This window comes from Onychostoma macrolepis, chromosome 16 (assembly GCF_012432095.1).
Source record: "Onychostoma macrolepis isolate SWU-2019 chromosome 16, ASM1243209v1, whole genome shotgun sequence".
NCBI classification, from domain to species: Eukaryota; Metazoa; Chordata; class Actinopteri; order Cypriniformes; family Cyprinidae; genus Onychostoma; species Onychostoma macrolepis.
In genome coordinates, this window is record NC_081170.1 from 17,239,651 (window position 1) to 17,301,076 (window position 61,426).

Below are 61,426 nucleotides of genomic sequence, written 5' to 3' on the forward strand. Positions count from 1 at the left end.
TCATGAGCAGCCTGCGCTACTGGATGGCGTTTAACATTGAGAGGTCCTGCCAGTCCTTCTTTGACTGCGTCTCCTGCATCAGCGGCCCCTTAGGTAACACAGAAAATCTTAGACCTGAAGTTTGCACTAAATCGTAACTGAGCCTATGTGCTAAATGCATATTTCTAGTCTTATATTGAATGAGTCATCGGTGCAGCTTAGTTCAAATAAAGAAAGTTTGTCTTCATAATCTTTAATCCAATAATTTGCACTGCCTCTTTCCAATGGATGTCACTAGAGGCTATTGGATGATATTAATCAACAGCCAAACAATATTTAGGCATTGTTGTAGCAAACTAAATCATTTGGTTCCATTCGAGTATGTAAAAACCATTTTTTAGTCACAGTCTAATTAATTCCAGATGGATAAAATATAAAAACTTGTTTTTTTTTCTCTTTCAAGTAGGCCTATTTAAATCTTTGGTTCACTCAGAACACCGCTGTTGAGAAACACTGATTAAAATGTTCTTGAAGGCGTGGGATTGCTCACTTCTCATCTGATCTACTCTAGCTGGCTTATTTTAGTTATTACTCTGATCTGAGTTTTGAAATTTTGTCTGTAGGAATAACTGAGTTTCATGATCTTCGCTTCAGGTCTTTATAGGAATGACCTGCTGCAGCAGTTTCTGGAATCCTGGTACAACCAGAAGTTTCTTGGCACCCACTGTACTTTCGGGGATGACCGGCATCTCACCAATCGAATGCTAAGCATGGGCTATGCTACAAAGTAAGTAGTTGATTCACAATTGATTATTTACAAGCTAAATAGATAATGAGCGGTTGTCCATTTTTTGGCAGCTCAGTGAAATAAGATTGTCTGTAGTGGCGTGATGAGGGTTCACATAATATCAGGATATATCTGGCAAGCAGAACGGATAAGAAAGCAAATTCAAATTCAAATTGAAACTTATCAATAAATGTGCTTTGTAGCTAGGCTGCGAACTTTACTTTTCTGTATGATATGATCAACCTGATCTCTTTGTCAGTATGAGAGATCATATCTTTTTCATGAAGTGGCAGTTTCATTTATTTGTACGATGTGATTCAAACGGAAGAGAGAAAAATAAGCATGAAGGTCCACCCCATGCCTAACCATTAGTAGGGTATAAGCAGATCATACGAAATTGTACGAAATGAGCTAAAACATAAAATGATCTACGCCATATTTAATTTTTGACAGGAAGGAAGATGAGGCTGTGACTGTTCAGCTGACGTCTTTCTGATAAATATATAAATAAATAAATAATAGACAACTCTGCAAAATCGTTTTGAAAGTTGTGAGTTGTGAAAATTACGTGATCTGCAATGGCTAATGGAACCTGGAACCAATCGGTCAAATAGTGGAAAATAATCTAATGACAGCAACAACCCACATAATTGTTATATATGAGGTCCTTTTCTTGTTAACTTCTTATAAATTATAATTAATTTCAAACAGGCATGTTTTAACAGAGTTTGTGTTTCTTTAAGGTACACTGCCCGTTCTAAGTGCTACACAGAGACTCCCGCTCAGTTTCTGCGTTGGCTCAATCAGCAGACGCGTTGGACCAAATCCTACTTCCGTGAGTGGCTGTATAATGCTATGTGGTGGCACAAACATCACCTGTGGATGACCTACGAATCCATTGTTTCAGGCATCTTTCCTTTTTTTGTGACTGCCACCATTATCAAGCTCTTCTGGACAGGCACTCTGTGGGACATTTTGTGGGTCTTATGCTGCATCCAGTTGATTGGTCTGGTAAAGGCAGCCTATGCCTGCATCCTACGACAAAATGCAGTGATGCTCTTTATGTCCTTATACTCTGCTCTCTATATGACCAGCCTCCTGCCTGCCAAATACTTTGCCATTATCACCATGAACAAAAGCAGCTGGGGGACATCGGGCCGTCGTAAGATGGTGGGGAACTATATCCCCCTGGCACCTCTATCAGTGTGGGCGGCCATTTTGTTGGGAGGCCTGGGGTACACGATCTACAGGGAAAGCATTAAGACTTGGACAACAGATGGAAAGAAAGAGGAGATCAAGTTTTTGATATTTGGAGCCGCAGCTTATGTGTGCTACTGGCTTGTAATGCTCTGCCTCTATTGGATGTGGTTTCGGAGATTATTTCGAAAACGCTCACAGAGTTACACTGTGAATGTATAGGGACAATTATTTGGGCACATTGTTTAAACACTTGCACATTTTTTTATTTTTAAATGGTTTACATGCAATTTTATTTATAGACTGTTTTTAATCTTGCAATTTTATTTATGATTTTTTTGGTATTGCACACATTTTATGCGATTTATGATGCTTATAAGTATTCAGAGGTCAGAAATTATGTGGAAGCGACCAGTCTTTATGAAATATAATGACTATATGAAATGTGCGAAAAGCAATCATACAGAGTTAACATTGATGCTGTAAGTTTTTAAATGTATAAAATATAGTATTGAACCTAAATAATAGGAATATGTTATTAGTGAGGGGAAACTGAACATAGCACTGTACATCACTGAGCTGACTGAAGTGATATTGACTGATTGTTGAAACACTAAGACATCCTGTTACACATAGAAACATAGATAAATAGATTAATAGCTACACAGTGAGCAACACTGATCATGTGATATTCATGATATTTTAGGATTTGTTATTTTCAGAAAGACTACTAAGAAAACATGAAAAATATTTCATGACAAAAAATTTCCAAATGTTTATTTTATTTTATTATTTTATTTTTTTTTTGTGGTGAGTGTTGATTTAAAATACTTGTTAATCCTTTCTGATGTAATGTGACAGGGCATTTTTATGTTGTCTTTTAGCACTTGAATAGAATATGTTGAGTATGTATATTTATTGATAAATACTTTTCGCAGGAATATTGTGTAAATGTGAATTTACAAATATTTGTTTTTTAAACAATACAAGAGATTAAATAAATTATTTTTAAAGGAAAATGTGCTGAACTTATTTCAAATATTGCTGTTTGACAAAACAATTCTACCATGAATTATTATCCACTTAAAATAACTATATGTAGAGAATGTAAAAGTAAATATTTTATATTTTGCACTGCTGGAATGACCTCAGCACTTAAAATCTAGTTTAGAGAGAAAAAAAAAAGGAAATTTGTCAAAAAATTAATAGTCATACTTTAATTTCAAAAATATAAAATAAAAAACAAAATTGATTAATTTGCCTACATTTTTTAAACAGCAATTTGCAGAAGCATATATGAAGAGTTCAGATGCAAAAGCCTCTGAGTGCCGTTTGAAATTTTCTTCTAAAATGAGCATTTTTATCAGGCTCCTATGTGTAGGTTCAGTATTTTCACCTTAATGGCAATGAATAGGTTCTTTTCATTGCCATTTAAGTGAAATATCTGAACATAAATATAGGAGCCTGATAAAAATGCTCATTTTAGAAGAAAATTTTAAAAGGCACTTAGAGGCTTTTGCATCTGAACTCTTCATAAGGCGCAACTCTAAAGACAATTTCACAAAATAGAGTTTAAGGGAGGATTCCCTGACATTTGTACATCCAGACCAGCAGTGATATAAATCAGCTTGGGTGTCATTTACAGCAAAATCAATAACACTGTAGGATAACAGCCCACAAATAAGTTATGGTTGGCCATAATTGACCTGTGGATAATATATGCATGATCAATCCAAAGTAAATGATTTAACCTTTTGTGTGATTTAGAGCATCTTGTCACACATGAACACAGGCTGAATCAGAACAGGGTGGGAGTCGTTTGGGGGTAACTACTTCATGCAAAACATTTCATGAAGAACGTTTGTGTTGTACCATGTTTAGACTGTTACCAAAGGCAACCAAGGTGGACCTCAATTATAGGAGGTTGAGAATTAAAATTTGTTTCAATAAAACCATCAGCAAAAAACAAACAGCCAGAAACAAGGAAAAAACTGAATAATGATCTCTTTAAAACTATATGAGCAATAAAACAACTGCTTAAACTAGAGAATACCAGGAGAAAAAAAGTGTACTTCCATAATGTACTTAAAGTGCTCTATTTTGTAGAGCACTTTAATAATTTTGTACTCAATACACTAAAATGATTCTTTAGTACTTCTTAAGATAATCTTAAGAATATCTAAGCGTATTTGCTATTTTGGGATACCATGAATATGAACTAAAATGTGCCTTTAACTCATTGGGCCCGATTTTAAATGATCTTAAGCTAAAGCGCACGGCGCAAGTGCACTCAGGGCGTGTCCAAATCCACTTTTGCTATAGTTTAACGACGGGAAAACGGTCGGCACGCCCGGGCGCATGGTCTAAAAGGGTTGTCCCTATTCTCTTACGGTGCGTTTCCACTACAGCGTCAAATTGTCTCGGGTTACTTGACTGTAACCCTGTTCCCTGAAAAAGCTGGAACGAGATGCTGCGCTGAAAAGCGCTATTGAGAACATTCTTTGTTCGACCGGTTGTGAAGCACGTGTGTCAAACACGCCAAGAATTGGCTTAAATAACCTCGGTGAGTGACGTCATTGATTACGTGCACCTGCAGGTTATAAATAGACGCGAGACGTACACAACTTCAGGTTAAACCTTTGTCTGAAGAGACGTCCAGGCACGCCTATAGTGCGGCATTGAGGCGCAGCATCTCGTTCCCGCTTTTTTAGGGAACAGGGTTACAGTCAAGTAACCCAAGACATTCCCTTGTCAAAAGCTACTCTCGATGCTGCGCTGAAAAGCGCTATTGGGAACGAGAATACCCACGCCGCCGCACTGGAAGTGTCTGGACCCCCAACGTTGTGTAGTGTGTGAGCACAAACAATGAAGAGGTCTCAGACATGACTCTAGGATGTTGACTCAAGGACATGGGAGCCCGGAGTAGCATGGACATCCAACTATTGAGTCTAACAAATGTGTGCTGAGAGGACCAGCCTGCCGCAACACACACTTGATGCAAGGGGACACCTCTTGCCAAAGCCATTGAAGATGCAATCCCCCTGGTTGAATGGGCCCTTACACCTAGAGGCGAAGCTCGACCACGCGCCTCATAGGCTAGGGCAATAGCATCCCTCACCCAATGTGACATAATCTGTTGAGTGGCAGCCGTCCCCCCGGTTGCGGCCTCCAAAACATACAAAAAGCTGCTCCGACTTACGCCACTGACTAGTGCGGTGGACGTAAACCTGGAGAGCACGTACTGGACACAGTAAGCGAAGTTTCTCCTGCTCCGGTGTCGTGAACGGCGGAGGGCAGAAGGCTTCGAGAACGACCGGATTTATGGTCGAGAATGGAACCTTCGGAAGATAACTAGGGTGAGGATGCAAAATAGCTTTGACCAGCCCAGGGGTAATGTCTAAGCAGGATGACGAGACTGACACAGCCTGCAAATCTCCAATTCTCCTCAGAGAAGTATTAGCCATGAGAAAAAACATCTTTAGAGTCAGAAACCTGACAGGCGCTGACTCTAGTGGTTCATAATGGGGTCCCAACCAGACCCCTTGGGCACTAAAGCCAAGTCCGACGAAGGGACTGTTGCAGGTGTGCGGCCTCAACCGCTGAGCTCCATGAATGAAGCGGGTAACTAGAGGGTGCTTTCCCACAGAAACACCAACAATCAGAACGCGGCAAGCCAAAATGGCGGCCATATAGACTCTGAAAATATCAGGACATGTGCCTGAGGACAATTACTCTTGCAGGAACTCCAGCACTGAAACAACTTGGCAGTGAACTGGGTCTGCATGGTGTCATACACCAACTTTCGAAAAAGCACCATCTGAGGGCATAACTTCTCATAGTGGAAGGAGTCCTAGCAATCAGAATAGTCTGTAGTACATCTGCTGGAAACCCAGTATCTCTTGTGGTCCTCCTCAGAGGCCAGAGATGAATGTTCCAGAACTCAGGCCGGGGATGAAATACTGATCCCTGTGCCTGAGATAGAAGAACTCTCCTGACCGGAATCGCCCATAGTGAGCCGTCAAGGAGGAATATTAGATCTGAGAGGCACACTCTGGTCGTTCAACGGGGCGCTATCAGTAAGAGGTGAGACCCTTGTTGACATACCTTGGCCAGGACTCCTGAGAGCAGAGCGATTGGGGAGAATGTGAGAGAGAGAGGGGTGGTTTGCACGCCCTTAATCTCTCAGCCAGCTCGACACGCGAGCCCCACAATCGCAACGAGGACGCAGAGGCTCGCCCCTTCCTGAATGAAAGCGAGCCTCGAGCAGAGCACTCCGATCGAAGTGATTACAGTGCTTGCACTCAGCGTCCTTGAGGGCAGCAATAGCATGCTCAAATTCAGACAGCGAATCTGCTCCAACATTCATATGCCCCAGACTGTAAATCGCCTTGATGGACTAGAACTTGTCCCACATACAAAGCAGAACCTGCTGTGCAAGCCTTTTCCGGCGGCACAGATGCAGTCAGGGCAGATGTAAGTGTCAACCTATGTAAGTGACTACCACAGCCTTGTCCCCCCGAACTAGGACATGGTAGTCCCTGCTGGAGGATGTATTTCAGGGCCTAAAATACAGCCATCATTCCGAGGCAATTGATGTGCCATTCGAGAAGATGACCTCTCCAGATCCCTTGGGCTGGACGGCCATCTAAGACCACTCCCCAACCCGTGAGGGATGCGTCTGTCGTTAGCAGCTTGCGACGACAACACGGACCTAGAGTGGGACCCAAAGTCAGAAACCGGGGTCTGAACCACATAGATAGGGTACGAAGCCCCTGGCGCGTAACCTTTATATGCCTCTGGGGATTGGCCCTTGGATTGAATCCCCTGGCTCTGAGCCACAACTGTAATGGTCTCATGTGCAAGACGTCCAAAGGAGCCATGAGACCTAGAACTTTCTGAAAGTAATGTACAGTAGCTTTCTGGCCTAGCCTGAAATCCTTCAGGGTTTTCAGAATGGATTCGATACGTGTAGGAGACAGCTGTGCCCACATTATGATAGAATCCTGTTAACCCCTAAATACATTGTGCCCTGGGCAAGAGAGAAAATGCTTCCTTGGCGTTGAGTCTCAATCCCAGATAGTTAAGATGAGCAAGGACGACATCCCGATGTCGAAGCGCATGCTCTTAAGACTGGGCCAAATCAGCCAGTTGCCGATGCTAAAGTTGCATCGATACATTTTGCATATGTGCGGGGTGATAAGGCTAGGCCAAATGGAAGAACCCAGGTTAGCTTAACCCCCAACAGCAAACATCAGGAACTTCCTGTGTTGTGGCAAAATTTCTTAATGAAAGTATGCGTCCTTGAGATCATTTGTTGATAACCAATCACCTGATTGGATCTCAGAAAACATTCATAGACTGTCTGTATTTTGAACTTGTACGTTCTTAGAAAGCGGTTCAGCCCGCAAAGATTGACTGGACGCAACCCCCAATCATTTCTGGTAACCAGAAAAATATTGGCTATAGCAGCTCGACTCTCTGTCTAGGAGGAGAGACGTTCTACGACCTCCTTATCCAGCAGAGCTTGCATATCCTGTGTCGACAAATACACTTGTTCCTTTTTCACGGTAGTGGAGACCACGCCGTTGAAACACGAAAGATGATACGCAAATCGTATCCTGTAGCCCTCTTGTGGAGTCCTTACGACCCATGGAGATTATTTGGCAGTAGCTTCCACGCTACCAAATTCTCTGAAAGGGAGACTGTTTGATTTGCTGGGGGATGTTAAATGTTTGGTGTCCTGAAACACGGCAGGAGACAACCGAACATGTAACATCTCACTGGAGATCGCTGACTCACAAAACACCAGTGATGGCGGAAGTTATACAGCGATCCCCTTAGGGTGCCGGGAAGGAGCCCTTACTCTCGTCGTTGGAGTTTTCCGTGGAACTCCCCGAGGGGACACAGCCTCAGGACTTCCTTCCGGTCATAAAGACCGTTTTTTATTTTTTTTTTAGGTCCGGCTCCCTCTTGGCTGTTGAGTGCTATGAGCTGCAGGGCAACACCAGCATGACCTGCTGCATAAAATGCTCTCCCTACAAGTGTAGATGTTGCTCTACATAGCTTGGTAGGGAGTGTTGACTTTCGAGTGATGATGCACCCCCAGGGAAGTGATAGCTTGCTAGCGTGTCTTCCACCTGGGGTATCATCATGTTGCCCCGTGCCTTTGAATCCACAATATTCTAAAAATTCAAGGACAAATAGGGCTTACTCCATGAACAAGTTCTCTCATCATGGAGGTCACCAAAGAAGGGGAGAGACCATACTGAGGTCCCTCCTCCTGACCACCTGACAGAAACCTGTCATCTAGTTGGAGCGTCTAGGGGTATACTGCTCTTGTAGTTTTAAACTTCCAGTTTTAAACTGATCACACTGCAGGAGTCATCACCTCGAGTAACTCCTTATTCGTTTACAATCGCGGGAGGAGCGCTCGGGAGGTGACGCTCTCAATTTATATTTCAAAAGAATCACGAGCTGCAACATTCGCTGCCCAATCCGAAGAAATGCCAGGGCACGCTTTGGAAGCGGGCGCGAAAACTTCCCGATCTGGTGAGAACACGAGCCTCAGCCAGATCTTTTTTTTTTTTTTTTAAAGTGCGATCTTAACGAGGGCGCAGCGGCTCGTTCTTTATTAAAGAAAGCGAGCTGAATGCAAAGAACGCGGATAGGAAGTGAATTTTAAGGCGCATAGACTGAACGTGTCTCCAGAGAGCAAACGGATCTGCTCATGTGCGAGCAAATAGGTAGGCTAATTCTGATAAACGCAATGACTATCCATTATGACATTTTTATATTTATGCCTACACAATAATATTCTTTTACACTGTAATCCTTTAATTTTTAATATTTGGCATGTTTGTGTGCTGCTGCGCGTCCCTGTGTGTAATAAGCAAAGTGAACGCGCGTTGTGGACCTGCCCAGAGGTGCATTTTCTACTAACGCGCTCTTTAAATAACAAAAAAAAAAAAAAATAATAATATATATATATATATATATATATATATATATATATATATATATATATATATATTGCGCCATTGACTTTAGACCAGCAGGGCTCTCAAGTTATAGCGAAAGTTTGGAGTGAGATTAGGGGAGGGGCCACACAAAGGGGAGGAGTCACTCAAAGGGGAGGAGCAACTCAAATATTTGCAGCACCCAATTTTTGCTAGCAGTTCAATTTGACCTATTGTTCATAATTGACCAGCACAAATAGAAGTTATAACATTTGGTAAATCTGATGAAAGACAAATTCATTCTAATAAAATAAAAAGATTTATGTATTTAAAAATACAAATGTATCAAAAATAAAAATAAATTTTGCCTCAAACGAGCCAACTGAACAGCAGTACTCAATGTACATACTGTACACACATACATTACAGTACTTACCCTGAGCATGTATGTCAAACTGTGTGTGTGTGTGAGAGAGAGTATTTTTTTCTGTTGTAAATGTTTATTGCACATTTTGATGCCTGATGACAGGGGTAGAGGACTCCCACATAAAGCACTATCATGATAATAGCGTTCCATCCAGAGCCAAACTGCTTCTAGTTTTGGTTTTGTTCAAACCCACCATGGAAAACACTGCATCTGAATTTGGGGAAGCCTCAGTGCTTTATATGGGAGCCCCCTACCCCTGTCATCAAGAAAAAAATAAAATCATAAGCTGAAATGTGTTCTCTCTCTCTCTCTGTCTCTCTCTTTCTCACACACACACACACACACACACACACACACACAGAGAGAGAGAGAGAGAGAGAGCTTGACATACATGTTCAGGACAAGTTCTGTAATCCTACTGTGTGTGTACAATATGTACACTGAGCACTGCTGTTCAGTTGGTATGTTTGGGGCCAAATTTCTTTGTATTTTTGATCCTTTTTTAAATATGTAAAACAATTTATTTTATTTGGATGAATTTGTCTGTCTTTTATCAGATTCACCAACTGTTATAACATCTCTAGTACTTTCCTTTCAGGAAGCCAAAGCTAAGTTAAAGCTTCTGGTTGCAAAGCAGTTGGAGAGTTTTTGTTGTTGTTGTTGTTGTTGTTTTGACTGCATCGATAATACTTTAGCGCGAATTTGGCTATATTCCCCAACATCAGCTCTCACTATCTTTTCACAGGCAAGTGATTTCGTAGAGGAATCTTAAAATCGAAAAAATAAATGAAAGGGTTACCTACAGCATTCATCAGATCTTTCTCTTCCAATTTACACTCCATGTGCGCGCGCATCCATGTTACTTAGTAAAGAACCCGCTTGCTGCACAATCGCGTAATTTAAACGGAAACAACAACTTCCTAATTTCTGATTGGCTGGTAGGTGGCATTTAACTCTATAGCTAAAGAGTCGAGAGAGCTATGCATTCGTCAGAAAACTTACCTCAGTATTCCCTCATCTATTAATGGTATATTAATTGTATAGTAATTGTAGCGGGACAAGTTATCCCTTCTCAGCGTGAGAAATACAAGGTGTGGCGTGAGAGCGTGTGAACTGGTTGAAATGCGTGAGTCTCACTCCGATTGCATGAGACTTGAGAGCCCTGGACCAGGTTTGAGTTGGTTTGTGGCGCAGTCTATTTTCAGTTCCTCAAAATAGCAACGCGCCAACTATGCGTCTGACCACACCTTGTTTTCAGACCAGCACGTCCATGGGCGCACAAATGGGCGCAAATGCACTTACTATTTAAACTACGCGGCGCAGGACGGGAAAATGAGAACTGCGTAGGGCTGAAAGTTGAAACTAGCAAAAACACTTGTGCCTTGCCTTGTGTATGATAGGGCCCATTATCTCTACAAGTGGTAGATAAGTAATTTTTTAAAATACAGATAAATTATGTGAAATGCACATTTTAGTTCATATTCATGGTGTCCCAAAATAGCACAGTTGAGTACACTTAGAAGATTATCTTAAGAAGTACTAAAGAATCATTTTTAGTAGCCTATACTAAGTACAATGAGTACAATTAATGCATGAAAATAGAGCACATTATGGAAGTGTACATTTTTTCTCCTGGGATTTTACTTAGAACCACATGTGATGAGTCAAAATTTTAAGAAAAAGGTGTTTATGATTATTTGGTTTGTTTTCAACATGCAGCGCTTCTTTTAGGATACTTTTTTTTAAAAACGATGTAGTTCTTGAAACAGTGAATTTAATGTTTTTATGTTCATGAAACATCTGCTGTGGAATGTGATTAGAGGTGAACGTCACTAAAATGTAACAAAAATAAAAACATTCTGAATATTAAACCATATGTTTGAGAAATTAAGAACAAGAACAGTAAGATGCAATGGTATTAAAGGGATAGTTCACCAATAAATGAAAATTTTAATTTATAAAAAAGCTATTTTTTATGATATCTGGGAGATTTCTGATGCTGCATAGACAACAGCGTAACTACCATGTTCAAGGCCCAGAAAGATATTAAGGACATTTTTAAAATAGTCCATGTGACATCAGTGGAACACAAAGTATTCTTGCAGCTTCATTACACTACAGGTGAACCACTGATGCCACATGGACTATTTTATCGATGTCCTTACTACCTTTCTGGGCCATAAAATATTTTAGTTGCATTGCTGTCTATGCAGGATCAGAATGCTCTTGGATTTCATAAAAATATCTTAATTTGTGTTCTGAAAATGAACAGTGGTCTGACGGGTTTGCAACGACATGAGGGTGAGTAATTGATGACAATTTTCATTTTTGGGTGAACTGTCCCTCTAAGGCTTATATCATAAGGAATATATGGTCAATGAAAGGAAGTGACTGAGGAAATGTTGACTGTCACTCTCAGCATGTCAAACTAAAGTTGATTTATTTTCTATTAATCTATGGGGTTTACAATGTTTGCACTATTGCTAGGACGCAAAAATGATCACAATAACATTTCCATCACTTGTGTTCATGACTTTCATAAAAATAACAGACTTGCACTTCAATGATGACATCAGCATTTCACTTTGAAGTGGGTGGAGCTAGCCACGTCACAATGCGTGAAAGAATGATGTAATTACTGACAATGACCCCCTAATGTCAAAATTATTATGGGAAGGTTTGGTAAATAATTATCCAAGTCATTTAATAAACCATTTATCATTGTAGGAACATGCCCTGTCAACCACATTTGTGTTTTAGGTCATACAGTATGTATATTGTAACATGCGAGGCCAAAGTGTTATTTTTGGTTATCTAGAATGAGTTTCTAAACAGCAGTGCTGTAATGAAGTAATAATACTGTGTTACAGTACTTAAGTATTTTTTGAGAGAATCTGTACTTTACTTGAGTTTTTATATTTCTGTCAACTTTCTTTTTTACTCCATTACATTTCCTAATTAAAGAGTTACTCCACCCCAAAATGAAAATTTTGTCATTAATCGCTTTCCCCCATGTCGTTCCAAACCTGTAAAAGCTTTGTTCGTCTTTGGAACACAATTTAAGATATTTTAGATGAAAACCGGGAGGCTTGACTGTCCCATTGACTGCCAAGTAATTACCACTGTCAAGGCCCAGAAAAGTATGAAAAGCATCGTCAGGTTAGTCCATCTGCCATCAGTGGTTCAATCTGAATTTTATGATGCGACGAGAATACTTTTTGTACGCAAAGAAAATAAAAATAACTACGTTTTTTTCAACAATCGTCTCCTCTCTGTCTCTCCGCATTACCATAGCGCCATTTTGGATATTATCTACTGATAATACTGTAGATAGTATTAGTAGATAATATTGTATCAGCCGCAACATAAGTATACGCTATTTTCGTTCAAATCAAAGCGTAAATACACATAGAATACGTATCCTTTATATCTGAAATTGTGTTCCGAAGATGAACGAAGCTTTTACGCATTTGGAATGACATGGGGGTAAGTGATTAATGACAAAATTTTCATTTTGGGGTGGAGTATCCCTTTAAAAAGTACACTTTTACTCGGATGTATTTCCCCAAAGCATATTAGTTACTTAAAATAAAGTCAGAAGAACAGACTGCAAGAAAGCAGGTTTGACAAATCAGTGACCTGGCGCTTCCAAGCTAGACTTCTCAAAAACACATGCTCACACAACCGTGGATGATTTCATTTTCCACTCAAGTAGAGGCTGGGGTTTGCAACATATCTTCTGCGATAATATGGTAAGTGTTGTTTTAACAATGTGTGATCTGACATTATAGAGTAAATCACAAAAACACGCACAGAGAGTGCACTCCAGTGATTTAGTCTATTACAACTCATTTACAATCAACACAATTCAATGCATTCTAAATGTGGCAAAAATGCCTCTTTATGCCTTTTATTTATATCATTTAATATAGACGGTTTCAACGGCAACAACATAAACAACGTTACTGCGCGTGCGCGCTTTTGTGGCCCAAACTTAACTTCCAGTAGACTTCCACAAAGAATCAATAACAACAGAAAAGTCCCTCTAGAGTAGATTATTTCTGACAACAAGCAAAATATGTTTGCTGCGTAAATCAGACGGGCTTATTGAAAATTCAAATTCATTCTCTGCCAGCAGAAGGTGCTTTTGGAGAGGCAGAGATAGAGGTTTCCCCGGTAACGGCTGAACACAAAGCAGAGCTCTGCTTATGAACACTATTTTATCAGGCATTACAGGCAAAAAAAAAATGACATCGAAAATTTTCTAAAGACAGTCGGTTTCCTTCAGAGATGCTGTCAGGCCTGTGTTTCTGTGTCTTGTGTTTCCCTCTGTATAGGGTTTGATACATAAATATAATTTAATTTAGCTCAAAGGGAATCATTTGTGATTTTATAGGGAATTTGAACAGAATCACTGTTTTGCGGCTGATCACTGAGTCGGCCAGCGATTCATTGAACGAGCAGTATAACATTAATTCTGCACTGGATATTAAAATCCAAAATATAGTGAAAACACTATTAATAAGCACAGTAACAAGATCGGCAGATTAAGACATTAACTTGTAAGCACAAAACACAAGATACTTCTCTTTTAAATATAAATACGACTTTATTTATATAAACCTAAGACATAAACTAATCTAACACATGAACACAAGCAGTCACACATTCATACGTTGCAGAAAGAGAGAAAGGAGGACTTTAGAGAATAAGAAAGTGAAATCCCAAGTTTATAGCAATATGTGCTATCACATAGACCTGAACAACCATCAATCACGTAATTAACCCTCGCATTGAGTTTCTCAATGAGGCTAAAATTTATATTAAATGCGCCAGTTCAGTTAGACCTGGAGGTACTTGCTTGCGTTGCCTTTTTGTTACAGGGATTCCCTTTTGTCGTCGTCGTTGCAGGAAAAAGGGTTTCCCGAGTTGGTGATTGGCTGGAAGTTCAGTAGTCGTTGAAGGGATGTCTTGGGTGTTGGCTGAAGATGCAGAGTTGGTCTGGTTGAAGTTTTGAGGCGGTCACAGGCTCGAGTTGAACTCGGAGACAAGACGTGGCGGCAAAACTTAAACTGAGAACACGAAACTCACAATGGAAAATAAACTAAAATAAAAGAAAGAAAGAATGTAACGAGACTAGGTGGTTTTTCTTCTCATCGTGGTGTTAAGTAGCAACTGGCCTATAGGCCAGAGCATGCTCAAAGAGCGCTAAAACAGCGTCAAAACGCGGTGTCGAGAAGAAGAGGAAGGACGAGAAGGGCAAGAAGGGGAGATTTGATGGTGTCCTGAGTTTTTAAACTCGGCTTTTGGAACATCCCATTTGGTGTCTTGACCAATTAGATAGGCTATTTTCTTAGCTAGGGTTGTTCCTTCCATCATAAATCAGCATGTTATCAGTCACATGGTCCGAATTTTACACACTCTTGCAAAGTATAATTTTGGACATGATTTCTATAACCAGAATATGATACATTTGACAAAGAATTAATTGAAAGAAATGTTTCAAGCTAGAAATGTCAAACTCATACATACCAAACACGAATAAACCTTAAAGTCATTCAATAGTTATTAAAAAGACATACATAATATGTGCTTAAAACATGATAATCTAACGTGTTGGTTACATACATAATATAGTGTTATGCCTAGCAATGTCCTTTTAGGATTTTATGTGCATATGAAAAAGAAAGTCTCTGTGTAGTTCTGTGTAGGACATAGGGATATGTTCGGTGAAGACCAGAGAGAGGTTAAAAGGTCTCCTAAAGAATTTCAGTCTCAGTCTTTGTCTTGTATGTGTGGGGGAAAATTCAATCTAAAGAAGCTCATGATTTCTCTTGTGGAACACATGTGATGGCCATCTCTTTGACCATTAATCTTGACTATTTGCCCCAATTTGACGATCTCCTTCCTGCGTTGGACTTATAAGTGTTCTTTTGTCTTAATGTTGCAAGCTGTTCTGGAAGAGGCTTGTTGGTTAGGCTTCCTTCAGAGGTTGGAGCAAGGAATCTGATTTATGACGTTGTCCTGTTTTCTTGGGGCCTCTTCTGGAATTTCGGCTCCTCATGTTTCGATGTTCTGATCGAATCTTAGTTTTGTCTGACTCGTTCTGATCCTACACCTCCCTCATATGCCCATATTCGGTTATTTTCCTGTTCCAGTCCTCGTTGTGTTAATTTGATTCCAGGTGTGTCTTGTCATCTCCTCGTTTAGTTGAGTATTTATAGTGTGTTCTGCCCCTTGTTTCCTGTCCGGTATTGAATGTCTTCACCCCGCTCTGTGTGTGTTCTCCTGGCTATTTTTGGTTCATTAAATGACTGTTGATGATTTTCCTGCGTTCTCCTGCGTCTCCTCGTTCCAACACAGGCGTGATCGTGACAGATGCTTTGTTTCTGAATGAATCAGCCGTTTGAATTAATCGGTTGACTGCCACCTGGCAGTTTTAATTTCACATTTCGACAATTTTTTTCAAGTTTTAAATCACATGAAATATCAGTATTCAGAAATATACAGAAATATCTGTACTTGTGTGGCTTTCAGGTACTTCATCCACCACTGCTAAACAGCCTATAGAATTGATTTTTCCCCCAAGACAGATAAAACACATAAATGCAAGTGTCTTAAATGAGTGTTAAACACCATAACTTGACTACAGCAAGAACTCTATAGGGTTTAAAGGCAAGGTCGCAAATGGTCCACTGTCTACCTTCAATACTTTCAATAAAGTAAGTTACTTTTAAACTAAGCAGGATTTTGTTGGTCAATGCTTGAACCCAATACAAATTTTCTTGGGGAAATATTTCGTCTTTAAGCAAAATCCACAAGATTGATGTGAATTTTCGCTGAGGAACAGTAGGTGCGGTCAGATAGTAAAAATTTTTTGGCAAAAAAGGTCCACTGTCAATAATGTAGAGATATATGAAGCACAAGTCACATTCAAACCAAGCAGCTTTCTGTTGGTGAATGCAGAAAATTCAAGAGACAAACTTGAACACAAATGGAATCTGCATGGGGAAGTTATCGCCTTTGGGAAACTCCTGAATGCATTGATTCTGATTAAAATAACTGGACATTTGAGAATTTTCAGAGTAACGGACCGCACCTTTAAGCACGTTAAACACATATTCTATGGGAAATGACTCAGATGACCAACTGTTTGCCAAAATAAAAAATATTTTGATAGTGAAATTCCAGTAATGGACCTGCCCTGTATCATCGTTACTCATTCAACACTAAGAGGTTGATAAAACGGTCACTACTGACATCAGCCAGCGATTTTCCAACCAGTGTTTTCTGTTTTGTTTAGTAATGTTTTTATTTGGTCAGTTAAAGACTGGCACTGATATAAAGATGCAATGACTTAAACACGCAACACTCATTGTGATGACGCTTGAGAAAAATGAAGAAACCTCTTTTACTGGTAGTCAACCCATGGCAAAAATGATGCTTCGTCCTCGACAAATGTTTGCAATTATTCAGATCCTGCCCACCCGGTCTCTTTTCCCTTTCTTGCGTCAGAGGGTCTACAGACCCAGACCGCACATCTGGGAATGATTAAAAGAGGAAACAGATTTCTGTGAGTAAGAGGCGCTGTATTGGCCTCATGCAGTGAATTCATCCAACTGTCATTTCTGTTTCACTTCTCACACACTGATCGTGCCACAACAAAGCTAGACCACAATAGCAACCACAAATGATTCAGCTTCATTGATAAATTTAATGTCATCACTGTAACCGATGTAACCGATCCTCTATTTTTGCTTAATTCAGGAAACAAAGTTGTAATACAGACAAAAGTGAAAAATCATAATTAATTTACCCTGATGTCATTCCAAACCGGAATGACTATTTTACACAAAAGAAAAATGTCTCAATGTTTTTCATTCATATGTGTATTCACAAAAACATCTAAAACATTGTTCAGAATAACTGTTTCTTTTTCTTTTTTTTCCCTGAAGGTGAGTAAATGAGAATCTTCTTTTTTCTACTTACAATATATTAAGCATTTAAAAAAAAAATACAATGTAAATTAAACAAAGGGTAAAAATATGATAGTATATGTAATATAGTTATGTACATCATTTAACTCATTTAAGCATCATTTTTAAGAAATGACTTCTTCATAACCAACAATGTGAACAGTAATGTTGTTTATTTATCTAGACAAGCTGCTTTTTATACTTATTTTTTTATTACTTAATTCTTTCTTTTTTTTTAACTGTAATTTTGCATAATTTGTTGTTTAACTATATTTTAGAGAATTATGTATAATTTTTGGTTGAATTTCATTGTTATTGTTTTTCTATTTTGTTTCTTTGCTTCCTCTAGTTTTTTTGGCCTAATAACATCTAGCAAAGGGACTACCAATGAAAACTAGCCTTCGGGCTAATTTGGGTACATTTATATTCATGAATGTTGACTAATGTACACTGTCCCTTTTTTGTGAAAAAAAATTATAATAATAATAAAATAAAAAATAGCAAAACAAGATCATGACTTCTCAGGTGGCATGCAGTATTTATAATATCTAGTTATTGCCAAACAATTTTGTTTAAATTCTATTTTTGTATATTTTGATCAATATGCAATGATATTTTTGCCTGCAGCTAGTCAGATTGTTTGATTTCACAGGATTGGCTGTTCCTATAGATGATTTATTTTATTTTATTTTTTTACTTCAGTTGACATCCAATTACAGACACATTCTGCTGGATTCCAGCAGTGTTTTAAAAACATTTTTGTCTCCACAGTCATTTCATGTTGATTGTCATCAAACATTTTGACTGTTTTTTTTATTTTATTTTATTTTTTATAACTTTGGAAAGAACAGTCCTCATTAATGTCTCTGAAGACATGACTAAGTTTCCATGTCACATCTGATAGATAGGATGGTTCGTTTTCTCAAGGAAACTCTTAAGGGAGTTCAATAAACACAAATCTGCCTTTTTTCACATTCCATCAAAAGGAAGAATAGAAGTCTTGTAAAACAATATTTATACCTACATCATATAATTCCGTCTAAATGTATTTGTTGCATCATACAAGTACCAATTATTATAGTCCAATTGAGACTTTTCCTGACGATGTCTGTCAGTTTTGTCGTTTGATGCTTATTTTAACAGCCAGTGAATAAAGTAGCACTTTTTTAAAACCGTACATAAAATCTTCACACATTAAAATCCAGAGGCACAGGCGCAGGTTGCGTCTTTGAATCCCTATTTTCCACTTTAGTTTGACATTGTGTAATCTTCCATTTTGGGTGGTTTCTCTTAACAGTCATGACCTCAGCACTGAGTTGGCGGACATCATCTTATCTTGGGGCAGATAAGTAGAGGTAAAGAGGTGCCAAATAAGATGAGAAGCAGAAATATGACCAGCGGTGATGATAGTCATCAACAAAGTTCATCCCTAAAAACCTACTTATTTAAATGTATTCGGAATTTATGGAAAAATACTTTAGGTCTTTAAATCTTAAGCCCTGTGATAAAATCCAGACATCGTAAAAAAAATTTGCAACTCTAAAATACACATTGTCCTAACAAACCTTATGGAAAATTGCAATGCTGTACAATGAAGTATATCCCTCGCCCAGTTTGGACCTAATGGGTTGTTGGGACAACAGCAGCAAAACACTGAGTAAAGACTGTAAACGGAGTAACGCCTTGAGTCACGTCTGGCTATATTTAGTAGTATAAAGGAGGCTTTATAACTTGATGTAGTGGCACAGCCTCACTCATAAACTCAGATTCACTGGCTCTCCCATGTTCTCCTGTTCATTTTTAAAAGCTGACTTCTACATAATAATATTTCAATTATTCTTTAATAATCTGGTCCAAAATCAAATAGAAATGCCTTACCGGTGAAACAAGTTGTGCCTTAATATTTTATTGTGTTTCTCGTTAGCAGTGAATCAAATATTTCTTCTTTTCTGTGAGTTTTGTTTCCTGAGCTGGATCAGACTCCTTGTTCCCAACTTGATAAGATAACCAATGTAGCATCCTGTGGACAAGGAGATATCAAATAAAACAGTAAACTTGTAAAAACATGTCCAGGTAAAATTTCACACCCAAATTCAAGAGAAAATACACATAAATTATATTGTACATAAATAAAGACTATTTTTTTAGGATTTTCTTTGCATTGTGATGCATTATTGTAATGCATGGATTCCCCAACTGAAATTTGTGAGGAAACTGCAGAGGGTTTGTGAGTTGAAGAAAAAAAAAATGAATGCAATCATACAAATATAAAATTTAAATAAATAAATAATTTAAAATTAAAAAGAAAATATTTTATTTATTCACCTGCATATTTGTTTACCAGTGAGACCAACATGAACATGCAAATATGTTATTAAATTTTTTTAAATATTAATGGGGAGTCGGGGGTAATATTTTAGGTTAAAGGGGTTCAGCAGACTAAAAAGTTTGGGAATCCCTGCTATAAGATATTCTCATGTTCAAACCAAATCAAACAGGAATTACACAGAATAATTACACTGAAAATAAATAATTTTTTACCCTAGACTAAGGAAGACCAGCAGAAGCATTGCAGTCAGACAGGTGGTGACAAGGGCAGGACTGGGCAGCCATAAGGTGAATGGATCTGTAGGGGACAGGGGAGGGAACTGGCCTCCTGGGAGGAGAGCCTGTTCAAAGACATCCTGTAGTTCTGCATGGCCTATCTGTGCCATAGGGACTACTGAGGTGAAAACCACAGACATTTGGTATATATAGAGAGTGGTCAGTACTAGCAACAGCACAGGAATGTAATTATATTTGATAGATGCGAGTGGTCACCTGTGAGGTAGTAGTAGATACGGACGAGTGAGTGCTCCTGAGAGAATATTTCACACTGGTAGGTGCCTGAGTGCTCTGGCCGGGCAGAGGGGATGAAGTAAAGTGGATCCACTCCAACCGTGACCTCGTCAAACCGATCCATCAACATCGTTTTCTCCTGTGTGTCAAGTTCAGTGGATGTAAGTACAGAAAGAGTTGGAAGGAAAGGCTTAGAAATTCTGATCTTTAAAGTACTGTCACATTCAACTCTAAATTCAAATATGCATCAAATACTGCTACATGCTATATTGCTAAATGAAAGAATAGTAATTGAAACAGTAAGAAATAAACTGTAATTTTGTCTGCATAAAAAGAAAAGAGAATTGCTATAGTCCCCTCTAATTTTGGTAAATTCTGCAGGAAACATACTGTAATTTCGACTGCATTTGAATTTAAAAAAAGATACTGTAAATAAATAAAGGAATGAATGAATAACTAAAAAATTAATTTTAAATAAAACTGTGGGAAATATACCATAATCTTATTCAAATTAATGAATAAATATTTATTACATATATGTGTATATAGATGTGTATGTGTGTATGTATATATATATATATATATATATATATATATATGTGTGTGTGTGTATATATGTGTATATATATATATATATATATGTGTGTGTGTGTGTGTGTGTGTATTTATTGAAACAGCAGTAAACACTGTAATTTTGTTTGCATAAAAATATTACAAATTACAAATATTGCTACATTCCCCTCTAATTTTGATACATTCTGAAAACATATTGTACATACAAAACATATTTGTCTGAATTTAAATTTAAAAAATGAATGAATGAATGAATGAATGAATATTCATTAAAACGGCAGGAAACATACCATAATTTATCTGAACGAATGAATAAATAAATCTTCACTAAAACGGCAAGAAACATACTGTAATTTTGTTTGCATAAAACAATAAAACAAGTAATATATTGCTGTATTTCTCTCAGATTTTGGTCAGTTCTGCAAGAAATGTGCTTCAATTCTGTGCTTTACGGTCCCATAATTTTGTCTGATTAAAACAATAATAAAAACAAGATGAATAAATTAATAAATAAATAAATAATATTCATTGAAACTGCCAAAGTGTGTTGAATTCTATTATTATTATTATTACTATTAGTTTTGCTCATATACTACTGTTAGCTATTCATTTATTATTAGATTTTCTCATCACCATTGCATATCTCCAGACTATCTCTGCATCTGTGGGAAGCAGGAAAGGGACCTTACACCACATCTGAGTCCTGTTATTCTCATTTACTTTGATTTCCTTCACTGTAAAAGCACATACATCACACACACACACACACATTAGACAATACATTAGACGCAGATCTGTAACACTTCACCTTGCAATTGAATGCCTTTTGTCAACAGAAGAACAGAGGCAGCACAGTCTGCCCACCATTCACCTAATTATAATATTTAAGCAGAGCCTCTGGTGAGAGCAGCCAAGGAAACGATACGCTGAGCAATAATTGTAGCTGTGCTGAGTGGAAATGAATACCACAGTGTGTGGGAGAAGGCCTGCCATCTTAGGTGACCCACAGGGCTATATGTGCGAATTGATATTATGTGTAAAAGTGTGTCAAGGCCCAAGGTTTCGTTTAACAACTTTGCTGTGCTCCTAAGTAGAGTTAAAAGCTGAAGATGTTTGCGCTGCGTAAATGCCGTTACATAATTACAGAGGTGGCTCTGTCAGGTTGAGTTATAACATATACATCATGTCAAGTGTGGAGAGAGTGGGTGAGTGGGGGACTGCATAGAATTACATATCATAATATATTGAACAGAACACTGCACACATGTAAAGGAGCCCGTCAACTCACCGGGGCAATCCAGCGGGAACTCACAGGAGTCGTACTGACAGGTTATGCAGTTATAAACAGCACCTTGAACCTGGAAACCTAAACAATATATTTGATCCCATTTATAGTGTACTGTTTTTTTTTTTTTTTTGGTAGTCTTTGAAAAAACCTAACTGTATTTGTAAATCAAAAAGCATATATTTAGAGTATATGTCAACATTAAAAAAAGAATGATATCGCCATATTTTCACATTAAAATACCCATTTATACAATGAAAAATAAAACAAATATTATAAATATATCCACATACTCAATCACACATGATACGCCACATGAACTTCATCTCCAGAGCTCTCTAAACCCCATGAGCGTCTCACCATACTATTCGATGAAACTATCAAATACTGTACCCCAGAAAATCAGATCCAGAAAAAAGGTTTTTCAAAAAAAATCAAAGGAAAATCAAACTTCTGTCACAAGACATTTTTTTATAAAGATAAAATTTGTATTAAATCATAAGTCCAGAAAAAATAAAATAGAAAACTTATTTTTTTAAATAAATAAATAAAATAAAATAATTAAATAATAGGGTCCTTTTATTGTAAAAAATATAATAAATTGTTCTTGAATTGTATTTAATAGGGGTGTGCCCGAAGCCGAATACCTTATTCGGAAAGGCACGGATAATGGCTTCAAAACGAATAACGAATTTATCCGAATAACAGAAAAAAATATTCGGCAGAAACAATCACATGTTTGCTGGAACAGCACTGCATTAGTAAGGTCTGCGGTTGTTAAGATTTGTGCAGTAATAATGGCTAGTACTGCTTTGAGCGCGTTTGACACAGTTTCGTACAGATAATATCATGATGATCATTGCGTTTGTCTAACGAATGTGGTCTCCTCAGCAATAAACTATCCGCGCGCTCCACCGGCGAAGCAGTGTTGCCAGATATTGCTGCAAAAAACAAACAAAACCAAGCCCCTGTAAAATGCACCAAAGTAAGTTTAAATCTTGTGTTTTGCAAATAGGATACAGAATCTCTAACCTCAACCTTCATCTTCCCACTTTATTAATGCCCTAATTACTTTATTAACGCTGTTACATTAAGTATTAAAACAAGTCCAGCGACGCTTATAATAACTAGATCTGGCAACATGGCGGAGCGGAGAGGAGGCTGCACTTGCGCCGAGCTCATTCACTCCTGCGTTTCGCAGCTGCTGCGAGTCAGCCACATTAAGTTATTCAGCGACATGATTTTAAATAATTTAAATATGTTTTCAAATTTTAATTTTGAACATGAAACATTTACGGAGGTCTGGACCTTATAGCTGGCTATGGGCCTGTGTAAAGTGAATGAGTGTAAACTATAGCCTATATGAATGAAATGAGCGCAAATCAATAGCTGCGTTGGAGTATATGCGCGTCTCTCAGAAATCAGAGCTTTGTCTGGAGTTATATCAACTCGACAAAAAATATCCTAAAAACGGTCTTCAAACCTTTTCGAAATCCAACTGTAAAAACGCATTACATTAGCTCTTTTCGTTAACGGCATTACATTTAATTATACAAGACGAAGAATGTTTGATCAAGGCTTTTGGAGGGTCCCAATGATTTGTTGCGCTCTGTTGATAAAAAACTCGTAAATGATCACAGACTCCCACAACACATGATCTCTAAGTTACTTCAAGTTCAAGCAAGCTTTATTGTCATTCTGCTATGAGTACTGAACACTTTTCATTTCTATTTTTTTTTTCAGCTTCTTTTTTTTTCTAATAGTGCTCTTATTTAAGATTGTGGATGTTTGTCTCTTGACAAATTTGTACACAAAGTTTCACTGGAAAAAAAGTTATAATTATAATAAAAAAGAAGACTTTATTTAGTTATACAAGACATATTTGTTAAATGAAAACTACGAATCGAACAGATTTGCATTTAAAGTGATATTTTCATGTAATTTAATTAACTTCCGGTTTAAGCCACGCCCACTTCAGGATCCATACGAATACAAATACAGATACAGATAATTTTGAGATTGTCACAAATACAGATACAGATACAAATAATGGCTCCGCTGCACACCCCTAGTATTTAACAAGTTTTATGATTTCAATTAATTGAAATCATTAAACTAAAGCTTAACTGAACCATTATACTCTATCAATTTAAACAATTTGTTATTTTTTCTTTGAACTTTACCATTAACACATTGTTCTGATAAACAAATAAAGAAAAGATGGAACCCATAAATTTCTACAAGAACCCTAAAGACAGTCATTGGTATGTACAGTAACACCATCATAAAGGAAATGGTTTGCAGTCACTTATAATATATATTGAGTTTCTGGACATTTGAGGTACCTTAAAAACGGTTCTTCAGAGATTTCAGATTATCAATCTGAAGACCTTAAATAACATAAGCACTTTTTTGCTTCATCATGAGGGTCATGACATATATACTGTAAGTGTTACTAACCACATGGGGGGAAACATCCAGAGTCTGCAGAAAATGATACAAAACATATTTTAGATACTGCAATGATTTAAGAGAGAAATAAGCGGAAATTGTGATGGAACTTATAGGGAAAAGTGAGAGCTGCAGTATTGAAGATGAAGGCTCAGGTCCAGTTTTTCATGGTTTACCAAGCAAAAGAAATGAAGTGATAATGTAAGTCTCACCTCTGGGCAGCCTTGAGGCTGCAGCAATGAAATTGTTTGCTGCTGCCCGTAGCCTGAACTTATATACTGTATCTGAAAAAGGGAGGAGAGGGGAGAAGGACAGAGCTATTTATCTCAATTTCAGTCAAAGTGTGTATGTCAAAGATTACATGTCTGTTTCTATCTGGATCTCTCTCTGCTATTTCATACCAGTCCCAGTCTGTCTTTTTTACTTTCCTCAGTTTGAGGGAAAAATGGGCTCCGCAATTAAATTACTGAATGATTAGAAATGACCTAAAGTAAGCAGTTCTTGTTGAAAAGGAATAATGGGGACTCGAATTGTTGTCTCAGATGATCAAATTTATCATTTCAAGGGATAAACAATTTGTCTATGTATTATGTAATACTTGCAATCAAACCACTAGAACAGACAGATTTACTGCTTTACAACACCCAGCATCTCATAAACACTGTGTGCGGTGATTGTAGACAATCATTTCGCATTTGTACATATCACTTTTCAGTAAACATTATGTAAGTCTCTAGGTCTTCCCTTTGGAATCTAAGTATTGTTGGAGGTCACTGATAAAGGATCCTCACGCTTACTATTTCCAATGAATCACGTCTGAAAGGAAATATTTACTACTCTGCAGACTCAGGGTAAATCCTTTCAAATTATGGCCTAATGAATTGTCACAGGTCTGGTCCCAAACAAACACAGTTAGTCTATTACTCGGTTGCTGAAACTGGTAATTAGATAAATCTATTAACATTACCATTATTTTTCTGCTGGTCAAATTCCTCCACTATAGGCATAATTTCAGCCATCAAGATATTCTTCAGCATCAAGTCATAGCCTCTCCCTGTGAAAGAGATACAAAAACATTAGCTATGCAAGAAGCTGTACAAATTCTGAACACACTATAAATAACCTTAAGTTTAATTGCAGCTTTAATTTTTTACAGTAAAATGAAAGTGGAGCAACGTGAAACGTTTAGTGCAGGTTCCTGTCTATGAATTTAATTAGGCTACTAAATAGTTGACAGACATCAAGCAAAAATGACAGAAAATGGGAAGTTTAACAGAATTGCATATTAATCATGCTAATTATGAAAAGTTTGAAGAGTAACGTTATAGTGCGGGAAAAAATGCTAATGTGATAACTTCTTCAGAACGAAACATGATTAGCTACATTTTTGTGAGAAATATCAGCTACAGCGGTTTGTTGCAAAACAACGTTACGTTATATTCCAGCGGAAGAATAGCTTTATACCAAAGAGAGACTTTGTTTGACTTACTTAAACAACGTTTTGATATAATTTAGGTTTTTATTGTTGTTATGATAAAGTACCCGTTTATTAAAAGCAAAAAGATACTCAAGACCGTACTTCATCATTACAACAGCTTCTAGTACCGTAGGCCTAATGTTTAGTAGCATAACATTAATGTGTCATTTCTTAATTCTTACCTACTTTTCCTGCTTCAATTACTCTCGATTCATTGTTGAATATGCTTTCCAGTGTTATGAAACAAGAGTCTACATTTCTTATATTGTATTCGGTGAGAATATGGCCCCAGCACAATCGTAGACTGTCATCGACATCAATAAAGCACTGATAGCAATTCAAAACTGTGTTAATTACCGAGCTGAAAAGCAACAGTTTTACTATCATAGCAAACATTTCTGTTATTCCTGGACCTGTTACATTATTCCTCAACCTGTTTGAAACTAAACATCTTTTGAAAATTCTGTTTACGGATTACATCGTCATGACGAAATAATTACCACATGGTCACAGCAATATTTCTTACAAAAGTGTGCATTTTCATTTGACAGGAATGAAAAAGGGACTTTGGCGATATACATAATCTTATGTACTCATTTCTTGTGTTACAATTAACATCTCAAAATTTATAAACAAATAGCAAAACTCTACATTTCTCTAGTTCATTGTAAAATGTATATAGTAGGCTCATGTAGGATTCTTAAAGGGATAGTCCTCCCAAAAAAATGAAAACTATGTAATCATTCAATCACCCTCATGTCTTTCCAAACCTGCATGACTTTCTTTTTTAAGTGGAACATAAAAGAAGATATTTGGAAGAATATAGTCAGGTTAGATGTTACACTGAATTTAGATGAAAACTAGGCTGTGAGGGAAAGACACAATTGTACGCACTGTACAAAGGTCATAGATCAGATCATTTTCACCATCTCACAACTTTAAAAACTGTTTTAAGGGTTTTTTGTCTACTGAATGTTTTTTTCTTCATAAATACGTTTCAGCAGCTGCACAATTGGTATGTTGTTAAACGACAGTTCAATCCATTGAAAGCATGCTGTAGTACTTCTATCTGCCACAGCCTCATTATAATTTGTGTCAAAATTTAAATATGGCAGTACCCAGACTTAGGTCTATTGGTAACCAATGATCAGTTCCTATTGATTCCACTATATGGACAAAAAATACATACAGGATTAGAAGGACATGAGAGTGAGTGAACAATGACAGAATTTTCCTATCTATTTTACATAGGCGAGGTAGTGACTCCAGACAAAAGCAATATACGTCTGTGATGTTCATGGTCTTGTGGAGTGTTCCCCATTAAGAAATATTGCTAATTTACTCCATTGTCTTTTCAACCCTCTTCTTGCTCCCATTATGCACCATTTTGCTGCAAAGTAAAGAGATGGGGAGTGTGTGAAAGAGAGGGAGTGACAGAAGGGAAAAGGGAAGGAGAGGGTGATGCCTGTGTGCCTGTTGATGATGCTGGTGGGGTGCCGTGATATTGCAAATGATCCAAATTGACCGGAACAAAGGGAAAAGAAAAGGCTTTCTGTGCGCGTGATCGATCACTGATCTCTGAGCAGCAGACAAAAGAAAGGAAAAAGACAAAACGTAAAATTACAATAATGAAACAATGGGTGAGACAAAAGGAAAAGCATAATTGCCATTTAAAAGATTAATATAAAGGTTGAAACATAAACATATTTTAAAAATCTGATATAGTAGGATCCCCAACATAGTCAATGTGTGTATGTCTGGGAAACAGAGAGAGACTACCAATCAAGCCCACAAGCTCATTGCATCCCATATCCCACACCCCTCCCCCCAATTCCATCACCCCAAAACCCCCTCTGCTGCCTCCACCCCCTCCCCTGTTTTTTCCAAAGTGTCGCCATGGTAACGAGACAGGGTGCCTAATACATGAAGTTAATATATTTCCAGTGGCAGGAGCGACTTGGGTACTAATGCATTCATCTGTCTCTGCAAAGACAAGCCAATCAATAGTGAGCAGGAGCCCCACCGCAGGCCTGCCAGAGAAAAGACGGTGTAGTCATTCAGCCGGCCTATCAGCAGTGATCAGAAGACCGGTAGCATTGCGCTGCACTGTCCTGAGATGCTAATTGTACAGCTGGCCCTCCAACAGAAGGCCAGAAAGTCAGTGAGGGTTCACTGAAAAATGAACATATCATGGAGTGCCGGTGTCTCTTTTTTTTCCCAGGTTCATTTTTCATTTGTGATTTTGAATGTGCGTCACATGCAGGAGAGTGACTTTTCTATATTAAGTGTTATTATATTTGGTTTGTGATAGAAATCTTTGTATCCAGCATGTTGCGGTGATGCTCTGTGGGATGTTTTATTTTTCTTGCATTAATTAAAAACAGGACCACTGATAAGTGTGAACAAATTATACCTGAAAAAGGGACTCTGACTGCATTGCGCTGCTCAGATTAAGTCAAATTTTCAGGCTCACTTCATTCAAGCTGTCACTGAGATTAGAAAACACACAATAATTGCACCAAACAACTAATAAGTCCCCAGCAATGCTTTGTGAGATGTTTAATTTCTCTTTAATTAATTAATTTATTTTTAAATAGCTGTATTGATAAGTATGAACAAATTATGCACATATGAAAGTAAGAAAGCTCACCAATATGTTTGAAATAAGGCACGGTGAGAGCATCAGGTATAGATCATGTCTATTATAGTGAACTAAAATCATACATATATATTAAAGAAAAATACCTAGAATAAAATATAAAGTTTAACTTGTACTAAAATAACACAAACAGAAATAAAAATTATTTAAAAATATTGACATAAGAAAAACTAATGAAATTGAGAAACAAAAAATACAAAATTGTAAAAATTAAAAAGGAAATTTTTTAAATAAAAACTATTAATAAAAAAACGATTACAGTATCTGATACTAAAAAGTCACTAGTATCTATAAAGGGAGAAGAGATACATATTGACATATATGGATCAACACATCTGTATGTTTGTAAAATACATCTGTCTTGTTTTGTGTGAACGGAAAGACAGTATCAGTGAAGATAATATTATGGGGTCACCACCCTTGGCTGTCTTCTTATTGGACCATTTCTTTGTGTAGAACACAAAGCCAGCCAATAGGGTGTGTCCCCTGTAGTCGCTACCACAACTGGAGGGCCAGAGTACAGTCTAATCATTTACAGTACAAGAACGCTAAATCTAAACATAAAACAGTTCTTTTTCAGCATGTTTAATCAGCTACTGTAAATATAGCTAAGACTAATTTAAAGACATAATAAAAATGCAAATATTTCTCCTTGGTTTGACATTTTGGGATGATGGCGCATGCAGCCCTGTTCCTGAGGACCTCACCTGTGACCTAGTTTGACCTCACAGGTTAAGGGTCTCAGGGACAAAGAGACATACTGTGAAAAAAAACAAAAACAGGACCATGTTTCTGGAATTAAAAATGCACAATTACGTCACTCTTTCTTTCGTGCTTTAAACCTCATTTAAAGCACCTGGAAAAAGGGGCTCCGACTGCATTGCGCTGTTCAGATTTTTACCCTCACTTCCTTCAGGCAGTGAAGGTGCACAGAGAGCAGTAAACACATAATGTTTGCACCAAACTGTGTTGTGTCAGTCATAATAAAACCATGGGGTGTTGTTGATGGGTACTTTTACTGCAATATGTTTCACCGCAGAGGCTGTAAGCCGTGGCATCATCCTCTGCACGATTCTACCAGGAGCTTCAGTAAAACCTCATCAGCTTGAGGAGCTTTTCTTTTGGAAAATCAAAGACACATTCGCCGACTCCTGAGACAAAGATAGAGGATTTCTCCGCAATATTACACAATCAAATAAAACTAACTTACAGTGTAAAGTAATTCTTAGTAAATTACTAATATAAAAAGCCATAAATCAACCAACCAAAAATAACATGTTAACACTTGGACAGCTCCTTCAGCTGTCATCAGGTAACATGAGGACAGGGCAATATGGAATACCAAAAGCACAGTATATGGAAGTAATCCAATTTTCCCAAAACGTCCAGGTGTTAGGTCGAAACCTGTGAAGATAAAACAAAACAAATATGAATATATCCAATGTAAACATTTCAAGTAGCTAAACAAGTGATTAACACTTATTATTAGATGGATTTATGTTACACAGTGCACAAATTGCAAATGGGGACCTGAAGAAGGTAAAATGGTGCAATAGTGCCCCTTCTTGGTAGACAGCTGGTACAACTGACACAGTGACTGAGTGAGTAGAGACACCAAACTGTTCAAATCTTGACCATGACTATTACCAAAAAATGTACCGTGACTATCATAAAAAAATGCGCAAGTTGAAAAACTAAGATCTTCACGCCATGCCAGTTGTAGACATGCAATACTTCAAACTGGTCACAGACTCAAAAATACTATGGCGATAAAATATTTCTCAAATATCACACCATCATGAATTATGAAAACGACTGCAGCAGTAGTTAGACCCACAGTTCTATTGTCTTTTAAAACATTGAAATAAACCGAACAAGCGTACTTCAAAGCATCTCTCCATCTCGGCATTAGAGAATTATTATCTGTCTCACATACATGCATGTGCACAGGTGTGTCAATCACAAGCACCACAATAAACTGTCTACGGCAAATACAAGCCTCTGCTGTGCCAAAAATCGCATAATGATGTAGCAGGGGCGAATGGCAAAGATCCAAAAGGAGATGTACTACCTTATCGTGGAATCTGGAACATGCAGACTTTGACAATGTCAAGCTTTGTGACGACAAAAAGTGCATGTCGACGTACGAAGTCTGTGGAAAACTACACATATGAGACAAAAAACCAATTCACGTGCAGCATGAAGGATGCGGAAACGTGTCGGACTCGGAAAAGTTGACGACCTGACGACACAAAGACAAAGTGAAAGAAAACAGAAAATGAGAAAACGGCCATCCTTTCCACTCTCCAATCTAAGTGTCTGGTCATCTCTCCCTCTTTCTCTAGAAAAAGAAAAACAGTCAGACAGTCAGTCAGACACAGACAATGAGCCCACAGGCAGGTAGAGCAAAGACAATCACGCTGATCCCATAGGTAGCATACAACCTACCTCCCCTACAGCAATCCTATAGTCTACAGCACCACGAGCCCCTCAGACTGTGTCCGCTCTGTCTGTCAGACAGACACACACACACACGCACACACATTTTCTGCCTTTGCCTTTGAGTCTTCCATCACTCTGTCTCTTCTCAGCATCTCAAGCACTCACATCCCTTGTCCCCAATCTCAAACTCTCTCGCTTTTTTCCTCTCAATCCCTCCCTAGCCTGCAACATCCCTATTCTCTCTCTCTCTCTCTTTCCCTCGCTCACGTTTTTTCAGGCATCGTGTCTCCGCTACTACCCCTGCCCCCCCCTTCTTTCGCAGTCTGAGCGCTCGTGTATGCGTGCGTCTGAGAGAGGAAATGTGTGTGAGAGACAGAGGGAGCAGGGAGGGGGCAAAGGGGAGAGGAGAAGAGAGCCGAGAGTAGGAAGGAATGGGAAACGAAGGGGGAGGGTCAGAATCTCAAACAGGGTGAGAAGCCACTGAGCATCAGGCTAGCAAAATGATAAAGCACTGGAAAATATTACTCCCCGCATTTGCCGCAATCTTCTGTTAATCAATCCACGGGTACGCCTCATCAGATTAAGCTCCGTCTTCCCGACATGCCGCGGCTTCTCCAGTGCAGCAAATTGCCTATAGCTACTCATGCACTAACGTGTTCGCACACTATACTACATATATTTTTCAGCACCAAAAGCATCACGCTCTGTGCATTTGAATTCGATAAAAATAATTCTGTTCTCATATACTCAACCAAATGTCGTTCCAAACGTGTATGACGTTCTTTCATCTGCGCAACACAAACGAAGATGTCTCAGTACTTTCTCTTTTTCAATTTAATGAAAGTTACTGGGGTTCAGTGTTGTTTTGGACCCCATTGACTTTCAATGTGGAAACAGTGATCATTTTGTCTCAGGATTCTCTGACGCTTGGAAAATTTGAAAGAACAGCAGTTTTTTGTCTGTTTAATCAAAGTCAGTGTTTTGGACCCCATTCACTTTCAATACAGACAAAATGTGTCAAAATATCTTTTGTGTGTGTGTGTGTTTTGTAGAAGAAAGTCAAAGAGGTTTGGTACGACATGACATGACTGACATTTTTTGGGGTGGACTGTCCCTTTAAAAACACAAAAAGAATAAACTCAAAGATATTGTGCTTAAAATGATATAATGCAACATGCAAAATGTATGTTTAGTATCCTTTGGTAAATAATACTATATTAAGGTCATGTGTCACAGAAATACACTGGTGTATATGTACTTAAGTGTATAAATGTTTTACAATGGAAAAATCAACAGTTTGCTGGAAAAAAAAAAATCGAAACAATTTCAGCTACTAAAACCGCTCGTTTCTACGACTAAATGGTGCATTGTCCTCGCATGGCCTCTTTAGCCAGCCACACTCCAGTCCCACATCCTCAGTGGAGGTGTAGTCGTTTAAATATGATTTATGACATGCTGGTACAGTGAGTGGGGGAGGCTACTCGTTTCGCTTTGAGAGCGAACAGTAACAAAGACAAAGATAGGCGCAAGTAGCAACAAAGAAGAGCTAAGAGGGAATAGCCCCTTTTCATGCCATCGCAACCAGCGGGTATGAAAGTCCCTTGTTCTGGAGCCAAAATGTCTGCTGCAGACAGCATTATTAGTACAGTCTGGAATAAAGACGTTCAGACATTGATGCGCAGGAACATGAAAGAGCCTACTTAAACAAGGGTGCACAAGTATGGATCAGCTATACATTAGCTTTACAGCAGCTTATTCAAAGGGAATGCTTAATAACCTCCATTTCCACAACTCCGAGGGATGGCAACAGCTGTTATTAGTGCTGCTGACTGCAGGCAGTCTGGAAGTTATTTGCAAAAGCTTGCGCTTTATCTGCTTCTCACTCTTGTTCATTTCTGTGTATCTATCCTCTCATAAATAAACCTCTTTATTTTCTCGATATATCTACCCCTCTGTCTTCTTCCACCGTTTTATATTCTAATGTATGTCCTTTCGCATCTCCTTTTTTCAATCTGGACCACTTTCTGTTACGGTTTGCATGGATGCTCCTGTGCTGTCCAGTGTGCTGCATGCCTGCAATCTAGGAGCACAATGAGACAAAGCACTGAGTTTCTCACTGAAGGAATGACGTCACGTTGTTCGGTGCAGGTCTCCCCATTTCAGGGCCCGGATGGCCACACTTCTAAGTCACTCTCAATTGAACCTCTCATCACGTGGCAAGGCATCTGCTTCCTCCAGCCACAAGACAAATGTCAGGAAAATTTCCACTCTGGTTTAAGGAGGAGGATGACTGTGCAACAGTATAGGAAAGACTGGGGCTAGCTGTCATTTAACTTTAGGTAACTTTCGTTTACACTCGATTTATATATGGGTAGGTTTCGATATATACACACACAAAGTTTGGGGTCAATAAGATTTTTAAAAATGTTTTTGAAAGAAGGCTCTTATGCTCACAAGGCTGTAGTGCAGTAAAATACAGTAAAAACAGTAATGCTGTGAAACAATTTAAAATAATAAATCAGTATTTCTAAATTAAATATTTTATGTTTTAAAATATTTGAAAATGTAATTTATTACGGTAAAGATGAATTTTCAGCATCATTACTCCAGTTTTCAGTGTCACTTGATTCTTCAGAAATCATTCTCATGTTCTGATTTGCAGTTGAACAAACAATATTATCAATATTGAAAACAGCTGTGCTGCTTAATATTTTAGTGGAAACTGAGATACATTTTTTCAGAATTGTTTGAATAGAAAAGAAAGTTCATAATAACAGCATTTATTTGAAATGGAAATATTTCAGAACATGTCTTAACTGTCACTTTTTTTTTTCTTGCTGAATAGAAGTGTTAATTTCTTTTGAAAACAAATTATTACTGATCCCAAACTTTTGAAATGTAGTGTATATATGAAAAGTAATGAATACATAGAAATAACTGAATATTTCCACCATTATATAACTAATGGATGCAGTTAATTAAAAGCGCTGACATTTAGTAATAGTGGAAATAGTGGGACACGTTTCCCTATTCAGCAAAATTTTAATTGTAAAAACTTATAAATCAGACAAAATGTTAAATGTACCGCTCAAATAGAAAACAGAAAACATTGTAATATTGGCTAAATAAATTATAATATATACACATATACATATACATATATATATATACAGTCATGGCCAAAAATATCGGCACCCTTGGTAAATATGATCAAAGAATGCTGTGAAAATTCATCTGCATTGTTAATCCTTTTGATCTTTTATTAAAAAAATTCACAAAAATCTAACCTTTCATTGGATAATAAGAATTTAAAATGGGGGGAAATATCATTATGAAATAAATGTTTTTCTCAAATACACGTTGAACACAATTATTGATACCCCTAGAAATTCCATCCAGCCATGGCTTCCTGTTTCACAGAAATATAAATAGGAGGGAAAACAAAGCCCAAATTCCCTTAATCATCCATCACAATGAGAAAAAATTTGCTTCACAAATTAGTGAAGTGACTTTAAAAAAAGAGCTAGAGCAGTGAAAATTACCATTTCCACCATCAGGGCAATAATTAAGAATTTCCAATAAACACAAAATGTTAGGAAACTACCTGGAAGAGGACGTGTGTCTATATCGTCCTAATGCACGGTGAGAAGGAGAGTTTGAGTGGCTAAAGACTCTCCAAGGACCACAGCTGGAGAATTGCAGAAAATAGTTGAGTCTCGGGGTCAGAAAACCTTAAAAAGAAATTGTCAAACAGCACCTACATCACCACATGTTGTTTGGGAGGGTTTCAAGAAAAATTCTCCCAGCTCATCCAAAAACAAACTCCAGCATATTCAGTTATCAGACACGACTGGAACTTCAAATGGGACTGGCTTCTATGGTCAGATGAAACTAAAAAATGAACTTTTTAGCAGCAAACACTCAAGATGGGTTTGGTGAACACAGGGATAAAAAGTACCCCATGTGTACAATGAAATATACTGCTGTATTTTTGATGTTGTGGGCCTATATTTCTACTGGAGGTCCTGGACATCTTGTTTAGACACATGGCATCATGGATTCTATCAAATAACAACAGATAAAAAATCAGTAAGTGACTTGACTGTTAGAAATCTTATAATGGGCCATGTTTGGATCTTCCAACTGTACAATAATCCAAACACAAACCTCAAAAACAACACAAAAATGGGTCACTGAGCACAAAACCAAGCTTCTGCTGGCCATTCCAGTCTTCTGACCTGAACCCTATAGAAAATGAGTGGGGTGAACTGAAGAGAAGAAGCACCAACATGGAGCTGGGAATCTAAAGGGTCTGGAGTGATTTTGGGTGAAGGAATGGTCTCTGATCTCTTGTCAGGTGTTCTCGAACCTCATCAGGCATTATAGGAGAAAATTTAGAGCTGTTAAACTGGCAAATAGAGGTTTCAAAAAGTATTGAATAAAAGGGTGCCATTACTTGTGGCCAATATGTATCAGATATGTATCATTATTTCATAATGATAATTCCCCCCATTTTAAATTCTTATTATCCAATGAAAGGTTAGATTGTGTATTTTTTTAAATAAAAGATCAAAATGCAGATTAATTTTCACAGCCTTCTTTGATCATATTTGTGCCGATATTATTGGCCATGACAGTATATATATACATACATATATACACACACACACACACACACACACACACTATATTTAGTATGTGCATATAGTGTGATTAAATTGTATTTAACTACATTAACTCTATAATATAAAAAAAAATGTATTCACAAATTTTTTTAAAATGAAAGTGATTTATGAACAACAATTTTGAAACCGACATACCAAACTGCTAAAAAACACAAATTTGTGTAATTGGATTTTTTTTCTCAAACCTAGTTACTGAGATACATTGACTAAGACAAGATCCTGGTGTAATGACTTGCCCTGATTTCCTCTTATAAAAAATTGCCCCAACCACAGGACACACACACGTTTAAATGCACAAGCAAATGTTTGTGAGGACATATAAGATTCACATTCTATTACACATCACGCCAATTATTCCTAAGAGTGCAGCTGATCTGAGCAGCAGTAATACAGACAGAGTCAAAGAGGGTGAAGGGTATGAAAATTAAAGCAGAATATGAGGGCAGAACTGGTCCAGTCTGGTCGCAGGCGCACAGCAATGGAGAACAGACACCGAAACATATCATTTCAACCCATACCATTATGGTGTGAAATGAACACTGAATCCTCAACATACAACAGAAACTATCGACATCTGACCACAGAACAACCTCTCATCACACCTCCGATAAGATATATGCTGATACATGCCCTTTTCCCACCCTATGGAGGTGAAACAGGAAGAAAGAGACAGAGTGAGGGAGAAAGAGAATGAAAAGAGAGAAAGAGACAGAGGGGGAGTAAAGGAGAGCTACAACGCAATGCGGATGCTGGCTGTCTGAGCCACCAGCCAGACACACAGGGGGAGATGGGGAGGAGGAGGAGGATGAGGGGTGACTTGGATGGTGATGCAGAAATAGGAGGCACAAACAAATAAACACACAAACACACACTAGTGTGCGGATACAAACAACCAGCAAAAGCCTTTTGCTTTGTTAAAGGCTTCCGCTTTTTCTGAGTGGAAAAAATGGTGAATGCTGTCATTTTATATCAGTATTTTTCAGTTAGAAATTAATTAAAAAAATAAATTAGAGAAAATAAATTCATTTGATATCTAATATATAATTGAATGAACATTAGATGAAATAAAGTGATTTAAAAATTAAAGGCAAGATCTGACAGCCTTTGGTATCAGACAAATTTCATCTAATTGGATGCCAGTGGCAATAAATCAGAACTAAAATGTTCTTAGCATTTCTATAAAGCTGATATATAAACAATACCACATACTGTGAGAAAAATTCATTTTTATGAATGCGTCGCTTTTCAATCTAAATATGATAGACTATGAAGAGCTGCAGCTTTTGTGCTGTTTACATTCCTCAGTCACCACCAAACAAAAAATGACTTTGACTTCACGACACGCATACTGCCTTAAAGCATCTCCTGTTGATGTTTCCAATGTATAATAAAAACACTTGTCTTTGGTAGTGCATGCATTGAAACAGTACAGTCAGTTTTGAAAATGATATGTTGTATGATATACAGTGGGGACCAAGAGTCAGAGACCAGAGAAAGTGCTTCTGTTTTGCAAATTTTCCTCATTACAAATGATATATTCAGCATAACAATTTGTATGAAAAGTAGAAGTGAAAAATATCAATTAATTTCAGAATGAGGCTTCATGAAGTCCACAGGTTTGAAAAAAACCAGATGTTCTCCAAAGAGCATCTTGTGCTGCAATGGAAGATGAACATCTGACCTTTTGTACAAAAGCTCACCTCACAGATTACCATATCTGAAATAGTGCAGATTCTTCCATATTTATGATTCACTTTACAGCATGTTTCTTTGTGTTAAATTTTTAAACAACTTCGCTTATTCGCAGATTTTAAATAAGAGCTTGAATCCCACATGTTCAATCCGGGACCCCACTGTATCTAATTTAATACCTCAGATTATCTTTAAAAAAAGACATTTTAATCTCTTACATATCCACTACATAACCACAGTAATTTGAATCATTGCTCCTGGCTGTCCACATGAGCTCATCCCATGCTGCTTCAGGCGTCATAGTGGGTTCTGATAGCTGTAAGCGTGCAGCCGCAGGGAAAGCTAGAAGGTTGTACAGTTATCTCCGGGCTGTTTATTATGCGAAACCATACAACCAACTACCTCACACCGCAACGCACATGCAGGGCCACATACTTCTCCGTGAAAAGCCCATTAGAGAGATTGCTGAGGACCGTTTTACTCCGTTGCCGGATATACTGATATCTTTTTTTGTTTTTTTCCACTTTTTGCACTGCCATCTCTTGAATTTTGATATTTCAAAGGCATTTATATTCATGACAAAGTTAAAAGTTCTCCTAATATATGTTCAGTATTCAAAATAACTATAATGGCCTCATATCTTACCTAAAATTGTCTATATAATAATAGCCCTTGGGTACACAACACATGCAAATACACACAAAATCACCATAAACAAACTCTCTTGCATATTTAGCAAACAATACAAGCACAAAACCCTTGTCGAAAGCACTTTGCAATCATTGTTGTGGCATTGTTGCCCTCTGCTGGTGATATTGTGCGCTGAACAGACTCTGCCTTGCCTCCTCCTGCATTGTCTCTGCTCATTAGTGGCTTTCACATACATAATACACACATGAAACAGACACACAGACACACACATATACGCATCCACATGTACGCACACAGCCTGACCTCCTTGGTGAAACCACCCACTCTCTCTGCAACTACTAAAATATTCATGCTGCCCTGATAATATGTTTTCTTTTACCATTGTCATCCCATCACACACTAATTTCCCTCACACACACACTGTTTTAAGAAAAAAATGCTTATTGATCTTTACTTAATTATAACGAAATGCTACAAAATCATCGAAATACCCCATAAATGTGTGTGTATGTGAAGAGCGCTGTGTAAATCACTGCTGTGAGCTTGTATTCCATCAGTCTAGACTGATTCTGCAGGCCTGGCAATATAGAGTCTGTCTGCTAACAGAGAAGCTAGTGCTTATTCAGCAGGAAAGCAGTGGTGTAGCGCTCCTCTGAGACCTCTCATTTTCACACACAGACACCAAAGGCCTATGAGAGCCATAGGTTCAAGCCGTATCACTTTGCATGTCGACTACACACGTTTCACAGATGGCATACATGCAAAGGAATGCAAATGTGTTTATCTACACTAGCATAAGCCGCTCGGTCTACAGCCTGGCTTCTTTGTTTGTTTGTTCTCTACATTTGTTTTTACTGCAGTGTGAATTCATCCAAGAGGTTTCAGCTTAATGAGTGTATAGGTTCAGCTAATGAGTTTATGACCTTCTGTGTAGTCACAGATATGAATGCTAGCTGAGGAACCGGCATTAGTGCAGTTAATTTGTGCCAAGAAGCAAATATTATGTTAGGAAATAATTGTGTATGTTTGGGTTTTTCTATGTGTTATATAATGTCAGTGTGAATGTGTTGTGTAATGTGTAATTTCCGCACCACTCGAGTCAAACAGAATAGAAAGAATAATTGTTTTCAGATGGGTATCCCTTCTTGAACATTTCCCCTGTGTGCCATATACTAACAAACAGATAGTCCCGCTACAAACACATGCTAATGCTTGAGCCAGTGTTGCTGCGTTGAGCTGGTCAGGTTGCTCTGTTTTAACATCAAATATGCTTTAAATGAATGTGAAAGTCAAATTAAAACCCAAGTGGTATTCAGTGTTATTTTATATGTACTGACATACTATTATAGCTTTTGCTAATATTTTGAATTAGATTTATTTTTATATTTTCTGTTTTCATTGTAATACTAGTTTTAGTCATTTTATTGTGTGTCGTTGTTGTTTTTGTTTATATGTCTGTGTTTTCATCAGGGGCCCATTCTTTGTACCTCGCTTATTACATCTGAGATTATTTGAAAGATTCCAGATCTTCTAATCCTGATAACTGATCTCTGGCTAATTTGGTTCTTCAAACGAATTGGCGTATTAGATTAAAATATCTGGATTAAGGTGTCTAAGATTACTGCACGTTCTCGTGTTCCTCGAAAAGGGCAGATGTATTGATATTCGAAACCACGATCAGCAATGCAGCGATTGGCTGGCGGCAAGACAGCAACGTAATGACATCACATCATTAACAAAGACACCTGACGAAAAACTTGACAAATTTCTGGACTTTTATGAGGAAACAGCCAAGCGAACAAAACCACATAAATGTTATAATAGATAAATGAGATGTGCACTGTTTTTAATTTATTTGTAATTTTTTTTACATGATTCCCAATTATTTATACTTATGATTTCTAGTATTTGTACAGGCTTTACATTTTTATTTCAATGTTGTAATTAGCAATTCATTTAATTTTATTTTTGAAGCAGATTTCTTATGTGACAGCATTAATTAAAGTTTCTTAGAGAGAAAGTTATCTGCATCTCCTGCGCTCCATCAAGCCACTCCCATAATATCTGTCACCACTCAAATTAATGCACGACTCAGATTAACTGTATAGCATGTAAAACTCCAATACAATTATAAAGTAATTATTTCATCACTAGTAAATCTTTCAATGAGTAAAACTGGCTGTGTCTATAGTCTTACAGACTACACAACATTGTTATATTATTTTCAAATTAATTTTGAAATTATTGTCCCTGGACCAGTAGGGTACCCTTATAATAAAGTAGCGGTGGCTGGGACATACTTTAAGTATCAATTCTGCTTAAAAAGATGCAATCTAATCCTGTTTACATGAAATAAACCTGCTCCCAAGCAGGTTTAAGCTTACGGACCTGTTGCTATGACAGCAACTCCGGGATGAGCTTCGAAGAACCAAACAATCCAAGATCAAGTGAAATCGGCAACAATCAAATCCAGCTAACTGAGTTAGCGACGTACGAAGAACAGGCCCCTTGTTTAGTTTTTGGCTTATTTAGTTTTAGTTATTTTAGTGCTTAAACTAAACAAAAATGAGAAATTTTGCCTTGGCAATTAGCAATAAAATAAGGTGTTTTTTTGTTTGTTTGTTTGTTTGTTTATTTCAGTTAATGTTTTTTTTTTTTATTACCTAACTAATAAAACATATTTTGTTTTAGGTAATGATAACCCTGGTGGGAGTGTCTTTTTTTTTTCTGGTTGAGAAATGAAAGTGGAACATGTTCATAGCTAATGTGGTTAATCTGTGATTATCGGTGTATTATATATTGATGTGAAAGAAAAAATGTGTAATTTCTTCACCACTTGCATCACCAAACAGAATAGAAAGAATACCTGTTTTAAATGGGTATCCCTGAACTCTCTCCCTGTCTGCCATTGGCTAATAAACAGATCAGACCCACACCATGCTCTGCATATTAAAGAGGGGTATGAAAAAGCATTTTAAAGGGACAGTTCAGTCAAAAATAAAAAAAATTCTGTCCTTATTCACTTAACCTGGTTACCAACATTCTTAAAAATATATTTTTTGGTGTTCTGCAGAGCTCACAAGCCCAAAATAATGCACAAACCCTTGCTTGTAACTCTATGATTCTGTATTTTTGCACAGAATGAAAAAAAGACAAGCGACACGTCAAAAACCTGTGACAATCCTGTGGCATGTTACCATGGCAATACCAGGGCCTCCTTTAGCGTGTTGCCAGGTAGATTATTTGGCCGTACATCCTTTTTGTCTCTAGACTCTTGCCCTTTTTTAATTCTCACACCACTATGAGTGTTGTCAGGTTCCCCCCCTAATTCTGCCTACATCCCAATGTCCCTTTTTTCCGTCCTACTACTTAGTCGACCTTTGGACCACCTACATCTCATCTGGTTCTCATTCTAACACTCTTTCTTCAATTATCCAATCCCTTTATTTTTCCTCCCTCTGCTGACCCCCTTGTTCTCTTTTAAAATCAAATCATGCATAAATGCAGCATTGATGTCAACTCAGCGTCATCCTCACAAGATACGGCTTTTGTATCACAAGATACCCCCTCTTCCAGTTGGTGTTTTTTAAAATCTCTCCATACTTTTCTTCACTTCGGTTCCCCAATGCACTCTCACTCACCCTCTCCGGATCACACTTTCCATATAAATGCCAATACTGGACACAGCAAGCCTGAACACCTGAATCTGAGTGTTAATGTGTAACTGTGTGACTGAAATGCATATGTGTGAACGCATGATGCACTTGTGTGCACCCTTGAACTTAAACTTAAATGATCATCCTTGATGTGCACATGGATGTTACAGGACTAGTTCACTTCCAGAATTAAAATTTCCTGATAATTTATTCACCCCTGTGTCATCCATGATGTTCATGTCTTTCTTTCTTCAGTCGAAAAATAAATTATATTTAATTTATTTGAGGAAAACATTCCAGGATGTTTCTCCATATAGTAGACTTCAATGGTGGCCTATGGGTTGAAGGTCCAAATCGCAGTTTCAATACAGCTTCAAAGGGCTCCTCGTGATAACAACCGAGGAATAAGGGTCTTGATTGGTCATTATCTAAAAAAAAATCAAATATATATACCTTTTAACCACAAATACTCATCTTGCATTAGCTCGACCTCACGCATTACGTGATCACGTTGGAAAGGTCACGCGTGACATAGACGGAAGTACCGACCCAGTGTTTACAAAGCGAAAGTGCAAAGAAAATCATATGGCCTTTACAAAAAACGATTGCTTTACAACGATGCCAGATGAATTTGAAATTGGAGGAGAAAATGAGATGGAGTTTTTCGCCCCACCCTACCTTTTTGAACCGAAATACACATACAAATAACTAACAGCACATGACCTTTCCACTGTGATTGCACAATGCGTTAAGTTGCGCATGTGCATCGCAGAGCTAGTGCAAAATTAACATTTGTATATAAAGTAGGGATGGCTTGATACCATAATTTTGGCTTTGGTACGATACCAGAATGTAATTATATTAAATCGATACCATAGGTGACAAACAGCCAGCCTCAAAAGATAAGTGAATTGAAAACAATTTTATTAAAATAATAATAATAATAAAAACAGATTCATATCTTAATACCTTTGTATCAACCTGTAACAAAAATCCTACAGGGAACATAGGTTACATTTTGATGTTGGAGAAAAAATATATATAACTGAAGTAATATAATGAAAATATATTCAAATCTTCTTATCCTTTCAGTGGAAACACATAGTGCAAACAAAATGTCTCAAAAAACCTACCGGGAATATAGGTTACATTTTGACTGAGTTTGAAAAAAAAAAAAAAAAAGAACTGAAGTAACCCAATTAATACAACAACTGTTGCTTCATTGAAAAGTGTTATTTTAACAGTCAAAGTAATATTTAAAATCATGTTATTATTTCTCTCTCTCTCTCTCTCAGATTGTTTTCAGATTTCAGACTCAAATAGCCAAAGAAAAAACATTAAATATAAATCTCACTCTCGCGCTCGGTCGGCAGTGCGGCAAAAACATTCCCTTCATATTATTCATACTAAAATGAATATAGCAAAACTCTTGCTTAATTCAAATTCAATTAATATTCGATTGTATGAAATGCAAGTGCATATATTACGTGATCAAAACCTCACTGGTTCTAGCGTGTCACACACGCACATTTGAGCTTACTGTATCACATCTGTATGTGTGTTGATCAGTTGTAAATAAAAGTTCAAATTAAATCTGAATTTATGAATGATGCACTCACCTGTCGAACTCTTAATTCTCTGAAAAGATCAGGATTAGCAAGCGACAAATGCTTAAAAAGGCTTCCTGTGGCAACACATTCATACAGGTGCAGTAAGGTCAGTTCGTTCACCTTTGTCATCTGTTTTGTATGCAAAGTAATGCAATATTTCACTTCTACTGTTCTCTTTAATTATTAATTTCAGGTGCTTTGATAAGAGTTTCATCTGTTTGATCCATCGCGTTGTTCTGTTGTCACATTTACCGGTTGGGCGAGATGGTCCTCACTGCAGAACACAAGATCCAGGGGGTGTGGTTGGATGTAGATCCAACTCCTCCCACCTTACATTTACCTAAACCTAACCGTCTCCACCCCCTGATCCCTAAACCCACCCATCCCCACCCCTAAACCTACCAATCTCCAACCCCGCCCCCTGGATATTTTGTTCTGCAGTGAGGGGCTATTGGGTTGTGCAGCAATTTGGGAAGCACTGCCACCTACAGGTGCACTTCGCAACAGCAGCGTATGAAATACCGAATCGAGCAAAATTATGACATCGTACCGTTTGAAATATAATATATACCGGTACCGGTATACCACGCATTCCTAATATAAAAAGTATATACATTAAAATTATTTTTAGAAAACAAGCATTCATTTGGCTAGATAAGACCCTTATTCCACAGCTGGGACCGTGTCAAGCCCTTTGAAGCTGCACTGAAACTGCAATTTGGACCTTCGACCTGTTGGCTCCCATTGAAGTCCACAATATGGAGAAAAATCCTGGAATGTTTTCCTTAAAAACACTTATTTCTTTTCGACTGAAGAAAGAAAGACATGAACATCTTGGATGACATGAGGGTGAGTAAATTATCAGGAATTTTTTATTCTGGAATTGAAATAATCCTTCAAGCTGAATATTGATGTCTGTGATTTTAAATGGCCAGTAATGAGCCACCATACACCATACCAAATCTACATAGTCTTACATAAAGAAAAAAAATAATGCCTTCGGCACTAGCAGCAGATCCCTAAACACATACAAAAATTAAAAGTAAATGGAGAAATAAATTGCAAAAATGAAACACAAAAATCATATCACCTTTCCACACATTTTCTTCCTGGGCAAATTTCACCAGTAATCCTTTTCTGCCTCTTTGCAAAACCTTTGCTACATTTCAAGGTGGCAAATAAAGTGGTTAAACGTGTTGCTATGGGAACACTTTCCCTGGCAACCCTGGGCAGCCCGGCAACGTGCCAAGCGGTTGCTAGAGCAGAGTTGTCAATCACGTCAGAGGGGTTAGCGTGTATGCCAGGCATGTTGGTGGAACTGAGCTCTGATGCTGAGAAAAGAGAAATACGCACGCACAACTCTGGTCAGCTGCAAAATATGAAGGTCAGCTGGAATGCCAAGGATATTCAGGAACAATCAGAAATATTCAGAGAGCAACTTGACGTCCAGCTTCGGCCATTAATGTAAGAAAAGAGTGGGAAACAAAACACGAATGTAAGACCGTTCAACAAATATTTCTATGATAAAAGCTGATTCATAAGAAAACCAACCATGGCAGAAATGTGAAAGATATTAGAAACATACGCAGAAGAACATACAACATTCTTGGAGGAACTCATACTGAACAATAGCAAAACTATCTGGGGCCTCACAAAAAAAACAGGTTCTAATGGTGCGTTCACACTAGACGCGAATGAAGCGTTAAGCATGAGTGATTTACATGAGTTTAAAGTTTCGATTCATAGGTGGTATTCAGCTCTGGTGCATGAGCATTGTAGGTAGAGAAGACAACGGGTGGAGAATGATGGTGGGAAAGAAAAGTATGGTTACCTGATCACTGACCAGCTGGTCTCCTTTGAGCTGTATGTCGTATGAGGAGTGAACACCTGTAGTCCCTGATGAGCATCAGAGCAGATCTCAGGTGATGCATCCCAGCTTCTAAAAAGACAAAGTACTGATGGTTTAAAACATGTAATATACACAAATTAATGGCGTTGTGCACACAGTGGCAACAGAAACTATTTGGACACATCTTGACACAAGACAAACTCAAAAATGTATAAATGTTGCATTAGATAACAAACCAAGTGGCATTAGTTCATTTTTAATAATTTATTTCTCAGAAAAACACTACCGTTCAAATGTTGTTGTTTTTTTAAGGAAATTAATACTTTTATTCTAGGTGTGTACCGAACAAATACTGCATAGTTTGAAGTACCGCACGAGTGGAACTTCATTGGAAACTTCCAGTTTTATATATTTATACTTTTGATAAGAAACAAAGCCTCATCTTTCAAATTATGTCCATTTTTTTTCAGGAAATTAAAAAAAAAATGCCGTACAAATCGAACTATATGAACCGAAACCATACGAACCGTGACGCAAAACTGAGGTAAATACCGAACCATCATGTTTGTGTACCGTTACACCCCTGTTTTATTAATCAAAGAAGCATTAAATTAAGACATTTATGTTGTTATGTTGTTACAAAAAATTTATAATTCCATACATTTCTGTTCTTTTGAACAATGGCTGCTGAAAATTTAGCTTTGCTATCACAGTCCTGCTTGATTTGATATTTCGTTATATAATTCAAAGGCATTCATACATTTTTAAGAGCAGTCTATCTATCCAAATGAGTTTTTGGACCACAGTGTACTTGAATGATTGAATTAATAATTCTTATGAAATAAAATTAGCTTGATGAAGTTATTTCTGCCTTATGCTTACAAGCATGTGCTCTCATTTTTCACTTTTATCCAGACACCCAGGGTTTTCCCCTGATGCATCATCTTACCCAGATAATTGTGACATCATGCCAAGAATGCACATAAGTGTTTAAATATAAACAAACTCTAGCCCCAGATCTCTGGTATGTAATTCATATTTTATGTCTGTTTTGACAGGCTTCTGTGTTCATTTGCATGAGAAAAAAAATGCACCCTTCTGCCTGGCAGTAATCTTATCTGCATACACCATATTAAACAGGTCACATACAGGTCAGCGCTCACGACGGAAATAAAACCGAAATGAAAGGAGCCTTCAGAAATCAAAGTAAGTTCATTTTCACCACCGATTATCTGCATTTATGCGGCTATCAGGGAGAGAAAACCAAACAAATTCTCTGTTCCAGGCCAATTTCATAGTCTGAAGCATAACGTATCTAACACCATTAAACAGAGCAACATAAATTCCCATGAGCTGTTATTCTGTTCCACATACTTTGTGTCCTAGGGTGAGAACAGAACCCACGCTAATCTTATCAGTCCTGACGAGGACTCACAGCGAGTCACAACAATCCTCGGAGGAGAGGAGGATGCATGCTGCAGTTCTGGCAAGAGAGGATTAAATTCAAAGGCTTGTCAGGCGTTAGTTCACTGGAGTCAAGTGTAAATAGGACTTATATTATGCTTGATAGTCCTTTTACTATCCATGATTGCCAAAGTGGTCCTTCTATAAGCATATTTATATGATTACGTTAATAGGTTTGGTGATATCTTAAGAGATCAGATGGCAGATTGCAGTACAACAGTGACAGGATAAGATGGTCTGTAATCACTTTTTATGACTTTTGATGGGTGAAATATTACTCAGATTTTTTCTAATATTAAATCTTTACCAAAACTCAAATCTACCAAAAGATATAACTGACCTCTAAAATCAGAAATAATGCCTATCCATCGACGCTTTACTCATCTGCCACAATAATTCCAATGTTTTTGAATTATCCTCATTTGTAGGCTTTGCTCAACAAATACTGATTTGCACTTTATATATATTATGTTATTATGTTAACATTTTTATTCTTAAAATACACAACCATTCAAAAGTTTGGGGTCAGTAAGTTTCTTAAAATAAATTAATACTTTAATCAGCAAGAATATTGCAAAAATTTCAAATAAATGCTGTTTTATTTTAAACTTTCAGTTCATCAAAAAAACCTTAATTTTTTTTAAGGATCATGTGACACTGAAGACAGATGCTGAAAATTCAGCTTTGCCATCACAGGAATAAAACACATTTAAAAAAAACATTAAGATAGACATTTTTTGAATGGTAATGCATATTTTTAAATGATTTATTAAATTCATATTTTTATGAAATTGCATTTTAATCAATTAACAACATTTATAGATATAAAGGGCCTTAATTGTCTCCAAAAGCCAATTTGTCAGCAACCTTTCTGATCTTCAAACTGCCTAATTCTAGTCTTTCCACTAAGCATTCGTCTGAAACTCTTTCCTGTGCTGGTAGCTGCTCTTATCACAAGCACGAGCTCTGTCTACACAAGGGACCTCATAGATCCTTTCAATTTTTTTTTTCCAAGGCAGAACTGTGCCATGGATACATTCATCTGTGCCTTTTGTTTGTGTGTGCATGCCTGTGCCTCCCCATAACTATGCTGGTACCCCTGCATACAACAGATGTATAGAGGAACCTTTTATACCTCATTTTAGAGAGGAAATGTCGCCCCATCTTTCCCCCCTTGGTCGGCCCCTCGTGGGCAATGCCTGATTGACCAAAGCACCTCTTAAAGGGGTCAAAGGGCAGACAAAACAGTCTGGTGTCATGGCAACCACAATGATAGGGTAGGCAGGGAGGGCTTTGAACAGGCTGTCCGTCAAATTATTCTGGTTTTCAGATAGGAACGCAGACAAACAGCAACACACAAACTCTTAAATATGATGATTGACAAGCATGTTTTAAAAGCTTTAAGAGTAAAGAGAATAAAGACACTAAATAAACAAATATGGTACATATCCATACACTACACTGTAAAAAGTGATAAGTTGACTTAACTTAAAATTGAGGAAACCCATTGCCTTAAAATTATTACGTAAATAATAATAAAAAAAAAAGTTAAGTGAACTTGACAATTCACTTAACTTATTTTTTTTTTATTATTATTTACTTAAAATTGAAAATGGAGGAAACCAGTTGCCTTAAAATTTTTAAGTTAAGTCAACTTATCACTTTTTACAGTGTACATCAAAAGCATGTAAGTATATTCATCACAATACACATATTTCTGACAATAATATTTATCTTCTTATTTTATTTCCATAAAGAAAGTGCAAAACTGTTTTCCAGCATCAAACATTGTGGATGTGGCTCCTTCAACTCCCACAACCAACTCCATCATTTAATTACCATTTTTTTCTTCTATACTCAACACCGCATGATATACAGCTTTCCCATTACCTGAACGTTAATGTCTTATGCCTGAATATTGACTTTTATTATCTAATTTATGTTTCTCTGCTGGTGTACTGCAATATGCAATTTTGTATCATGCTGCCAAATAATGTGACCTCATAACACATGACCAACAGTATGTGAGATGTTGTCAATTAATTCAGGGGGAAAAAAGCAGAAAAAAGAAAAACAGGCTAAAGCTGTTGCGGAGTACATTTCCATTGACTAACACTTACCCTAAACCTATTTATGCATGTCTATGGCAAGCAAGTGATCCTTCCCTAGATGGATTTGGGCACAGTACCGGGTGAGTTCACAGTTCTTTGTGTTCAGTGGATAAATGGAAGGCAAATGCATTCAGATCAATACTGTGCCATGAGAGGGGCCCAGAGTGTGTGAGAGAGGAGGGGGAATTGGTGGAATTGGACAATGGAGCCACTGATTAATCATTCCTGTGCTGTTATTGACTTTCTGTTAAAGGGGTGAGTCAGAACCTAATTTATGTGAATGTGTGTGTGTTTACTTAGCTATACTTTGGGTACAAATTGGTCCGCAGAAGTTTGCTAAATATGATAAAATCTTCAAGGAAGCCTTCAGCTGGAAAATGATGCATACATAAATTAAATAATTGCATTAAATTCTGTTATATAAATATATTTTACATACTTGTTAAAAGTTTAGGGTTGGTAGGACTGTTTAATGTTTTTGAAAGAAGTCTCTTATGCTCACCAAGGCTGCACCTATTTGATCAAAAATACAGTAAACACAAACAGTAATAGTTCAAAATATTATTACACTTTAAAAAATAAAATTTATAAAGCAAAATAATAGAAATATAGAAATTATTCTAATTATTCTAATATGCTAATTTGCTCAATATTATTAATTACTATTTTCAAAGCTGAAAACAGTTGTGTTGCTTTATATTTTGTGGAAATCTTTTTTTCATTCTTTGATGAATAGAAAGTTTGAAAGAACAGCATTTATTTAAAAATAGAAATCTTTTGTAACATTATAAATGTCGTTATTGTCACTTAAAACCATTTAATCATGCATCCTTTGTGAACAATTATTTTATTACAGTTATATAACAGTTATATAAATATATATTATATAAAACATAGAATTAAATAAAATATAAATGTAAAGAAATTTTCAAATATATTTTATTATACTACAATAAAAAATATAGCAAATTGTCCCCAAAACAATGTAAAATGTTTTTGTGATATTTTGGAAGTACCTGTGTGTTTTTTTAAAACAGGACAGAGTTTGACTGTGTGTCAACAGCACATGATAATGGGCATCCCATGGGGGGGTTAAATACAGACACATATCAGCCAAGCAGACACAACACAGGAGGTCGTCAGACAAGAGCTGGGGGAAGGGAAGTGTCACATTTCCCCAGCTTTGACATCTGACCTTCTGGCTTTGACCTTGTACATTGTCTGAGAGGGCAAACAGGCACAGCAGAGCACAAATCACCTCCTTCACCAGAGGATGATGCTGCATGATCACCCATGCATCCAGATAATCTGTGATTCCTTTATCGTTTAGCCATTTCTCTTGTTCTCTGTACCTGATAAATATCTATTGTGTCAACTTTAACTGGTTAGCTTTGCATAACCATTCAAATCCACTGGCAGAAAATCAGGTCAGGCTCAAATCTACAGCATGGTGTGAAGCCAACCGCAGAGTTCACTGAGTGACTCTTTTTCCAGAATTCAAGTCATTAATGCACACAAATTGAGAGCGTTTGAGAAGCTTTCATCATATTAATTAGGAAATACTACCGCTGAAGTGCTATCAACAGTCATTTATGAGTCAAACACGCTTTTCTCACTGTGACCAAACTGTACTATACAATATCTCAAAATTTTTACTTGTATCTACTGATCTTATTCTTACTCTACCATGTTTTCCATTAGCCGTTAAACTTCACCTTGAACTTGAACAATTCACAAGTGTTTGCACTTGATCTGTTTCCTGACCTTTCTTTGCTCTAAGCAAACGTCCCGAGAAGGGGAACCATGGTTACAGCGGCTTTCATCTTACACTCTCGTTCCTCTAAACTGCATGAATCCAAAAGCCACAGCTGCTTTTTAACCAATCATCTTGTCACATTCACTGCCATTGGACCAGTCAACAATACAGTCGTTTTCCTCATCCATTCCTCCATAAAAAGGAAAATGCAATCCAAAAACATAACTGTCCCTCAAAGGCCTTAATCATGCAAAAAAAACATGTTTCTTATGAAGCCGCTGGGTGTTTGATGATGCTTCGAAGAGTCTGCTGTCTTTGTGTGTGGTTCTACACTGAGCAGAGAGCTTCAACAAAGCCTGTACTGATAAATAATAATTAATAAATTCTCAATATGTTTATATGGCAGCCAACCAAAAATTTTTTTGTTTGTTTTAGTTTTAAAATTAATGAAAATTTTAAATATATACACATTTGTTCAAAAGTTTGGGTTCAGAAAATTTTGCAATTTTATCTACATTTTTGTTTATTTTGCTGTTCTTTTCAACTTTCTTATTTTTTCTATTAAAGACTGTTTTTACAACTGATTTCATTGATGATAATAATAAGAAATGTTTCTTGAGCTACAAATCAGCATATTAGAATGATTTCTGAAGGTGTGCCATCACAGGAACAAATGTAATTTTTAAATATATATAAAAAACAGTTTTGAAAATTAATTGCATTTAATGACTGGAGAACCTTAGCTTAGCTTAGACATCTAGTCCAAGACATCTAAATCTTGTAAAACCAAGAAATGAAGTTCAAAGCCTGAGTCTCGGATTTTGATATTACAACAATAAACGCACAACTAACAATGTAGTTGATAGGCCAAATCTAAATATAACCATTTATTATCAATTCAGATGTGAAAATAACCCTAGTTTCTCATTTGTTTTTGTTTTTTTCTTTTGAATTGGGAAATGGACTAAAATACCCTTTGAATCCGTCGTGAATATGCCTCTCTTTTCCCTGATTCCCAGAAGGGCTTAAAGACACATATCGAGCTTTGGGGACAGAGTGTGACACAAATACAGTTTTCTGGGAGCACACACACACACACACACACACACACAAAAGGAGCAGGATAACAACCTAGACAGTGTAGGATCAGAGGATAAGATAGCAGAGACAGGCAGGAGATAGGGATGCAGACATGAACAAAGTGCAGACACAGATGGGAGAGAGAAAGCCAAGAAAGAGAAAGGTATCTCCACACGAAAGACAGGGATACAACACAAATAAAAGAGCACTGAGGACACTGGAACAAAGGTACAATTGAAAAGCGGGTCCACCCTGAAGCTGCAGGCCATATGTTCAACTGAATTTGTAAAGTTAAAACCAAATAACGCCCTGCTTTCTGTGGTGAACGAATACATAATACCTCATTTTGCATATTTGCAAGCTTGTGAATATGTGGCATATGTTGTTTTTGCCTGGGTTATGTTTCCCTATATTGCATTTTACACAACATGAATGATGGAAATTTTTCATTTCTGGATACTAGATACTGTACTTCTGGATGAGCAGATGCAGCATATAGTATACTACCATAAAAACATTTGGGGTCAACAAATGTTACAATGTTTTTGAAGCAAGGTGCCATTTGTTTGATCAGAAATACTGTAAAAAACAGTAATATTGTGAAATATTACAAATTAAAGTTTCCAGCAGCCATTACTCCAGTCTTCAGTGTCACATGATCCTTTAGAAATCATTCTAATATGCTGATTTGGGGCACAAGCAATATTTATTACTATTATCAGTACTGAGCTTAACATTTTCAGTGCACAGTAAAAAATAAATAAATAAATAAAATTCATCTACTTTAACAGCTGCCTTAATATAACTTATAATAATGATAACATTACTTTCTACAATTTTTTTAAGTTTAAGTTAAGATTTTTTTAATCTAATATTCATCTCTTATTTTATTTTGCATTATTTAAATTACTGAAAAATATTTGTTAATAATAGTTTGTTTTATTTTTAGCTAACATAAATTTTTGATCATACAATTTTTTGTTTACAGTAGAGAAACCATGCTACATTTTTTTCATGATCCTTTGATGAATAGGAAGTCATTATTTGAAATAGTATAAATCTTTTGTAGCATTATAAATGTCTTAACTGTCACTTTTGATCAATTTATGCATTCTTGCTGAATAAAAGTATTAATTTCTTTCAAAAACAAATGCTTTTTACCCTAAATGTTTGAACTTTTTGCTACTCCCTCTTTTCTTCATAGGAAGAGACTGAAATGGGTGGCATTTGGTTATAAGAAAGACCTTCGACATAAATCATACGCAAACATAAGCACCAGGCGGCAAGAGTGAACGGTGCACGTGGCTACATTTATATAACACAAACACACACATATAGCCTTTCCCCCTTTCCACCCAACCCCCTACATCTCAGTCGTCTTAGCAGGAGAGAGAGGAAACAAAGAAAGAATGAGAGGATGCATAACAATTCCATGTGGGAAAAGTGAAGGTTGAAAAATTTAAATGAGACCTAGCTAAAGCAAAAGAAGGGAAGTGGAGAAGATGAGAAAATGAGAGAGAATATCGCCAGTGAAGGAGTGTGCTGAGGCAAGCAGCAGCGCTGTGACCTACTAATGCAGAACTGAGGAATTCTCATTGCTGACCCGAAACACATTCCTCTGGACTGCAGATATTAACCCCCACACAACCACTGTACGCACACCCACACCCACACATGATCATAAGCGCTGTACACACGCTATCAAACCTCAGGTGCGCTTATACACAGTCATGACACAATGCCACTCTCACTTGGTCATGCATACTAACACTTCTGTGTCACCTTCACTGTGTAAACGTGCATAGCGCACACATACTGAACACACAATAGCCAGTGGTACCATTTCTTCTCCAGCAATTCGTACATCAGCACTCCAGGTAAACACCCAGTACTACAGCAGTCAGGCAACTGTTAATTAGCCCCATACTGTCAGCACATTTAACTGTGCAGGTGCAGAATATCACCTGAAAAACATCACCTCCACTATAGCTCCACAGGAAATACTGCCTTTCAGTTCAAATAAATACACATTATTCTTAAAGGGATAGCACTCCAAAAAATGAAAATTCTGTCATCATTCATAATCAAGAAGATTTTTTGAAAAATGTCTCGTGTATTTTTGGCCACAACAGGGAAGTCAGTGTTGTTGACTGTTGTTTTGTTTCAGACTCCTTTGACTTTCACTGTGTGGCTAAAAACACAATGAGAAATTTTTCAAAATATATTCTTTTGTATTACACAGAAGAAAGGAAGTCATGCAGGTTGGAATGACATCAGTGTTATTTTAATTTATTATTCCTATTTAGAATGTTGTTATTTATAATGTAATGTTTTGATGTTTTCATTTCAATTGTAGTTCACATTTTTGTAATTAGGTTATGTGCTCTTGTCATTTTTATTATTTATTTCTGCTATACTTCATTTTGTTTTATTTGAGATTTATTTTAATTACCGAAAATTTGTAATAGTTAAATTTTTTTGTTTAGTTAAATAAACAAAACTGAACAACATGAGGGTGATGCCATTTTTTTCCAAATGAAATATCCATTAAAATTTGGGATTATATATCACTTAAACAATAACTGAACAAAAAAATATATATATTCAATTAAGGTTTGTCATTATGATCAGAATCTCAGGAATCAAGTTAATTAAACACTCAATGAGCGCAGTTACATTGAATACATTTTTTACCATGCAAGTATAGAAGCTGTTTAAAGAAGACATGTTTGCTTACCAGACCCTCTTTAAAACAGGATCATTTTTCAAAAATGTAACAAAAAATCCTAAAACACATTTTTGCTCTATTGAATGTAATACATATCCACCTGTTGTTGAGAATGGCATCAGCTCCTCTACAAATGTCTTAATTCAGCCTAATTTGGATTTTGAAGTGGGCTGAGATTTGATGAAAGAGCCATTTAGACCAGAGTCACTAGTAAGGTTACCTAAAAATATACAGTAACCACTACAATTTAGGCCAATTAGACACATTCACGGACACATCTGATACCAGAAGAACGAGGCAAATCGCTGTTTATATTACATGTAGAAATGCTATCTTTATACAGAGCACATAGGAATAAAGGTTTTTTTTTTCACCATAGCAAATGCCATTAAACTCCATACGACAATATATCAGTCATGAATAAATCTTTGTTACTTTGATTGCACAATCTTGAACCAATTTAGAATATAGAATTTAAGCCTAATAGTAAAAGCCTGAAGTTAATTGAAGTACTGCACAAAAGAAAACAGCAGTGGAGGTCCACCGTTTTTTTTTTTTTTGGATGAAAATGAATTTTCCACATTCTATTCCTCAGTGAGAAATTGTAAGATAGGAGGCAGCGCTGATGTCAAACCTATTGATTTCCTGAGCACTTCAGTGAGGATGGGCTCAAGCAATCTGAGACACTCGAACATATGGAGAGTCAATGGCCCTTATACTGTTTCGTACTGCTGGTAGTATTCAAGACTTGTGGCTCAAGGTGATTCATTTGTCATACTGAAATTGATGTGGTACTGTATGAATGCACTTGTGAGCCAATGATGAATGTAGTTTCAAAATTCAAGGAAACTGAGGTAGTACACAAAGACAGATAGGTATTGTGAAGCACAAAAAATAATAAAAATAATAAATTTGCCAGAGTATATTGTTATTTAAACAAAAACCACTGTAGATTCCTCAAAATAACTCTGCTTTAATGCTTGACTTATATAGTCGATGGTTATAGCACACAAACATCCATTCTTTTGGGGTTTGACCACAAAAGCGAAGTGAAACAGGGATGGTCAAAAAAATTAGTTCCTATGTTCTATATGACAATATAACCTAAAACCGACCAAAACCATATTTTTCCCCTTTCTGGTGCCTAGCTAACCCCCTTTATGTATATAACTGACAGACATTAGACCTTTAGTGGTTCTCAAACTTTTTGACTTAACAATTTTTGAAGTTGTTTTCCAGTTGTTCATGATTTGCTGGATATGATCAAGTATAAGGATTTTTTGTAGATATTTTTCCTCATTCATTTTTAACCAATAAAATATTTTAGAGCTTGGCGCAACTAGACAAATGTATATTCATTATAAAAATGCCCATGGTGTTATAAGATTTTATCAATTTACTTTATTCCAGATCTAGAAATCATACTTTTAAAATGACAGTTCCTCATATCTTAAGGTTTTCCATGACCAAGGCAATCCTGTTTCTTCAAAAACAAAAACAATTCATTAAAAAGGTAAATATATAGAATTTTAGTTGCATTATCTTATTTAAAATGATTTTAAGTTATCTTGAGGCCCCCGTGGAAGTTTGCTGAGGCCCTCTAGTGGGCCCCAGCCTCCTGGTTGAGAAGCACGGCATTAGACTCATCTGTTTGCTCCGAACATTTGTGCTACACCCTCACATTTCATGCATTATATTATTTACTACCTCCATGTTCTTTTAACATTTAACCGAATTGTCATCTGCGATTTAAAACTTTTAGGCAGTAAAAGGAATGCACTTTTGCAATTAAATGATAATACACTGTACAAGTTCATGAAGAACTCATAGTGTTTACAAATAAACACCATTTTTTTAAAAACATAAAAGCAAGAAAGCGACTGGACAGGGAACTAAAAATCATAGTATCAATACACACAAGCTCTTAACTTTGTCCTCATAGGATTTGTGCCTAAAGCAAACATCATTTCATCGTTTTTTTTGACCGCTAGACTGCCATTATGTCGGCAGGTTAGCAGGACCCATGAGGTTAAGGGCAGTAGAGGATAATCACCGTGGAGACAGTTATGCAGTCAGATGTGAGATATAAAACCCTGAAAAAAACACATATGCAAGCAGAGACAGGATGAGATAGCATGCTGTTATCAAATCATAAGAGCAAAATAAAAACACAAAAGAAGAATAAACACAGAAAGGGGGAAACTGTTCATTAATGTTAACATCTGTATTCATTGGTTTGATGAACACAAGCATTACAGCGGTGAACCTTTTCGCAAAGGCGCAGACGGAGGAAGACAGACAGCGGGGATGAGGGGTGATGGGAGGAGCGTGGTACGGAGAGAGAAGAGGGGACACTCCAATAAAGGGACTACGCTACATTTCAAGTGAAACAAAAGTGGCACAAACTGAGGAGGCCAGGACTGATTTTACATAAAGATCACACTCTCTACAAGTGCATCAGTGCAGAACTAATTTAACTGATGCAAACGGTAAGTACTAAAGCTTTTATGCGATCATCTTGACTTGCGGGCCCCATTTTAGCCTTTTGGAGGGGTCATGAATATTAGTCTAATGTGTTAACAATAAAGTGTCTAACAAAAATACACAACCAAAGCGAATACGTGTCGCACAAGAAAACAAAACGTGACTGCTGCAGGGAGGAAAATGTGATGGAAGAGGAAGGAAAAGTACTTAAAGTCTGCAAAAGGATGGTTACTTTTGCATGTAAAGAAAAAGAAAGCACATTTATACACTACTAAAACACCCAGGAATGATATCGGGACATATTACCATAAAAAATAGAAAAAAAACAGAATCAGAAAGATGAAAAATGAAGACAAGAAATGACCAAAACAAAAGCAAAGTGAAAAGCGAAATACCAGCAAGTGTTGGAATAGAATGGTGGTTTCCTTTCCCCCGATTTTGCCCACTTCCAGGTCAGCCATCCCTCGTTTCTCCTCTTACGGGTTCCTCTCCTACTTTACTCTTCTCCCTCTCGTATTTCACGTTTCTGCCAGTCCACTCTCCTCAGTCCTGCTCTCTTCTTTTACCCCCTCCTTCTCTCTCTCTCTCCCTCTCTCTGCCTTTTCATCATTCCTCCTCACAGACACCTCTCTCTTCCGCTTCCTTCCTTTCTTTACGGATAAGTGTAGAGAAGAAGGGGAGGGGGAGGGAAACCTGCACCGTAAAGAGAGCGAGACTCGCGTGTTACAAGTAAAAAAAAAAAGGGCCTCTCAATGAGAAACAGGCTATCCCAGTGTGTGATACACCGGTGAGAGAGAGAGAGAGCCGCATTGAGCCGGTTTCTCCACCCGTCGGGAGAAGCAGAAATACTAGAGGCTCTTAAATCGGTGTGCTAAAAGACGACCTGATGAGAGATGAAGAAAAATGAGAAAAGTGGTGTTTAATAGTATGTGCATGTGTAGGAGAGAGTGAAGGATAGGAATACAGGACAGATCGAGAGAGAGAGAAGGGGGTGGCTTCAGACAGAATATCTTAGTGGGAGGGAAAGAGGAGGAGAGTAGCAGTGAAGAGAAAGCAAAGGGGTGGATTTTTCTCCCCGGCTTCTCTTGTTCACTTTTTCTCTCATTTGGAATCAATGTGCTGTTAAGGTTACAGCAGCATACAGATGACTTCTCTCAGCTTAGTTACCACACTTTTTTAAGGTTACAGCAGCATACAGATGACTTCTCTCGGCTTAGTTACCACACTTTTTTTCCTCGGCTCTTCCTCTTGGTCAAGAACATGTAATCTTGCACTTGAACTTGAAACTCTCTCCCTGGTGTGCAACCCCATCCTGGCCTCTCCCTGCCTGAGAACCTCCTGCAGGAGAAACACATTGAACTGAGTCTGGGGGACAAGAAAGGGAAAGTGAACATTGATATGCAGAGCAGAGAGGTGCAGGACAGTCAGAGCAAAATATCCTGACAGATGACTCTTCAAAAAGACAGAAATATCATGTGAAAATATAAAAAAATTTATAATCAAGGAGAAATAATTTATGATATTTATGTTCTGGTTTTGTATGTCACAAAACTCTTTAAATTAGGATTTTTCCCCTAGTTTGTCATATTTAAATAGTTGTTGGGTAAACAAGTGAATAAAGTAAAATACACTGACAGACATTTTTTAGAGTGTTTAGACAACTTTATAATTAAAGTAGATTTTACATCAAACGCTGGACTGCATAAGGGTATTTTTCATGTCAGGTCAGAGCGGGTTGTCATATTTTAACAAATTGTAATAAATTACCTTATTAGCTGTGGCAACACGCCCGCTTCTGGGTCAAACCCTTTTTTCTTCATCTTCTTTTCTGGGATTCAGTAACATTCAATAGATTCACGGTTGTAGTTATTCGCGCCAAAACTTTTTAAAAAAATAAGCCCACCACCCTGAGAAATATTTACTGAAGAAAAAAGCTCGAAAACCTGCCTCGGTCTTCATATTTATATGCTTATATAGTCCTACCTCACCGTTGTTTTGTGCAGAAAGGTCTATAAATGTCTCCCTTTAGTATTCAGAAATCCCCGTTCATACACGTTTGGAATAACAGTGGTTCACACTGGACATGTTCTCTCTAGCGTTCAAACACAGACTGCACAGAACGTGCAGTTTTTTCGCGGGTTTTTAAAAATGTTAACTTTTATTTGACTCAGGGTCTTGGGTTCAAGACCGAAAAAACGAGCCACGTCGCAACAGTGAAGCAGTGTAACAGAACAGAATTGAAAACAGTACTGACGAACAGTACAAAAAAAAAAAAGTTGCACTTTCTGCTGATCTTTTGCGACTTCTGTCGTCATCAATTTTATAGAGCTTGGAAAGATGGAAAGTTAACATAAATTTACCAAGTAAACTCAACTGAAATGCCTGGTAGTGAAAACCTAACCCCTAAATTATGTAAAAAGAAATCTCCACTCCTCACCACAGCAACTCTCAAAACTCCAACATAACAGAATTAATTATAAATTCAAACATACCACAAAAGCAAACAAATATGTCACCCTATATAAAAACACATCAAACAACACATACTATCAACATTCACTCACTCCTATTATCCGGTCCGATGCTAAAAACTAAAAAGTTTCTGTTAATGCCAGCAAAAATAATAATAATAACAATATAGTCCCAACACAGTTAAATTTAGTTTTATAAATTTAAGTGGACTGCAAGCAAATAACATAATAGTGTTGCATTGGTTATTTGTAATATTGTGCTGTTCTGTCGAGTTTTGCTGTTCCACAACCCCTATCACCACTGGAACTGACCTGTGACATTTTTATAAAAAATAAAAAAATAAAAACAATTTTTTTTAAATAATAATAATATTAATAATAACAATATGTTTACAATTATTACAAGAAGTTTCACAAAATATTCACATTTAAGCACATGTAGCTCATTACAGTATTCTGTTAATACACAATGTTAAGATCAACAGAGCTTTCCATTGTGTTGATGACACTGAGCAACCCTTCAAAAGTAATCAAAATCACAGTCTCACCTCTTTGATTGCCCTCACCCAGAGTAACAAGGACAGATCACACCACACATTATCTCCACACAACCAACGAGGCAGATCTTTGAGCGCACTGCAAACATAAACAACTATCGATCTTCAGAATTGGTGAGAGCTGAGGTGGGATGAAAGACAGAGAAAAGACAGGGTAGATAACAGAGGTCAAAGAGAAGTGTGCTGCAATCTCTTTCACCTTCATTACAAACCAAACTGGCCCTTCATACATAACATCATTACCAGAGTGGGAGAACAATCCCATTAGGAACACTTCACTCCTAATGCAGACAAACTGTTCTTTTGCCCAAGGACAATCATTACTTGGGGGTGTGAGGGGGATACAGAGGGAGAGTGTGTGTGGCTGTGTAGAGGTAACTGTGCATGAGAGGATGGTATGCTTATACTGGTGCTGATCTTGAAAGGCCATCGCTATCGATTGCATTAAGCTTGTTGGGAGCCCGGGAAATCAATACATTTTTAAAGGCGAAGCAACTAGCGGATAACATTTGTTTTTGTGTGTTTCAGGAATATACAATTGATTCCAAAGTGGTTATTTTTATACACATAATCAAATAGATATCATTAAAATTCTACATAAAAAATATACAATTTAAAAGGCAAATCTTTATTTACATTTTTTTTTGTCTGATATTATTTATTTTTATATATATTTAATAATAAAAAAAAAAAAAATACACTGCCTTCAGATATGATGTCCCAGTGCAGAAATCTTATATTGCCACAAAGCTCAGCCTGGGAAACCAAAACTAGCCATGTGTACAAGCCCTCATTCATAACTTCCTCTTCATCATTTCCCATGGCTACAAAACCTGTGGTTTCTAATATGAGGTAATATGAGTTTGTTTGCCTTGGTAGCGATAAGTTTAAGAAAAAACCCTCAAGCTTCTTTTCAACCTCTATTATTGTTGTGGATAATAAGCCAAGGACTTGTAGGCAGCTGGGAGAGCAAGAGAATGAAAAAAATAATAATTAAAAAGTACTTCCAGAAATTAAAGGTAAAATGTTTAATTTCTTCGGCATGTTGCCAAACTGGCACAAATTCTGACCAAACTGAAGTATTATTTGCTAAATTTGCAAAAATTATGACCGAACACTCCCTGTGTCTGCCATTGGTCAGTCATGCAGATAGCCCTGCCCCAAACTCATTCCATTGGTCGAGCCACTGTTGCTGGGCTGGTTGGCATGCACAAACAAACTAAATATTTTGATATAGCCACAGTGTTTAGACTTTGGGGAAATCAGCCTACGAATGGCCAAAATGTCACATTCAAGACACATTTCTGTATTGAAGAAAAATGAATCAAATGCAAATGAACCAAGTACACAGGTTTTCTTCATTATGATTAACGCAACACCAACCTCTCGAGGGCTGATGTGCCAGGTCAAAGGAATGCATCACACTCTTAATTCAAGAGGGACGCCAAATCACCCATGGCTCTTTGACCAAATTAATTGCTTGTTCAAAGGCATCCAGGAAAATCCAATCAGTCTACCAGCTGAGGACCGGAATTACCCACTGACAAAGAATCTGGAGCCAAGAGGAAAAGACAATGGAAGGAGG

At 37.2% G+C, this 61,426-nt stretch overlaps 2 protein-coding genes and 1 long non-coding RNA gene across 12 annotated transcripts in view; 1 reads left to right on the forward strand and 2 right to left on the reverse strand.

The window, feature by feature from the left end:
- The window catches only part of has1 (hyaluronan synthase 1), a 3,928-nt gene extending 979 nt beyond the window's left edge, over positions 1-2,949 (forward strand). Inside the window, exons 2-4 of the mRNA XM_058747127.1 lie at positions 1-93; positions 634-766; positions 1,510-2,949. The exon at positions 1-93 is cut by the window's left edge and continues 133 nt beyond it. Of these exons, the coding sequence (XP_058603110.1) occupies positions 1-93; positions 634-766; positions 1,510-2,185 (902 nt within the window). The 3' untranslated portion in view covers positions 2,186-2,949. The remainder of the gene's footprint in view (positions 94-633; positions 767-1,509) is intronic.
- A 10,950-nt stretch (positions 2,950-13,899) lies between these two features.
- spaca6 (sperm acrosome associated 6) lies at positions 13,900-27,849 on the reverse strand. Of its 8 annotated transcripts, none has more exons than XM_058747994.1 (10): positions 26,129-27,834; positions 25,437-25,523; positions 24,682-24,753; positions 24,479-24,502; positions 22,022-22,099; positions 21,367-21,467; positions 20,143-20,299; positions 19,864-20,044; positions 19,201-19,342; positions 13,900-18,657 (listed from the first exon to the last, which is right to left on the reverse strand). In XM_058747994.1, exons 1-9 carry the CDS (start codon positions 26,340-26,342, stop codon positions 19,243-19,245), a joined length of 1,014 nt encoding a protein of 337 aa, XP_058603977.1. In that variant the 5' UTR covers positions 26,343-27,834; the 3' UTR covers positions 13,900-18,657; positions 19,201-19,242. The 8 variants fall into 8 exon arrangements, 6 of the variants coding, with proteins under 6 accessions (XP_058603977.1, XP_058603976.1, XP_058603978.1 ...); XM_058747993.1 differs by having other exon boundaries at positions 13,900-16,887; positions 26,129-27,833; XR_009266537.1 differs by lacking the exon at positions 19,864-20,044 and having other exon boundaries at positions 13,900-16,887; positions 26,129-27,849.
- Positions 27,850-29,401: 1,552 nt separating this feature from the next.
- On the reverse strand, positions 29,402-58,904 carry LOC131522489 (uncharacterized). Of its 3 annotated transcripts, XR_009266540.1 has the most exons (6): positions 58,581-58,904; positions 58,035-58,151; positions 57,209-57,506; positions 45,173-45,280; positions 29,871-30,009; positions 29,402-29,756 (listed from the first exon to the last, which is right to left on the reverse strand). It is a non-coding gene; the product is annotated as an uncharacterized LOC131522489 (long non-coding RNA). The 3 variants fall into 3 exon arrangements; XR_009266539.1 differs by having other exon boundaries at positions 29,402-30,009; XR_009266541.1 differs by lacking the exons at positions 29,402-29,756; positions 29,871-30,009 and adding an exon at positions 44,338-44,791.
- Between the last annotated feature and the right edge of the window lie 2,522 nt (positions 58,905-61,426).

Bases quoted from the DNA above. Each gene is read 5' to 3' on its own strand.
- spaca6 (XM_058747994.1), bottom strand. From the start codon at position 26,342: ATGTTTGCTATGATAGTAAAACTGTTGCTTTTCAGCTCGGTAATTAAC. The intron at 24,503-24,681 runs GTGAGACTTACA...CATTTTCTGCAG, and splicing joins AGCCTCAAGGCTGCCCAGAG to ACTCTGGATGTTTCCCCCCA. The intron at 21,468-22,021 runs GTGAGTTGACGG...GTGCTTTTACAG, and splicing joins GTTCCCGCTGGATTGCCCCG to TGAAGGAAATCAAAGTAAAT.